This window comes from Rhinoderma darwinii, chromosome 11 (genome assembly GCF_050947455.1).
Source record: "Rhinoderma darwinii isolate aRhiDar2 chromosome 11, aRhiDar2.hap1, whole genome shotgun sequence".
NCBI classification, from domain to species: Eukaryota; Metazoa; Chordata; class Amphibia; order Anura; family Rhinodermatidae; genus Rhinoderma; species Rhinoderma darwinii.
The window spans coordinates 86204147-86276235 of NC_134697.1; the positions used below are offsets into that span (position 1 = coordinate 86204147).

At 44.5% G+C, this 72089-nt stretch overlaps 4 protein-coding genes and 1 long non-coding RNA gene across 6 annotated transcripts; 4 read left to right on the forward strand and 1 right to left on the reverse strand.

Moving 5' to 3' along the window:
- The first annotated feature begins 16281 nt into the window (after nucleotides 1–16281).
- LOC142663775 (histone H2A type 1-like) lies at nucleotides 16282–16674 on the forward strand. The gene has a single exon (XM_075842609.1). It carries the CDS (start codon nucleotides 16282–16284, stop codon nucleotides 16672–16674), a length of 393 nt encoding a protein of 130 aa, XP_075698724.1.
- Nucleotides 16675–23323: 6649 nt separating this feature from the next.
- LOC142663748 (histone H1.01-like) lies at nucleotides 23324–24203 on the forward strand. The gene has a single exon (XM_075842571.1). It carries the CDS (start codon nucleotides 23349–23351, stop codon nucleotides 24084–24086), a length of 738 nt encoding a protein of 245 aa, XP_075698686.1. The 5' UTR covers nucleotides 23324–23348; the 3' UTR covers nucleotides 24087–24203.
- Nucleotides 24204–24979: 776 nt separating this feature from the next.
- LOC142662979 (histone H3) lies at nucleotides 24980–25390 on the forward strand. Its single transcript, XM_075841271.1, has one exon. The coding sequence runs from the start codon at nucleotides 24980–24982 to the stop codon at nucleotides 25388–25390; it is 411 nt and encodes a 136-aa protein (XP_075697386.1).
- A 4568-nt stretch (nucleotides 25391–29958) lies between these two features.
- Nucleotides 29959–30351, reverse strand: LOC142663779 (histone H2A type 1-like). The gene has a single exon (XM_075842613.1). The coding sequence runs from the start codon at nucleotides 30349–30351 to the stop codon at nucleotides 29959–29961; it is 393 nt and encodes a 130-aa protein (XP_075698728.1).
- A 29942-nt stretch (nucleotides 30352–60293) lies between these two features.
- On the forward strand, nucleotides 60294–67913 carry LOC142663811 (uncharacterized). 2 transcript variants are annotated; one of them, XR_012851141.1, is made up of 4 exons: nucleotides 60294–60578; nucleotides 66767–66905; nucleotides 67024–67134; nucleotides 67744–67913. It is a non-coding gene; the product is annotated as an uncharacterized LOC142663811 (long non-coding RNA). The 2 variants fall into 2 exon arrangements; XR_012851140.1 differs by lacking the exon at nucleotides 66767–66905.
- The last annotated feature ends 4176 nt before the right edge of the window (nucleotides 67914–72089 follow it).

Consider the following 72089-nt stretch of genomic DNA (forward strand, 5'->3'; position numbering starts at 1 on the left):
GGAACAGGGACATAATGCCTGTAATATGATGGAACAAGGACATAAAGCCGGTAATATGAAGGAACAGGGACAAAATGCCTGTAATATGAAGGAACAGGGACATAATGCCTGTAATATGAAGGAACAGGGACATAATGCCTGTAATATGAAGGAACAGGGACATAATGCCGGTAATATGAAGGAAGAGGCACATAATGCTGGTAAGATGAGGGAACAGGGACATAATGCCTGTAATATGAAGGAACAGGGACATAATGCCTGTAATATGAAGGAACAGGGACATAATGCCGGTAATATGAAGGAAGAGGCACATAATGCTGGTAAGATGAGGGAACAGGGACATAATGCATGTAATATGAAGGAACAGGGACGTAATGCCGATAATATGAAGGAATAGGGATATAATGCCGGTAAGATGAAGGGACAGGCACATAATGCCGGTTCAGATGAAGGAACAGGGACATAATGCCTGGTAGGTGAGGGAACAGGGACATAAAGCCTGTAATATGAAGGAACAGGGACATAAAGCCTGTAATATGAAGGAACAGGGACATAATGCCTCGAAGATGAGGGAACAGAGACATAATGCCTGTAATATGAAGGAACAGGGACATAATGCCTGTAATATGAAGGAACAGGGACATAAAGCCTCGAAGATGAGGGAACAGGGACATAATGCCTGTAATATGAAGGAACAGGGACATAATGCCTGTAATATGATGGAACAAGGACATAAAGCCGGTAATATGAAGGAACAGGGACATAATGCCTGTAATATGAAGGAACAGGGACATAATGCCTGTAATATGAAGGAACAGGGACATAATGCCGGTAATATGAAGGAACAGGGACATAATGCCGGTAATATGGAGGAACAGGGACATAATGCCGGTAATATGATGGAACAGGGACATAATGCCTATAATATGAAGGAACAGGAACATAATGCCTGTAATATGGAGGAACAGGGACATAATGCCGGTCATATGATGGAACAGGGACATAATGCCTGTAATATGAAGGAACAGGGACATAATGCCTGTAATATGAAGGAACAGGGACATAATGCCTGTAATATGAAGGAACAGGGACATAATGCCTCGAAGATGAGGGAACAGGGACATAATGCCTGTAATATAAAGGAACAGGGACATAATGCCTGTAATATGAAGGAACAGGGACATAATGCCTGTAATATGAAGGAACAGGGACATAATGCCGGTAATATGAAGGAACAGGGACATAATGCCGGTAATATGATGGAACAGGGACATAATGCCTATAATATGAAGGAACAGGAACATAATGCCTGTAATATGGAGGAACAGGGACATAATGCCGGTCATATGATGGAACAGGGACATAATGCCTGTAATATGAAGGAACAGGGACATAATGCCTGTAATATGAAGGAACAGGGACATAATGCCGGTAATATGAAGGAAGAGGGACATAATGCCTGTAACATGATGGAACAAGGACATAAAGCCGGTAATATGAAGGAACAGGGACATAATGCCTGTAATATAAAGGAACAGGGACATAATGCCTGTAATATAAAGGAACAGGGACATAATGCCTGTAATACGAAGGAACAGGGACATAATGCCGGTAATATGAAGGAAGAGGCACATAATGCTGGTAAGATGAGGGAACAGGGACATAATGCATGTAATATGAAGGAACAGGGACATAATGCCGTCAATATGAAGGAACAGGGACATAATGATGGTAATATAAAGGCACAGGGACGTAATGCCCGTAATATGAGAGGACATGGACATAATGCCGGTAATATGAAGGAACAAGGAAATAATGCCTCGAAGATGAGGGAACAGGGACATAATGCCTGTAATATGAAGGAACAGGGACATAATGCCTGTAATATGATGGAACAAGGACATAAAGCCGGTAATATGAAGGAACAGGGACATAATGCCGGTAATATGAAGGAACAGGGACATAATGCCGGTAATATGATGGAACAGGACATAATGCCTATAATATGAAGGAACAGGAACATAATGCCTGTAATATGAAGGAACAGGGACATAATGCCGGTAATATGATGGAACAGGGACATAATGCCTGTAATATGAAGGAACAGGGACATAATGCCTGTAATATAAAGGAACAGGGACATAATTCCTGTAATATGAAGGAACAGGGACATAATGCCTCGAAGATGAGGGAACAGGGACATAATGCCTGTAATATGAAGGAACAGGGACATAATTCCTGTAATATGATGGAACAAGGACATAAAGCCGGTAATATGAAGGAACAGGGACATAATGCCTGTAATATGAAGGAACAGGGACATAATGCCTGTAATATGAAGGTAAAGGGACGTAATGCCGGTAATATGAAGGAAGAGGCACATAATGCTGGTAAGATGAGGGAACAGGGACATAATGCATGTAATATGAAGGAACAGGAACATAATGCCTGTAATATGAAGGAACAGGGACATAATGCCGGTAATATGAAGGAACAAGGAAATAATGCCTATAATATGAAGGAACAGGAACATAATGCCTGTAATATGAAGGAACAGGGACATAATGCCCGTAATATGATGGAACAGGGACATAATGCCTATAATATGAAGGAACAGGAACATAATGCCTGTAATATGAAGGAACAGGGACATAATGCCTGTAATATGTAGGAACAGGGACATAATGCCTGTAATATGAAGGAACAGGGACGTAATGCCTGTTATATGAAGGAACAGGGAAGTAATGCAGATAATATGAAGGAACAGGGACATAATGCCGGTAAGTTAAGGGAACAGGGACATAATGCCGGTAATATGAAAGTATAAGGAGATAATGTCGGTAATACGAAGGAACAGGGACATAATGCCAGTAAGATGAGGGAACAGGGACATATTGCCGGTAAGATGTGGGAACAGGGACAAAATGCCGGTAAGATGAGGGAACAGGGACAAATTGCCGGTAAGATGAGGGAACAGGGACGTAATGCCGGTAATATGAAGGAACAGGGACATAATGCCGGTAAGATGAAGGGACAAGCACATAATGCCGGTTCAGATGAAGGAACAGGGACATAATGCCTGGTAGATGAGGAAACATGGACATAAAGCATGTAATATGAAGGAACAGGGACATAATGCTTGTAATATGAGGGAACAAGGACATAAAGCCGGTAATATGAAGGAACAGGGACATAATGCCTCGAAGATGAGGGAACAGGGGCATAATGCCTGTAATATGAAAGAAAAGGGACATGAGGCCTGTAATACGAAGGATCAGGGATATAATGCTTGTAATATGAGGGAACAGGCGCATTATGCCGGTAATATGAAGGAACAGGGACATAATGCCTGTAATAGGAAGTAACAGGGACATAATGCCGGTTCAGATGAAGGAACAGGGACATAATGCCTGGTAGATGAGGGAACAGGGACATAAGGAACAGGGACATAAAACCTGTAATATCAAGGAACAGGGACATAATGCCTGTAATATGACGGAACAAGGACATAAAGCCGGTAATATGAAGGAACAGGGACATAATGCCTCGAAGATGAGGGAACAGGGGCATAATGCCTGTAATATGAAGAAACAGGGACATGAAGCCTGTAATATGAAGGATCAGGGACATAATGCCTGTAATATGAGGGAACAGGCGCATTATGCCGGTAATATGAAGGAACAGGGACATAATGCCAGTAATAGGAAGGAACAGGGACATAATGCCGGTAATATGATGGAACAGGGACATAATACCTGTAATATGAGGGAACAGGGACATAAAGCCGGTAATATGAAGGAACAGGGACATGTCCCTGTTTCCTCATCTTACAGGCATTATATCCCTGTTCCTTCATATTACCGGCTTTATGTCCCTGTTCCCTCATATTACAGACATTATATTACCGGCATTATGTCCCAGTACCCTACTAGAGGGGACATAATGCCAGTAATATGAGGGAACAGGGACATTATGCCGGTAATATGAGGGAACAGGGACATAGTGCCGGTAATAAGAAGGAACAGGCACATAATGCTGGTAAGATGAGGGAACAGGGACATAATGCCTTTAATATGAGGGAACAAGGACATAAAGACCGTAATATGAAGGAACAGGGACATAATGCCTCGAAGATGGGGGAACAGGGACATAATGGCTGTAATATGAAGGAACAGGGACATGAAGCCTGTAATATGAAGGATCAGGGAAATAATGCCTGTAATATGTAGGAACAGGGACATAATGCAGGTAATATGATGGAACAGGGACAGAATACCTGTAATATGAAGGAACAGGGACATAATGCCTGTAATATGAAGGAACAGGGACATAATGCCTGTAATATGAAGGAGCAGGGACATAATGTTGGTAATATGAAGGAACAGGGAAATAATGCCGGTAATACGAAGGAACAGGGACATAATGCCAGTAAGATGAGGGAACAGGGACATATTGCCGGTAAGATGAGGGAACAGGGACAAAATGCCAATAAGATGAGGAACAGGGACGTAATGCCGGTAATATGAAGGAACAGGGACGTAATGCCGATAATATGAAGGAACAGGGATATAATGCCGGTAAGATGAAGGGACAGGGACGTAATGCCGGTAATATGAAGGAACAGGGACGTAATGCCGATAATATGAAGGAACAGGGATATAATGCCGGTAAGATGAAGGGACAGGCACATAATGCCGGTTCAGATGAAGGAACAGGGACATAATGCCTGGTAGGTGAGGGAACAGGGACATAAAGCCTGTAATATGAAGGAACAGGGACATAATGCCTCGAAGATCAGGGAACAGAGACATAATGCCTGTAATATGAAGGAACAGGGACATAATGCCTGTAATATGATGGAACAAGGACATAAAGCCGGTAATATGAAGGAACAGGGACATAATGCCTGTAATATGAAGGAACAGGGACATAATGCCTGTAATATGAAGGAACAGGGACATAATGCCTGTAATACGAAGGAACAGGGACATAATGCCGGTAATATGAAGGAAGAGGCACATAATGCTGGTAAGATGAGGGAACAGGGACATAATGCATGTAATATGAAGGAACAGGGACATAATGCCGGCAATATGAAGGAACAGCGACATAATGATGGTAATATAAAGGCACAGGGACGTAATGCCGGTAATATGAGAGGATATGGACATAATGCCGGTAATATGAAGGAACAAGGAAATAATGCCTCGAAGATGAGGGAACAGGGACATAATGCCTGTAATATGAAGGAACAGGGACATAATGCCTGTAATATGATGGAACAAGGACATAAAGCCGGTAATATGAAGGAACAGGGACATAATGCCGGTAATATGAAGGAACAGGGACATAATGCCGGTAATATGATGGAACAGGGACATAATGCCTATAATATGAAGGAACAGGAACATAATGCCTGTAATATGAAGGAACAGGGACATAATGCCGGTAATATGATGGAACAGGGACATAATTCCTGTAATATGAAGGAACAGGGACATAATGCCTGTAATATGAAGGAACAGGGACATAATGCCTGTAATATGAAGGAACAGGGACATAAAGCCTCGAAGATGAGGGAACAGGGACATAATGCCTGTAATATGAAGGAACAGGGACATAATGCCTGTAATATGATGGAACAAGGACATAAAGCCGGTAATATGAAAGAACAGGGACATAATGCCTGTAATATGAAGGAACAGGGACATAATGCCTGTAATATGAAGGAACAGGGACATAATGCCGGTAATATGAAGGAACAGGGACATAATGCCGGTAATATGAAGGAAGAGGCACATAATGCTGGTAAGATGAGGGAACAGGGACATAATGCATGTAATATGAAGGAACAGGGACATAATGCCGGTAATATGAAGGAACAGGGACATAATGATGGTAATATAAAGGCACAGGGACGTAATACCGGTAATATGAGAGGACATGGACATAATGCCGGTAATATGAAGGAACAAGGAAATAATGCCTATAATAATGAAGGAACAGAGACATAATGCCGGTAATATGAAGGAACAGGGACATAATGCCGGTAATATGATGGAACAGGGACATAATGCCTATAATATGAAGGAACAGGAACATAATGCCTGTAATATGAAGGAACAGGGACATAATGCCGGTAATATGATGGAACAGGGACATAATGCCTGTAATATGAAGGAACAGGGACATAATGCCTGTAATATGAAGGAACAGGGACATAATGCCTGTAATATGAAGGAACAGGGACATAAAGCCTCGAAGATGAGGTAACAGGGACATAATGCCTGTAATATGAAGGAACAGGGACATAATGCCTGTAACATGATGGAACAAGGACATAAAGCCGGTAATATGAAGGAACAGGGACATAATGCCTGTAATATGAAGGGACATAATGCTTGTAATATGAAGGAACAGGGACATAATGCCTGTAATACGAAGGAACAGGGACATAATGCCGGTAATATGAAGGAAGAGGGACATAATGCCTGTAATATGAAGGAACAGGGACATAATGCCTGTAATATGAAGGAACAGGGACATAAAGCCTCGAAGATGAGGCAACAGGGACATAATGCCTGTAATATGAAGGAACAGGGACATAATGCCTGTAACATGATGGAACAAGGACATAAAGCCGGTAATATGAAGGAACAGGGACATATTGCCTGTAATACGAAGGAACAGGGACATAATGCCGGTAATATGAAGGAAGAGGCACATAATGCTGGTAAGATGAGGGAACAGGGACATAATGCATGTAATATGAAGGAACAGGGACATAATGCCGGCAATATGAAAGAACAGGGACATAATGATGGTAATATAAAGGCACAGGGACGTAATGCCGGTAATATGAGAGGACATGGACATAATGCCGGTAATATGAAGGAACAAGGAAATAATGCCTGTAATATGATGGAACAGGGACATAATGCCGGTAATATGATGGAACAGGGACATAATGCCTGTAATATGAAGGAACAGGGACATAATGCCGGTAATATGATGGAACAGGGACATAATGCCTGTAATATGAAGGAACAGGGACATAATGCCTGTAATATAAAGGAACAGGGACATAATGCCTGTAATATGAAGGAACAGGGACATAATGCCTCGAAGATGAGGGAACAGGGAAATAATGCCTGTAATATGAAGGAACAGGGACATAATGCCTGTAATATGATGGAACAGGGACATAATGCCTATAATATGAAGGAACAGGAACATAATGCCTGTAATATGAAGGAACAGGGACATAATGCCGGTAATATGATGGAACAGGGACATAATCCCTGTAATATGAAGGAACAGGGACATAATGCCTGTAATATAAAGGAACAGGGACATAATGCCTGTAATATGAAGGAACAGGGACATAATGCCTCGAAGATGAGGGAACAGGGACATAATGCCTGTAATATGAAGGAACAGGGACATAATGCCTGTAATATGATGGAACAAGGACATAAAGCCGGTAATATGAAGGAACAGGGACATAATGCCTGTAATATGAAGGAACAGGGACATAATGCCTGTAATATGAAGGTAAAGGGACGTAATGCCGGTAATATGAAGGAAGAGGCACATAATGCTGGTAAGATGAGGGAACAGGGACATAATGCATGTAATATGAAGGAACAGGAACATAATGCCTGTAATATGAAGGAACAGGGACATAATGCCGGTAATATGAAGGAACAAGGAAATAATGCCTATAATATGAAGGAACAGGAACATAATGCCTGTAATATGAAGGAACAGGGACATAATGCCCGTAATATGATGGAACAGGGACATAATGCCTATAATATGAAGGAACAGGAACATAATGCCTGTAATATGAAGGAACAGGGACATGATGCCTGTAATATGTAGGAACAGGGACATAATGCCTGTAATATGTAGGAACAGGGACATAATGCCTGTAATATGAAGGAACAGGGACGTAATGCCTGTTATATGAAGGAACAGGGAAGTAATGCAGATAATATGAAGGAACTGGGACATAATGCCGGTAAGTTAAGGGAACAGGGACATAATGCCGGTAATATGAAAGTATAAGGAGATAATGTCGGTAATACGAAGGAACAGGGACATAATGGCAGTAAGATGAGGGAACAGGGACATATTGCCGGTAAGGTGTGGGAACAGGGACAAATTGCCGGTAAGATGAGGGAACAGGGACGTAATGCCGGTAATATGAAGGAACAGGGACATAATGCCGGTAAGATGAAGGGACAAGCACATAATGCCGGTTCAGATGAAGGAACAGGGACATAAAGCCTGTAATATGAAGGAACAGGGACATAATGCTTGTAATATGAGGGAACAAGGACATAAAGCCGGTAATATGAAGGAACAGGGACATAATGCCTCGAAGATGAGGGAACAGGGGCATAATGCCTGTAATATGAAGAAACAGGGACATGAAGCCTGTAATATGAAGGATCAGGGACATAATGCCTGTAATATGAGGGAACAGGCGCATTATGCCGGTAATATGAAGGAACAGGGACATAATGCCGGTAATATGATGGAACAGGGACATAATACCTGTAATATGAGGGAACAGGGACATAAAGCCGGTAATATGAAGGAACAGGGACATGTCCCTGTTTCCTCATCTTACAGGCATTATATCCCTGTTCCTTCATATTACCGGCTTTATGTCCTTGTTCCCTCATATTACAGACATTATATTACCGGCATTATGTCCCAGTACCCTACTAGAGGGGACATAATGCCAGTAATATGAGGGAACAGCGACATTATGCCGGTAATATGAGGGAACAGGGACATAGTGCCGGTAATAAGAAGGAACAGGCACATAATGCTGGTAAGATGAGGGAACAGGGACATAATGCCTTTAATATGAGGGAACAAGGACATAAAGACCGTAATATGAAGGAACAGGGACATAATGCCTCGAAGATGAGGGAACAGGGACATAATGGCTGTAATATGAAGGAACAGGGACATGAAGCCTGTAATATGAAGGATCAGGGAAATAATGCCTGTAATATGTAGGAACAGGGACATAATGCAGGTAAAATGATGGAACAGGGACAGAATACCTGTAATATGAAGGAACAGGGACATAATGCCTGTAATATGAAGGAACAGGGACATAATGCCTGTAATATGAAGGAGCAGGGACATAATGTTGGTAATATGAAGGAACAGGGAAATAATGCCGGTAATACGAAGGAACAGGGACATAATGCCAGTAAGATGAGGGAACAGGGACATATTGCCGGTAAGATGAGGGAACAGGGACAAAATGCCAATAAGATGAGGAACAGGGACGTAATGCCGGTAATATGAAGGAACAGGGACGTAATGCCGATAATATGAAGGAACAGGGATATAATGCCAGTAAGATGAAGGGACAGGCACATAATGCCGGTTCAGATGAAGGAACAGGGACATAATGCCTGGTAGGTGAGGGAACAGGGACATAAAGCCTGTAATATGAAGGAACAGGGACATAAAGTTTGTAATATGAAGGAACAGGGACATAATGCCTCGAAGATCAGGGAACAGAGACATAATGCCTGTAATATGAAGGAACAGGGACATAATGCCTGTAATATGATGGAACAAGGACATAAAGCCGGTAATATGAAGGAACAGGGACATAATGCCTGTAATATGAAGGAACAGGGACATAATGCCTGTAATATGAAGGAACAGGGACATAATGCCTGTAATACGAAGGAACAGGGACATAATGACGGTAATATGAAGGAAGAGGCACATAATGCTGGTAAGATGAGGGAACAGGGACATAATGCATGTAATATGAAGGAACAGGGACATAATGCCGGCAATATGAAGGAACAGGGACATAATGATGGTAATATAAAGGCACAAGGACGTAATGCCGGTAATATGAGAGGACATGGACATAATGCCGGAAATATGAAGGAACAAGGAAATAATGCCTCGAAGATGAGGGAACAGGGACATAATGCCTGTAATATGAAGGAACAGGGACATAATGCCTGTAATATGATGGAACAAGGACATAAAGCCGGTAATATGAAGGAACAGGGACATAATGCCGGTAATATGAAGGAACAGGGACATAATGCCGGTAATATGATGGAACAGGAACATAATGCCTATAATTTGAAGGAACAGGAACATAATGCCTGTAATATGAAGGAACAGGGACATGAAGCCTGTAATATGAAGGATCAGGGACATAATGCCTGTAATATGAGGGAACAGGCGCATTATGCCGGTAATATGAAGGAACAGGGACATAATGCCTGTAATAGGAAGGAACAGGGACATAATGCCGGTAATATGATGGAACAGGGACATAATACCTGTAATATGAGGGAACAGGGACACAAAGCCGGTAATATGAAGGAACAGGGACATGTCCCTGTTTCCTCATCTTACAGGCATTATATCCCTGTTCCTTCTTATTACCGGCACTATGTCCCTGTTCCCTCATATTACCAGCATTATGTGCCTGTTCCTTCTTATTACCGGCACTATGTCCCTGTTCCCTCATATTACAGACATTATATTACCGGCATTATGTCCCAGTACCCTACTAGAGGGGACATAATGCCAGTAATATGAGGGAACAGGGACATTATGCCGGTAATATGAGGGAACAGGGACATTGTGCCGGTAATAAGAAGGAACAGGCACATAATGCTGGTAATATGAGGGAACAGGGACATAGTGCCGGTAATTTGAAGGAACGGACATAATGTCGGTAATATGAAGGAACGGACATAATGTCGGTAATATGAAGGAACAGGCACATAATGCTGGTAAGATGAGGGAACAGGGACATATTGCATGTAATATGAAGGAACAGGGACATAATGCCTGTAATATGAAGGAACAGGGACATAATGCCGGTAATATGAAGGAAGAGGCACATAATGCTGGTAAGATGAGGGAACAGGGACATAATGCATGTAATATGAAGGAACAGGGACATAATGCCGGTAATATGAAGGAACAGGGACATAATGATGGTAATATAAAGGCACAGGGACATTATGCCTGTAATATGAAGGAACAGGGACATAATGCCTGTAATTTGAAGGAACGGACATAATGTCGGTAATATGAAGGAACGGACATAATGTCGGTAATATGAAGGAACAGGCACATAATGCTGGTAAGATGAGGGAACAGGGACATATTGCATGTAATATGAAGGAACAGGGACATAATGCCTGTAATATGAAGGAACAGGGACATAATGCCGGTAATATGAAGGAAGAGGCACATAATGCTGGTAAGATGAGGGAACAGGGACATAATGCATGTAATATGAAGGAACAGGAACATAATGCCTGTAATATGAAGGAACAGGGACATAATGCCGGTCATATGATGGAACAGGGACATAATGCCTGTAATATGAAGGAACAGGGACATAATGCCTGTAATATGAAGGAACAGGGACATAATGCCTGTAATATGAAGGAACAGGGACATAATGCCTGTAATATGAAGGAACAGGGACATAATGCCTGTAATATGAAGGAACAGGGACATAATGCCTGTAATATGAAGGGACAGGGACATAATGCCTGTAATATGAAGGAACAGGGACATAAAGCCTCGAAGATGAGGAAACAGGGACATAATGCCTGTAATATGAAGGAACAGGGACATAATGCCTGTAATATGAAGGAACAGGGACATAATGCCTGTAATATGAAGGAACAGGGACATAATGCCTGTAATATGAAGGAACAGGGACATAAAGCCTCGAAGATGAGGGAACAGGGACATAATGCCTGTAATATGAAGGAACAGGGACATAATGCCTGTAACATGATGGAACAAGGACATAAAGCCGGTAATATGAAGGAACAGGGACATAATGCCTGTAATATGAAGGAACAGGGACATAATGCCTGTAATATGAAGGAACAGGGACATAATGCCTGTAATACGAAGGGACAGGGACATAATGCCGGTAATATGAAGGAAGAGGCACATAATGTTGGTAAGATGAGGGAACAGGGACATAATGCATGTAATATGAAGGAACAGGGACATAATGCCGGCAATATGAAGGAACAGGGACATAATGAAGGTAATATAAAGGCACAGGGACGTAATGCCGGTAATATGAGAGGACATGGACATAATGCCGGTAATATGAGGGAACAAGGAAATAATGCCTATAATAATGAAGGAACAGGAACATAATGCCTGTAATATGAAGGAACAGGGACATAATGCCGGTAATATGATGGAACAGGGACATAATGCCTATAATATGAAGGAACAGGAACATAATGCCTGTAATATGAAGGAACAGGTACATAATGCCGGTAATATGATGGAACAGGGACATAATACCTGTAATATGAAGGAACAGGGACATAATGCCTGTAATATGAAGGAACAGGGACATAATGCCTGTAATATGAAGGAACAGGGACATAATGCCTGTAATATGAAGGAACAGGGACATAAAGCCTCGAAGATGAGGGAACAGGGACATAATGCCTGTAATATGAAGGAACAGGGACATAATGCCTGTAACATGATGGAACAAGGACATAAAGCCGGTAATATGAAGGAACAGGGACATAATGCCTGTAATATGAAGGAACAGGGACATAATGCCTGTAATATGAAGGAACAGGGACATAATGCCTGTAATACGAAGGAACAGGGACATAATGCTGGTAATATGAAGGAAGAGGCACATAATGCTGGTAAGATGAAGGAACAGGGACATAATGCCGGCAATATGAAGGAACAGGGACATAATGATGGTAATATAAAGGCACAGGGACATAATGCCTGTAATATGATGGAACAAGGACATAAAGCCGGTAATATGAAGGAACAGGGACATAATGCCTGTAATATGAAGGAACAGGGACATAATGCCTGTAATATGAAGGTACAGGGACGTAATGCCGGTAATATGAAGGAAGAGGCACATAATGCTGGTAAGATGAGGGAACAGGGACATAATGCATGTAATATGAAGGATCAGGGACATAATGCCGGTAATATGAAGGAACAAGGAAATAATGCCTATAATATGAAGGAACAGGAACATAATGCCTGTAATATGAAGGAACAGGGACATAATGCCCGTAATATGATGGAACAGGGACATAATGCCTATAATATGAAGGAACAGGAACATAATGCCTGTAATATGAAGGAACAGGGACATAATGCCGGTAATACGATGGAACAGGGACATAATGCCTGTAATATGAAGGAACAGGGACATAATGCCTGTAATATGTAGGAACAGGGACATAATGCCTGTAATATGAAGGAACAGGGACGTAATGCCTGTTATATGAAGGAACAGGGAAGTAATGCCGATAATATGAAGGAACAGGGACATAATGCCGGTAAGTTAAGGGAACAGGGACATAATGCCGGTAATATGAAAGTACAAGGAGATAATGTCGGTAATACGAAGGAACAGGGACATAATGCCGGTAATATGAGGGAACAGGGACATAATGCCGGTAATATGAAGGAACAGGAACGTAATGCCGGTAATATGAAGAAACAGGGTCGTAATGCCGGTAATATGAAGGAACAGGGACGTAATGCCGATAATATGAAGGAATAGAGATATAATGCCCGTAAGATGAAGGAACAGAGACATATTGCCGGTAATATGAATGAACTGTGACATAATGTTGGTAATATGAAGGAACAGGGAAATAATAACGGTAATACGAAGGAACAGGGACATAAACCAGTAAGATGAAGGAACAGGGACATATTGCCGGTTAGATGTGGGAACAGGAACATAATGCCGGTAAGATGAAGGGACAGGCACATAATGCCGGTAATATGAAAGAACAAGGACATAATGTTGGTAATATGAAGGAACAGGGAAATAATGCCGGTAATACGAAGGAACAGGGACATAAACCAGTAAGATGAGGGAACAGGGACATATTGCTGGTAAGATGTGGGAACAGGGACAAAATGCCGGTAAGATGAGGGAACAGGGACGTAATGCCGCTAATATGAAGGAACAGGGACATAATGGTGGTAATATGAAGGAACAAGGACATAATGCCGGTAATAAGAAGGAACAGGCACATAATGCTGGTAAGATGAGGGAACAGGGACATAGTGCCGGTAAAAAGAAGGAACAGGCACAGGCACATAATGCTGGTAAGATGAGGAAACAGGGACATAATGCCTGTAATACGAAGGAACAGGAACATAATGCCGGTAATATGAAGGAACAGGGACAAAATGATGGTAAGATGAGGGAACAGGGAAATAATGCATGTAATTTGAAGGAACGGACATAATGCCTGTAATATGAAGGAACAGGGACATAATGCCAGTAATATGAAGGAATAGGGACATAATGCCTGTAATATGAAGGAACAAGGACATAAAGCCTGTAATATGAAGGAACAGGGACATAATGCCTGTAATATGAAGGAACAGAGACATAATTCCTGTAATATGAAGGAACAGGGACGTAATGCCTGTTATATGAAGGTACAGGGAGGTAATGCCGGTAATATGAAGGAACAGGGAAATAATGTCGGTAATATGAGGGAACAGGGACATAATGCCGGTAATATAAGGGAACAGGGACATAATGCCGGTAATATGAAGGAACAGGGACATAATGCCGGTAATATGAGGGAACAGGGACATAATGCCGGTAATATGAGGGAACAAGGACATAATGCCGGTAATATGAAGGAACAGGGACATAATGCCGGTAATATGAAGGAACAGGAACGTAATGCCGGTAATATGAAGAAACAGGGTCGTAATGCCGGTAATATGAAGGAACAGGGACATAATGTTGGTAATATGAAGGAACAGGGAAATAATGCCGGTAATACGAAGGAACAGGGACATAAACCAGTAAGATGAGGGAACAGGGACATATTGCCGGTAAGATGTGGGAACAGGGACAAAATGCCGGTAAGATGAGGGAACAGGGACGTAATGCCGCTAATATGAAGGAACAGGGACATAATGCCTGTAAGATGAAGGAACAGGGACATAATGCCGATAATATGAAGGAACAGCGACATAATACCTGTAATATGAAGGAACAGGGACATAATGCCGATAATATGAAGGAGCCGGGACGTAATGGCGGTAATATGAAGGAACAGGGACATAATGCCTGTAATATGAACAAGGACATAATGCCGGTAATATGAAGGAACAGGGACATAATGCCGGTAATATGAAGGAACAGGGACATAATGCCGGTAATATGAAGGAACAGGGATGCCATGCCGGTAATATGAAGGAACAGGGATATAATGCCGGTAAAAGGAGGGAACAGGGACATAATCCCGGTAATATGAAGCAACAGGGACATAATGCCTGGAAGATGAGGGAACAGGGACATAATGCAAGTAATATGAGGAAACAGGGTCATAATGCCGGTCACATGAGAGGACAGGGACATAATGCCGGTAATATGAGGGAACAGGAACATAATGCCGGTCACATGAGAGGACAGGGACATAATGCCGATAATATGAGGGAACAGGAACATAAAGCCGGTCACATGAGAGGACAGGGACATAATGCCGGTAATATGAGGGAACAGGAACATAATGCCGGTCACATGAGAGGACAGGGACATAATGCCGGTAATTCGGGAACAATACGGATGTAATAAAGACGTGTTACATGTTTGTACGTCACCACCTTTATACTGGAGATTGGCAGCGGACGTTGGAATTGTGCGTTTCACGGTATCGTTGGATGGAGAAGAATCAGCCCGTGCAGCCCGCAGATAACAAGCCCCTAATGCAGCAACAGCTCTGCGCTATCACACCCGGGAATGTCCCCCCATATCCTGCAGCATGAAGGAGCGGCTGCACGGACTGAACGACTCTTCCAGACATGGGAGACCAGCGGGAATAAAGACATGTGCACGAATAAGCACAAGATGGAGGCGGCAGCTCTGTTGTATACTTGGTGGGGGCTCTTAGAAGAGCCTTTGGGTTCTTACTGCAGGGACGGGGCACATTACTTGGAGCCTAATGAGAAGAATCCGCCGCTGCTGCTTTATTTCTGCTCCATTCGAGTTCAGGCGGGAGATGTTCCTATTGGTAGAGACGGAGGAGGGGGCGTGGTGTTATCTGCGAGTCTATAGAAATATTCTACTTCCTCATTGGCTACAGTGTCTGGCGCTGAATACAAGTTTTAGATGCGGCCAATCAGAGAAGAAGCCCTCTGCTCCATCTGGGTATAAGAAGTGACGGTCGGAGCGCAGTCGTTAGATTTGATCAGATAATAGAGATGTCTGGAAGAGGAAAGCAAGGAGGCAAAGTGCGGGCTAAAGCCAAGACCCGCTCATCCCGGGCAGGACTTCAGTTCCCTGTCGGTCGTGTGCACAGACTTCTCCGCAAGGGCAACTACGCTCAGAGGGTCGGCGCCGGCGCTCCGGTATACATGGCAGCTGTGCTTGAATATCTGACCGCTGAGATCCTGGAACTGGCCGGAAATGCCGCCCGGGACAACAAGAAGACTCGAATCATCCCCCGTCACCTGCAGCTGGCCGTGCGCAATGACGAGGAGCTCAACAAACTGCTGGGTGGTGTGACCATCGCTCAGGGAGGCGTCCTGCCCAACATCCAGGCCGTTCTTCTGCCCAAGAAGACCGAGAGCAGCAAAAGCGCCAAGAGCAAGTGAGCGCCGCTTATCCCACATTTAGCCACAAAGGCTCTTTTAAGAGCCGCCCACATGGTCCTTAGAACAGAGCTCTCACCGCTGATCTCCGATATGTAAACTTTCTGCGCCAGATAAGTGGCTCTGATTGTACAGAGCACTAGCCAGCAGGAGGGGGCGACAACCTCCATTATGAGTTCATATACCGCTGGGATAAACATTGAAGAGGAAGCCGTAGGGAGGTTGGGGGGTGCAGAACTGCTGCGTTACTCATGACCTTTACATTCACTATTGCCTCGTGTAGATGGTGGCGCCGTCCTCATTGGTCCAGGTGAAGACGACTCTGGTGTCTTGAGTGTATGTCGTGTAATTGTAATACAGGTGATGCAGACTGAAGTGTGTTCTCTATCAAGTTATTGTAGTACAGGCGGAGCAGACTGGTGTCTTCTCTGTGCTGGTTTATTGTAGAAGAGTAGCAGCAGACTCTAGTGTCTCGTCTAGTAATTGTAATACAAGTGGAACAGCCTCCAGTTCAGGGGTCTCAAACTCGGCCGGGTAAGTGGGCCACATATATGAATAAATAGAAGTTGACGGGCTGCATTTCAGCAATCAAGTGTCGCTAAGCGTTTGGCAGACACACAAATGTCATGATTGGGCAGCCCCTTTTAAGATGGTGCCACAGAGTCCTCTAAAGATGCTGCCACAGTGCCCTCTGTAGATAATGCCACACACCCCTAGATGCTGCCACGGTGCCCTCGGTAGATGCTGCCACGGTGCCATCGGTAGATGCTGCCACGGTGCCCTCGGTAGATGCTGCCACAGTGCCTTATATGGACAGTGATGTCAGGGGCTTGCCCAGAGCAGGAGTCCCAGAGCAGAGTCGATTCTAGCAATCTGCCTGGGACTCCAGCTGTGCTCCTGACATCACTGTCCTTATGTGGACAGCGATGTCAGGGGATTCCACAGAGTCCCAGAGCAGAGCCTATACTAGCGCTCTGCCAGGGACTCCGCTCTGGGAAAGACCATGACAACACTGTCCATATATGGACAGCGATGTCAGGGATTTCCACAGAATCCCGGAGTAGAGCTTATACTAGCGCTCTGCCAGGGACTCCGCTCTGGGAAAGACTATGACAACACTGTCCAGATATGGACAGCGATGTCAGGGAATTCCACAGAGTCCCGGAGCAGAGCCTGTATTAGCGGCTCTGTGTCCCGCGGGCCGAGTGCTTGAGACCCCTGCTCTAGTTCTAGTCTTTTCCGGCTCATTGTAGTAAAATAGGAGCATTCTGGTGTCTTGTCTGTGCTGGGTAATTTGAATACAGGTGGAGCAGACTATGGTGTCTTGTCTGTGCTGGGTAATTTGAATACAGGTGGAGCAGACTATGGTGTCTTGTCTGTGCCTGGTCATACTATTACGAAAGGAGCAGTCGCTGGTGTCTTTCCTGTGCTGGGTTATTGTAATACAGGTGGAGCAGATTCTAGCGTACTGTATGTGCTGGGACTTGGGTTCTTGTAATACAGGTGGAGCGTACTCTAATGTCCTGTCTGTTACAGTACACTAGAATCTGTTCACCTGTATTCATAAAACCCAGCACATACGTATTGATGTAATACAGATGGAAGTAGACTCTGGTGTCTATTCTGTGCGGGGTTATTGTATTACATCTGAAGCAAACTATAGTTGCTCGTCTGTTCTGGTTTATTGTAATACAGGTGGAGCAAACGTTGTTGTTTCTTTTTTTTGGTGCAAGGTTATTGTAGCCGCAAACTCTAGTGTGTTTAGTCGTTATTGTAATTGCCTGGTTATTGGAGGAGCAGTCTCTGGTCACGCTAGAACAGGGACATAATACGGTAATAACGCGGCGTCCTGAAAGTTTTCCTGGAGAACGTCATCCGTGACGCCGTCACCTACACCGAGCACGCTAAGAGGAAGACCGTCACCGCTATGGACGTGGTGTACGCGCTCAAACGCCAGGGCCGCACACTCTACGGCTTCGGAGGTTAATTCCGCTCCTGCTCAGCTCCATCTTACACAACACAAAGGCTCTTCTCAGAGCCGCCACATCATCTATAGATCAGCTATGATGTCTGCTGGTGACCGCTCGTTTATAATCTGAGCAGCGACCTTCTACTTCTATATACACGGGGGTAGGGGCTTCAGTATCACGTCGGTCTTCCAGTGAGGAGCCGGATATGTGGACCGCAGTGTGTCCCCTAATAGCGTCCTAGAAGCAGCTGACTGAATTCCGTCTTAGACCAGGGAATGTTAATCTGAAGGGAAAGAGTGCCTTAGTGCTATACTTGCTGCTGAGTGATCCTCCGGCAGGAAAACACATCCTCGTAGCGGCGCTGCCGGACGCCGTTTGTGCCGATGCCTGCATGTACAGGAGTGGCAGAAACTCACTGCTGAATATCCGCACGAGCAGTGGATCAAACAGCTGACTTGCGGTGTTGCTTCTTCGGCGTCCAGCTTGCTGCTGGGCAACGTGCTTTCCGCAATCCTTGGAGAGAGGGCCAGTGTTTTCTTAGCTGCTGTCACTGCTACTAATGTTACGAGATTCTTACAACAAACCATAAATCTGTTACTGGGACCAACTTTGACACACGTATCGGCTCGTATTGCTTCGTATCTCATTCTGCCGGACGGCTGGGATTAATAAGGCTGCTGGCAATAAATCTGTTAACCTCTAGTAGTAATAATGAATCAGTCTGCTGTCCCTATATAGGACTCACTTTATTACAGTAACGCGTGCAGTTTCTTGCAGAGCAACATTTAATGAGACGCTTTCAATGAATGAAAAATGACAAGCTGATACGGCATTTTTCAAGCGCAAAAACCAATGTTGGAGGGGCCGTGTTTTCCAAGCTGCTCTCATTGCTACAAATGTTACGAGATTTTCAAAACAAACTACCAATTTGTAGCACTAAGTTCCACATAAGTATCGACTTGCATTGTCTTGTATCTCACTTTGCCAGACTGCTGGTATAATCGAGCTGCTGGCAATATAATGACAGGAAACAGAAAGCACCTATTTCTACTTCGTACTAACACTAAAACTGTTCGTTGTCTATACTTAGGACTCACTTCATCACACGAACGCATGAAGTTGGGTGAAGGAACAGGGACATAATGGCGGTAATATGAAGGAACAAGGATATAATGCCGGTAATAAGAAGGAACAGGCACATAATACCTGTAATATGAAGGAACAGGGACATAATGCCTGTAATATGAAGGAACAGGGAGGTAATGCCTGTAAAATGAAGGAACAGGCAAATAATGCCTGTAATATGTAGGAACAGGGACGTAATGCCGGTAATATGATGGAACAGGGACATAATGCCGATAATATAAAGGAGCCGGGGCGTAATGCCGGTAATATGCAGAAACAGGGTCGTAATGCCGGTAATATGAAGGAACAGGGACGTAATGCCAATAATATGAAGGAATAGAGATATAATGCCGGTAAGATGAAGGAACAGGCACATAATGCCGGTAATATGAAGGAACAGGGACAAAATGGCTGTAATATGAATGAACTGGGACATAATGTTGGTAATATGAAGGAACAGGGAAATAATAACGGTAATACGAAGGAACAGGGACATAAACCAGTAAGATGAGGGAACAGGGACATATTGCCGGTAAGATGTGGGAACAGGGACAAAATGCCGGTAAGATGAGGGAACAGGGACGTAATGCCGGTAATATGAAGGAACAGGGACATAATGCCGCTAAAATGAAGGGACAGGCACATAATGCCGCTAAAATGAAAGAACAAGGACATAATGTTGGTAATATGAAGGAACAGGGAAATAATAACGGTAATACGAAGGAACAGGGACATAAACCAGTAAGATGAGGGAACAGGGACATATTGCCGGTAAGATATGGGAACAGGGACAAAATGCCGGTAAGATGAGGGAACAGGGACGTAATGCCGGTAATATGAAGGAACAGGGACATAATGCCGCTAAAATGAAGGGACAGGCACATAATGCCGGTAATATGAAAGAACAAGGACATTATGTCGGTAAGATGAAGGGACAGGTACATAATGCCGGTAAGATGAGGGAACAGGGACGTAATGCCGATAATATGAAGGAGCCGGGACGTTTTGCCGATAATATGAAGGAATAGAGATATTAGATGAAGGAACAGGCACATAATGCCGGTTCAGATGAGGGAACAGGGACATAATGCCGGTAAGATGAAGGAACAGGGACATAATGCCTGTAATATCAAGGAACAAGGACATAATGCCGGTAATATGAAGGAACAGGGACAAAATGCCTGTAATATGAATGAACTGGGACATAATGTTAGTAAGATGTGGGAACAGGGACAAAATGCCGGTAAGATGAGGGAACAGGGACGTAATGCCGGTAATATGAAGGAACAGGGACATAATGCCTGGTAGATGAGGGAACAGGGACATAAAGCCTGTAATATGAGGGAACAGGGACATAAAGCCTGTAATATGAAGGAACAGGGACATAAAGCCTGTAATATGAAGGAACAGGGACAAAATGCCTGTAATATGAAGGAACAGGGACATAATGACTCGAAGATAAGGGAACAGGGACATAATGCCTGTAATATGAAGGAACAGGGACATGAAGCCTGTAATATGAGGGATCAGGGACATAATGCCTGTAATATGAGGGAACAGGCGCATTATGCCGGTAATATGAAGGAACAGGGACATAATGCCTGTAATAGGAAGTAACAGGGACATAATGCCGGTAATATGATGGAACAAGGACATAATGCCTGTAATATGAGGGAACAGGGACATAAAGCCGGTAATATGAAGGAACAGGGACATGTCCCTGTTTCCTCATCATACAGGCATTATATCCCTGTTCCTTCATATTACCGGCTTTATGTCCCTGTTCTCTCATATTACAGACATTATATTACCGGCATTATGTCCCAGTACCCTCCTTGAATACAGGTGGAGCAGACTATAGTGTCTTGTATGTGCCTGGTCATTCTATTACTTAAGGAGCAGTCTCTGGTTTCTTTCCTGTGCTGGGTTATTGTAATACAGGTGGAGCAGATTCTAGCGTACTGCATGTGCTGGGACTTGGTTTCTTGTAATACAGGTGGAGCGTACTCTAATGTCTTGTCTGTTACAGTACACTAGAATCTGTTCCATCTGTATTACATCAATACGTATGTGCTGGGTTTTATGAATACAGGTGAAGTAGACTCTGGTGTCTATTCTGTGCCGGGTTATTGTATTACAGGTGAAGCAAACTATAGTTGCTTGTCTTTTCCGGATTATTATAATACAGGTGGAGCAGACTATAGCTTCTTGTCTGTGCCGGGTTATTGTATTACAGGTGAAGTATACTATAGTTGCTTGTCTGTTCCTGGTTATTGTAATACAGGTGGAGCAGACTATAGTTTATGGTCTGTGCCGGGTTATTGTACTACTGGAGAAGTAACCTCTGGTGTCCTGTCTGTGCTGGGTTATTGTAATACAGGAGGAGCACTCTGGTGTCCTGTCTGTGCTGGGTTATTGTAATACAGGAGGAGCACTCTGGTGTCCTGTCTGTGCTGGGTTATTGTAATACAGGAGGAGCACTCTGTGGTGTCCTGTCTGTGCTGGGTTATTGTAATACAGGTAAATAAGACTCTGGTGTCTGGTCTGTCCTGGTTAAGCAGGTGAAGCAGGCACAGATGTTTTTTTTTTTTTTTTCTTTGCTGGGTTACAGGATTATTGTAATAAAGATGGAGCAGACTACGGTGTCTTGTCTTTTGCCGGCTTAATGTAGCACGAGAGGAACACACAGTGTCTGTTCCCTCCTCTGTGCCATGTTATTGTTATACAGGTGGAGAAGCCTCTAGTGTCCTGTCTGTGTCCGGGTAATGTACTGCTGGAGGAGCAGGTTCTGGAGTCTGGCCTGTGTCAGGTTATTTTAGTAAAGGAGGAGCAGACTTGTGTCTTTTCTGTGCTGGGAAATTGTAATACAGGTGGAGCAGACGCTGGTGTCCTGCCTGTGACGAGTTATTGTAACATAAGTAGAGCAAACTCTGGTGTTTCCTCTGTGCTGGGTTATTGTAACACAGGTGGAGCAGTTTCTGGTGTCTCCTCTGGGCCAACTTACAGTAAGACCAGGCGGAAGACACTCCGACATCTTGTCTGTGCCGGGTTACCCTTCTGGGCTCTCTGCAGCTCCAGGTCGCCCCTGCATCGGACAATCAGCTTCCCACACGTTAGACATTGTGGTAAAGAACCCTGTGATAATGACAAGTGCCGGGAATACAGGGAACGAGCTCCCGCAAACACATTTATCTTGTCCGATCACAGCGATGTGCAGATCGGCAGGACTATGGCAGAGATCCCGGGGCCTCCTCCCGGCTCCTTCCCAGCATCTCTGCCAATGAAGGCTAGAAATGAGTAGGGGGAATGTCAGGGAGGGGGAAGTCACGTAGAGTGCCCGCTCCCCTGGCCGCTTCTAGTCGGTAAAGGGCTCTTATCCCGGGCAGGGAAGCACAAGGGGAAAGCGGAGCTTCACTCCTGTCAGATGAGGAAAGGGAGGACATGTGATCAGTGTCAGCCAATAGACGCTCAGGACAATCGCAGCCAATCACCGAGCAGCCGCTGTACATATAAGAGGCCCCAGCTCCGTCCTCAGTGTTTCCCTCGCAGGATTATTGTTTTAGTGTAGTCCTGTGTTATACGATGGCAGAGACCGCACCAGCCGCCGCTGTCCCTCTCACCGAGCCTGCCGCCAAATCCAAAAAGCAGCCGAAAAAAACTGCAGCAGGGGGCGCCAAGAAAATAAAAAAACCCTCCGGTCCCAGCGTGTCCGAGCTCATTGTGAAAGCCGTGTCCGCTTCCAAAGAGCGCAGTGGGGTGTCTCTGGCCGCCCTGAAGAAGGCTCTGGCTGCTGGAGGATACGATGTAGACAAGAAAAACAGCCGCCTGAAGATGGCGCTCAAAACTCTGGTGACCAAGGAAACCCTGCTCCAGGTGAAAGGCAGCGGCGCCTCCGGCTCCTTCAAGCTCAACAAGAAGCAGCTGGAGACTAAGGACAAAGCGGTCAAGAAGCTGGCGGCTGCTGCCAAATCCCCGAAGAAGACTCCGGCCAAGAGCCTGACAAAGGCCAAGAGGCCTGCCGCTGCCAAGAAGGTGGCGAAGAGCCCCAAGAAGCCAAAACCTGCCCCTAAGAAAATAACAAAGAGCCCAGCAAAGAAGGCGGCCAAGCCCAAAGCTGCCAAGAGTCCGGCTAAGAAAGCGCCCAAAGCTACCAAGAGTCCGGCTAAGAAAGCTGCCAAGAGTCCGGCAAAGAAAGCGCCCAAAGCTGCCAAGAGTCCGGCAAAGAAAGCTGCCAAGAGTCCGGCAAAGAAAGCGCCCAAAGCTGCCAAAAGTCCGGCTAAGAAAGCGTCTAAATCCAGGAAGACCGTAGCGAAGAAATAAGCGAGAGACGCCAGTTTCTTGTACCACAAAGGCTCTTTTCAGAGCCACCACCTTCTCCCCGGCAGATCTGTATGATCACTGGCCGCTATTTCCTCCGGTACAGACAGCAGCGCGATCCTGAGATAAAGGAGGCACCATCATCGCGTGTGCACGGAGGAGCTTCATGTCCCTGTTACTCTTATGACAAGTGTCATTTCTGGTCATTGCGCTGGACGCCATAGCTGCTGTATCCGGACCTCCACAGTGTCCGTCCCGTCACTATGGTGTAACATCCAGGCAGAGTTTATCAGGTCACAGCCCACCACGTGTAATGTGTGAATAAGGACCGGGGCAGCAATAGACTTGTAGCTTACAGCTCAGGATCCACGTGAAGGAGGCCGATGGTTTACACTCTCCGGTGTAAATAGAGCACAATGTCCCCTGCTCATCATTGCACGTGGTGGATGGTGACCCTTATACGCTGCCTCTGGATGCGGGGCACAGTGTCCTGTGTAAGGATGGGGTGGGGGATTGTCCCTTTGTGTGATCTATAAAACCACTGCAGCGGCGGATGATGAGGAAGTAGTCTCTTATATAACGCTGTGTACGTGATCTGCGGACATGGAAATACAGTGAGCTGTTACTGATGACAACTATTTTGCAGAGAGCAGGAGAAATGACCCCTGCTGTAAAAGCTGCGTGTGGACGACATGTAAACCGGTATCCGCCTCTTCGGAGCGGTGATTGGTCGCGAATATCACATTTGCTTTGTCGGGCGCTTAATTTTTATGAACAAGCCAATAGAATGTAGGGGTGTGCCTTTCATGGACCAATGAGGACACGCTCAAGTGTATAAATTCTCTGCTCTGTCCTCTTTCGTATCAGTCTACAAGTGTGCACGTTTTTGTAGAGCTATGGCCAGAACAAAGCAAACTGCGCGTAAATCCACCGGCGGGAAAGCGCCCCGCAAGCAGCTGGCTACTAAAGCTGCACGGAAGAGCGCTCCCGCTACCGGCGGAGTAAAGAAGCCTCATCGTTACCGCCCGGGCACAGTCGCTCTCCGTGAAATCCGCCGCTACCAGAAGTCCACCGAGCTTCTTATTCGTAAGCTGCCCTTCCAGCGCCTGGTGCGAGAGATCGCTCAGGACTTCAAGACCGATCTGCGCTTCCAGAGCTCCGCAGTCATGGCTCTGCAGGAGGCCAGCGAGGCTTATCTGGTCGGACTGTTTGAGGATACCAACCTGTGCGCCATCCATGCCAAGAGGGTCACCATCATGCCCAAAGACATTCAACTGGCCCGCAGGATCCGTGGGGAGAGGGCTTAGGTCTGAACCCGGCACCGACTACAACACAAAGGCTCTTTTCAGAGCCACCAAATCCTCCCTCAAACGAGCTGAATCCTTTTCCTCCGTTATTATACCGGGACGCTGGTTTCTCGGTGCTCTGCTATTAATATGTGGAGATGCTATGTTAACCCTTTCAGAGTTTAGTTAGCGCCATTTACACTATAACCAGTCCCCGTCTCTAGCACTCACGTTATCCCTTTCATAGGTCCTGTCATGTGTTATGCCAGATGTCTGCGCTGTATTCATCACCTCACTCTCCGGCTGTATCGTAGCGATAACCCGCCCCACTCCTCACTGATGACCGGACATCGCTTTTCCTATAATAATCGCCGCTGCTGCTGCTAGGAATGACGCCGTTATGATCCACCACTGACCAGTGTGTGCGGTGTCCTTGTTCCCTACTCCTTGTAAAGGCAAACCAGGCGCAGCGTGTAGGGTGGGGGAGCAGGTATCCTCCGCCCGGTGTGAACACAAGCGCAGGGGAATTATACTCTTCTGTGAGGTCATGATCATCGGGTGTAGTCCTGGTCACCGTTGTAAATCAGAGATCTAAACCTATTACCACTGCCCGAGTCCTCTCCTCCCTATTCATTTTATAAAACCGTTGTGGTGCTGGTGGCCTGAGGGGTGAACTGCGTGCACACAAATCCTGAACCTGACGGCAGATGAAGAGCGGCCGCCATACTAATCCAAGACGTCACGCTTGTTTCCCTTAACATTACTCTTTAGATTTGGGGCAGATAGAGATTACACAGCAGTCGCGCTAGAAGCGGGAAAAGAGCGGCCGGTATTGTAAAATGAGCGTGAAATTCAAAATCTGAGTTAAGCCAATCAGCAGGAGGGATTGGTAATGTGAATTTGCTGAGAGACACGCCCCCCCGGAAGTGACATGTCTTACAGTTCTCCCTCTGGTCCACACAAGGTCTATATAAAGACGCACCCCGCGGTTGTCGGTACAATAGTTCTCTTTAGCGCCAGCTTACAGGATGTCTGGTCGTGGTAAAGGAGGAAAAGGACTCGGAAAGGGCGGTGCCAAGCGTCACAGGAAGGTGCTCCGTGATAACATCCAGGGCATCACCAAGCCTGCAATCCGCCGTCTAGCTCGCAGGGGAGGCGTCAAACGCATCTCCGGTCTCATATATGAAGAGACTCGCGGCGTCCTGAAAGTTTTCCTGGAGAACGTCATCCGTGACGCCGTCACCTACACCGAGCACGCTAAGAGGAAGACCGTCACCGCTATGGACGTGGTGTACGCGCTCAAACGCCAGGGCCGCACTCTCTACGGCTTCGGAGGTTAATTCCGCTCCTGCTCTGCTCCATCTTACACAACACAAAGGCTCTTCTCAGAGCCGCCACATCCTCTATAGATCAGCTATGATGTCTGCTGGTGACCGCTCGTGTATAATCTGAGCAGCGACCGTCTACTTCTATATATACGGGGGTAGGGGCTTCAGTATCACGTCCGTCTTCCAGTGAGGTGCCGGATATGTGGACTGCAGTGTGTCCCCTAATAGCGTCCTAGAAGCAGCTGACTGAATTCCGTCTTAGACCAGGGAATGTTAATCTGAAGGGAAAGAGTGCCTTAGTGCTATACTTGCTGCCGAGTGATCCTCCGGCAGGAAAACACATCCTCGTAGCGGCGCTGCCGGACGCCGTTTGTGCCGATGCCTGCATGTACACGAGTGGCAGAAACTCACCGCTGAATATCCGCACGAGCAGTGGATCAAACAGCTGACTTGCGGTGTTGCTGCTTCGGCGTCCAGCTTGCTGCTGGGCAACGTGCTTTCCGCAATCCTTGGAGAGAGGGCCAGTGTTTTCTTAGCTGCTGTCACTGCTACTAATGTTACGAGATTCTTACAACAAACAATAAATCTGTTACTGGGACCAACTTTGACACACGTATCGGCTCGTATTGCTTCGTATCTCATTCTGCCGGACGGCTGGGATTAATAAGGCTGCTGGTAATAAATCTGTTAACCTCTAGTAGTAATAATGAATCTGTCTGCTGTCCCTATATAGGACTCACTTTATTACAGTAACGCGTGCAGTTTCTTGCAGAGCAATATTTAGTGAGACGCTTTCAATGAATGAAAAAGGACAAACTGATGCAGCTGATACGGCATTTTTCAAGAGCAAAACCCTTCACACAGGGTCTCTTGCCGAGTTTTTTGACGCGGAAACCGCGTCGCAAAACTCGGCAGAAACGGCCCGAGAACGCCTCCCATTGATTTCAATGGGAGGCGTCGGCGTCTTTTTCCCGCGAGCAGTAAAACTGCCTCGCTGGAAAAAGAAGCGACATGCCCTATCTTCGGGCGCTTCCGCCTCCGACCTCCCATTGACTTCAATGGGAGGCAGGAGAAAGCGTGTTTTATGCCCGCGGCGCTCAATGGCCGCGGGCGAAAAACGGCGTGATAATTGCTGTTCACACGGAGTATTTTGGGGGAGGAATATCTGCCTCAAAATTCAGTTTGGAACTTTGAGGCAGATATTCCTCCCCCAAAATACTCCGTGTGAAATTAAACAGAATGCACCTATTTCTACTTCGTACTAACACTGTGCGTTGTCTATACTTAGGACTCACCTCATCCCACTAACGCATGAAGTTGCTGCAGAGTAACATTTAGTGAGACGCATTCAGAGAATGAAAAGGACAAATTGATGCAGCTCTATTCAGGAGTAAAATCTAATATCAGAGCTCCAATAGTGCAGTACTTGAGGGAGACAAACATTACAGCCCAGTGTGTCCCCTTTCTGCCCCCACTTTTGATATTTGATTTATGTACCTTTCCCTTTTATTCCCCTTCATCTACGATAAGTCACAATGCTGAATGGGATTTGTTCATTAAATGGGGTGTTCTCTACATAGGGACCGTTCACCCCTTCCCTGTTAGGTAGAATATACCTCTCTAAGCTCGTTGTTTTATTGATCTATAATTTTTCTTAATACAAGAGATCCTTTGATCCGTGCGCTTCTTGCCCTTCTCTTCCCCTCCCTTTTTCATTTGTTCACATTTAGTTGGTGGTGTACACCAGGGCAGAATTAGAAGCAATAAGAGTCCTTGAGAGGAATGCTTTGTTACCCTTATAGCGTCTCCTGTGTATATAAAGCATTGCCGCAGACCCCTCGTAGGACTTCTCCTTTGTAGTTTAGGAACTGCTCTTATCGGTACATGACGCGGGGATGGAATCTTCGTCTAAACACCTGGGATGATGGTGGTTATACTCCAGGGGGACCGAATTGTGACAAAGCTCTTGAGACTGGAAGATATAATTTAAGACACTATGTAGTCGGGGGCGGGTTGTAGATCATGAACATGAATCACTGGAGTAGTTGTACTATTAATGTGTCCTGTACAGTATAGTTAGTGCACCAATGAGGACAGCGCCACCATCTGCACGAGGCAGTAGTGAATGTGTAGGTCATAAGTAATGCAGCAGTTCTACACCCACCAACCCTACGGCTTCCTCTTCAATGTGAAAACTAGCGGTATATGAACTCATAATGGAGGTTGTCGCCCCCTCCTGCTGGCTAGTTCTCTGTACAATCAGAGCCACTTATCTGGCGCAGAACGTTTACATATCGGTGATCAACGGTGAGAGCTCTGTTCTAAGGACCATGTGGGCGGCTCTTAGGAACAGTGTCACCAAAATTTTTTTTTTTCATGTCAGTTTTATGTTAGTGTTTTATTAAAAACGTTTTTATTTATTTGTGTGTTTGTGTGTTACTTTTTTCTATTTTTTCACTTTTTCTTCCCTATGGGGGCTGCCATTTTTTTTTCCATTTCTGTATGTGTCGATTAACGACACATACAGACATGGAATACGGCAGCCACAGTCCCATAGGGACTGCGAACGGGGCCCGTCCCATCCACTTCTGTGTACGCCGTCTGTGTGGGAACGGCGCATGCGCCGCTCCCACACAGTCCAATTTGAAATGCGCGCCGTCCGGCGCCATTTTCCTGTGGACCGGAAGTCGCGGCCGGACAGTAAGATTACTACTTTCGGTCGCGGCTTCCGGACTTGTGCACTTGGACCAGCGGCAGCGGACGGGCCGGAGGGAGCCGCCGCGGCAGGAGCAGGTAAGAGATTTCTATGTATGTTCGTGTTTGTGTGTGTTTACTACTGTATGTAAACCTACTACACTGTGTGTTAGCTAAAAAAATGGTGACACACAGTGTAGGAGGTTAGACCGTTCAATCCCCTCGTTTATCCCGGCACTAGCCAGGATAAAGGAGGGGGGGATTCTCAGAGCTCACTAGAGCGAGTGCTTTTTTCCCCAATTTTGCAGCAAAAAGCAATGTGGTTGCTTTACCACATGCAATCCTGCAATTTTGGGAATAGCTCCATCTAGTGACCAGTGCTGGGAAATATTATAAATTCGAATCTAATTTATAATATTTCCTGACTCGTGAAAAAAATAAAAAAAAATTTGAACAATGTTTAATCACCTACACACTAAATGTTTAACTAAAAAAAAAAATACATGTTTTGCTGGCAACACATTCCCTTTAAAAGAGCCTTTGTGGTTAAATGTGGATAAGCGGCGCTCACTTGCTCTTGGCACTTTTGCTGCTCTCGGTCTTCTTGGGCAGAAGAACGGCCTGGATGTTGGGCAGGACGCCTCCCTGAGCGATGGTCACACCACCCAGCAGTTTGTTGAGCTCCTCGTCATTGCGCACGGCCAGCTGCAGGTGACGGGGGATGATTCGAGTCTTCTTGTTGTCCCGGGCGGCATTTCCGGCCAGTTCCAGGACTTCAGCGGTCAGATATTCAAGCACAGCTGCCATGTATACCGGAGCGCCGGCGCCGACCCAATGAGCGTAGTTGCCCTTGCGGAGAAGTCTGTGCACACGACCGACAGGGAACTGAAGTCCGGCCCGGGATGAGCGGGTCTTGGCTTTAGCCCGCACTTTGCCTCCTTGCTTTCCTCTTCCAGACATCTCTATTATCTGATCAGATCTAACGGTTGTGCTCCGACCGTCACTTCTTATACCCGGATGGAGTAGAGGGCTTCTTCTCTGATTGGCCGCATCTAAAACTTGTATTAAACGCCAGACACTGTAGCCAATGAGGAAGTAGAATATTTCTATAGACTCGCAGATAACACCACGCCCCTCCTCTGTCTCTACCAATAGGAACATCTCCCGCCTGAACTCGAATGGAGCAGGAATAAAGCAGCAGCGGCGGATTCTTCTCATTAGGCTCCAAGTAATGTGCCCCGTCCCTGCAGTAAGAACCCAAAGGCTCTTCTAAGAGCCCCCACCAAGTATACAACAGAGCTGCCGCCTCCATCTTGTGCTTATTCGTGCGCATGTCTTTATTCCCGCTGGTCTCCCATGTCTGGAAGAGTCGTTCAGTCCGTGCAGCCGCTCCTTCATGCTGCAGGATATGGGGGGACATTCCCGGGTGTGATAGCGCAGAGCTGCTGCTGCATTAGGGGCTTGTTATCTGCGGCCTGCACGGGCTGATTCTTCTCCATCCAACGATACAGTGAAACACACAATTCCAACGTCTGCTACCAATCTCCAGTATAAAGGTGGGGACGTACAAACATGTAACACGTCTTTATTACATCCGTATCGTTCCCGAATTACCGGCATTATGTCCCTGTCCTCTCATGTGACCGGCATAATGTTCCTGTTCCCTCATATTACCGGCATTATGTCCTTGTCCTCTCATGTGACCGGCATTATGTTCCTGTTCCCTCATATTACCGGCATTATGTCCCTGTCCTCTCATGTGACCGGCATTATGTTCCTGTTCCCTCATATTACCGGCATTATGTCCCTGTCCTCTCATGTGACCGGCATTATGACCCTGTTTCCTCATATTACTGGCATTATATCCCTGTTCCCTCATCTTCCAGGCATTATGTCCCTGTTGCTTCATATTACCGGGATTATGTCCCTGTTCCTTCATATTACCTGCATTATGTCCTTGTTCCTTCATATTACCGGCATTACGTCCCTATTCCTTCATATTACAGGCATTATGTCCCTGTTCCTTCATATTACCGGCATTATGTCCCTGTTCTTTCATATTACCGGCATTATGTCCCTGTTCCTTCATATTACTGGCATTATATCCCTGTTCCCTCATCTTCCAGGCATTATGTCCCTGTTGCTTCATATTACCGGGATTATGTCCCTGTTCCTTCATATTACCTGCATTATGTCCTTGTTCCTTCATATTACCGGCATTACGTCCCTATTCCTTCATATTACAGGCATTATGTCCCTGTTCCTTCATATTACCGGCATTATGTCCCTGTTCTTTCATATTACCGGCATTATGTCCCTGTTCCTTCATATTACTGGCATTATATCCCTGTTCCCTAATCTTCCAGGCATTATGTCCCTGTTGCTTCATATTACCGGGATTATGTCCCTGTTCCTTCATATTACCTGCATTATGTCCTTGTTCCTTCATATTACCGGCATTACGTACCTATTCCTTCATATTACAGGCATTATGTCCCTGTTCCTTCATATTACCGGCATTATGTCCCTGTTCTTTCATATTACCGGCATTATGTCCCTGTTCCTTCATATTACCGGCATTATGTCCTTGTTCCTTCATATTACCGGTATTACGTCCCTATTCCTTCATATTACAGGCATTATGTCTCTGTTCCTTCATATTACAGGCATTATGTCCCTGTTCTTTCATATTACCGGAATTATGTCCCAGTTCCTGCATATTACCGGCATTATGTCCTTGTTCCTTCATATTACAGGCATTATGTCCATGTTCCTTCATCTTACCGACATTATGTCCTTGTTCTTTCATATTACCGGCATTATGTCCCTGTTCCCTCAACTTACCGGCATTATGTCCATCTTCCTTCATATTACCGGCATTACGTCCCTGTTCCTTCATATTACAGGCATTATGTCCATGTTCCTTCATATTACAGGCATTATGTCCCTGTTCCTTCATCTTACCGGCATTATGTCCCTGTTCCTTCATATTACAGGCATTATGTCCCTGTTCCTTCATATTACAGGCATTATGTCCCTGTTCCCTCATCTGAACCGGCATTATGTGCCTGTTCCTTAATCTTACCGGCATTATATCTCTATTCCTTCATATTACCGGCATTACGTCCCTGTTTCTTCATATTACCGGCATTACGTCCCGGCTCCTTCATATTATCGGCATTACGTCCCTGTTCCCTCATCTTACCGGCATTTTGTCCCTGTTCCCTCATCTTACCGGCATTATGTCCCTGTTCCTTCATCTTACCGACATTATCTCCTTGTACTTTCATATTACCGGCATTATGTCCCTGTTCCCTCAACTTACCGGCATTATGTCCCTGTTCCTTCATATTACCGGCATTACGTCCCTGTTCCTTCATATTACAGGCATCATGTCCCTGTTCATTCATATAACAGGCATTACGTCCCTGTTCCTTCATATGACAGGCATTATGTCCCTGTACCTTCATATTACTGGCATTATGTCCCTGTTCCTTCATATTACAGGCATTATGTCCCTGTTCCATCATATTACCGGCATTATGTCCCTGTTCCTTCATATTACAGGCATTATGTTCCTGTTCCCTCATATTATAGGCATTATGTCCCTGTTCCCTTATATTACCGGCATTACGTCCCTGTTCCTTCATATTACAGGCATTATGTTCCTGTGCCTTTATATTACCATCATTATGTCCCTGTTCCTTCATATTACCGGCATTATGTCCCTGTTCCTTAATATTACATGCATTATGTCCCTGTTCCCTCATCTTACCAGCATTACGTGCCTCTTCCTTCATATTACCGGCATTATGTCCCTGTTCCTTCATATTACAGGCATTATGTCCCTGTTCCTTTATATTACAGGCTTTATGTCCCTGTTCCTTCATATTACAGGCATTATGTCCCTGTTCCTTCATATTACAGGCATTATGTCCCTGTTCCCTCATCTTCGAGGCATTATGTCCCTGTTCCTTCATATTACCGGCTTTATGTCCCTGTTCCTTCATATTACAGGCTTTATGTCCCTGTTCCCTCATCTACCAGGCATTATGTCCCTGTTCCATCATCTGAACCGGCATTATGTGCCTGTCCCTTCATCTTACCAGCATTATGTCCCTGTTCCTTCATATTATCGGCATTACGTCCCTGTTAATTCATATTACCGGAATTACGTCCCTGTTCCCTCATCTTATTGGCATTTTGTCCCTGTTCCCTCATCTTACCGGCAATATGTCCCTGTTCCCTCATCTTACTGGCATTATGTCCCTGTTCCTTCATATTACCAACATTATGTCCCTGTTCCTTCATATTACAGGCATTTTGTCCCTGTTCCTTCATATTACCGGCATCATGTCCTTGTTCTTTCATATTACCGGCATTATGTCCCTGTTCCCTCATCTGAACCGGTATTATGTCCTTGTTCCTTCATATTATCGGCATCACGTCCCTGTTCCTTCATCTTACCGACATTATGTCCTTGTTCTTTCATATTACCGGCATTATGTCCCTGTTCCCTCAACTTACCGGCATTATGTCCCTGTTCCTTCATATTATCGGCATTACCTCCCTTTTCATTCATATAACAGGCATTACGTCCCTGTTCCTTCATATGACAGGCATTATGTCCCTGTACCTTCATATTACAGGCATTATGTCCATGTTCCTTCATATTACAGGAATTATGTCCCTGTTCCTTCATCTTACCGGCATTATGTCCCTGTTCCCTCATCTGAACCGGCATTATGTGCCTGTTCCTTAATCTTACCGGCATTATATCTCTATTCCTCCATATTACCGGCATTACGTCCCTGTTTCTTCATATTACCGGCATTACGTCCCGGCTCCTTCATATTATCGGCATTACGTTCCTGTTCCCTCATCTTACCGGCATTTTGTCCCTGTTCCCTCATCTTACCGGCATTATGTCCCTGTTCCTTCATCTTACCGACATTATCTCCTTGTACTTTCATATTACCGGCATTATGTCCCTGTTCCCTCAACTTACCGGCATTATGTCCCTGTTCCTTCATATTATCGGCATTACTTCCCTGTTCCTTCATATTACCGGCATTACGTCCCTGTTCCTTCATATTACAGGCATTATGTCCCTGTACCTTCATATTACAGGCATTATGTCCCTGTTCCTTCATATTACAGGCATTATGTCCCTGTTCCATCATATTACCGGCATTATGTCCCTGTTCCTTCATATTACAGGCATTATGTTCCTGTTCCCTCATATTATAGGCATTATGTCCCTGTTCCATCATATTACCGGCATTATGTCCCTGTTCCTTCATATTACAGGCATTATGTTCCTGTTCCTTCATATTATAGGCATTATGTCCCTGTTCCCTCATATTACCGGCATTACGTCCCTGTTCCTTCATATTACCGGCATTATGTCCCTGTTCCTTCATATTACATGCATTATGTCCCTGTTCCCTCATCTTACCAGCATTATGTGCCTCTTCCTTCATATTACCGGCATTATGTCCCTGTTCCTTCATAATACAGGCATTATGTCCCTGTTCCTTCATATTACAGGCATTATGTCCCTGTCCCTTCATATTACAGGCTTTATGTCCCTGTTCCTTCATATTACAGGCATTATGTCCCTGTTCCTTCATATTACAGGATTATGTCCCTGTTCCCTCATCTTCGAGGCATTATGTCCCTGTTCCTTCATATTACAGGCATTATGTCCCTGTTCCTTCATATTACAGGCATTATGTCCCTGTTCCCTCATCTTCGAGGCATTATGTCCATGTTCCTTCATATTACAGGCATTATGTCCCTGTTCCATCATATTACCGGCATTATGTCCCTGTTCCTTCATATTACAGGCATTATGTCCCTCTTCCTTCATATTACTGGCATTATGTCCCGTGTAGGAGGGCACAGGGACATAATGCCGGTAATATGTCCCTGTTCCCTCATCTTCGAGGCATTATATCCCTGTTCCTTCATATTACCGGCATTATATCCCTGTTCCTTCATATCACAGGCATTTTGTCCCTGTTCCTTCATATTAACGACATTATGTCCTTGTTCTTTCATATTTCCATTATTATGTCCCTGTTCCTTCATCTTACCGGCATTATGTCCCTGTTCCCTCATCTGAACCGGCATTATGTGCCTGTTCCTTCATCTTACCGGCATTAAATCTCTATTCCTTCATATTACCGGCATTACGTCCCTGTTTCTTAATATTACAGGCATTAAGTCCCGGCTCCTTAATATTATCACATTAATAATATTACATTACGTCCCTGTTCCCTCATCTTACCGGCATTATCTCCTTGTACTTTCATATTACAGGCATTATGTCCCTGTTCCCTCAACTTACCGGCATTATGTCCCTGTTCCTTCATATTATCGGCATTACTTCTCTGTTCCTTCATATAACAGGCATTACGTCCCTGTTCCTTCATATTACAGGCATTATGTCCCTGTTCCTTCATATTACAGGCATTATGTCCCTGTTCCTTCATATTACAGGCATTATGTTCCTGTTCCTTCATATTACAGGCATTATGTCCCTGTTCCTTCATATTACAGGCATTATGTTCCTGTTCCTTCATATTACAGGCATTATGTCCCTGTACCTTCATATTACAGGCATTATGTCCCTGTTCCTTCATATTACAGGCATTATGTCCCTGTTCCATCATATTACCGGCATTATGTCCCTGTTCCTTCATATTACAGGCATTATGTTCCTGTTCCCTCATATTATAGGCATTATGTCCCTGTTCCATCATATTACCGGCATTATGTCCCTGTTCCTTCATATTACAGGCATTATGTTCCTGTTCCTTCATATTATAGGCATTATGTCCCTGTTCCCTCATATTACCGGCATTACGTCCCTGTTCCTTCATATTACCGGCATTATGTCCCTGTTCCTTCATATTACATGCATTATGTCCCTGTTCCCTCATCTTACCAGCATTATGTGCCTCTTCCTTCATATTACCGGCATTATGTCCCTGTTCCTTCATAATACAGGCATTATGTCCCTGTTCCTTCATATTACAGGCATTATGTCCCTGTCCCTTCATATTACAGGCTTTATGTCCCTGTTCCTTCATATTACAGGCATTATGTCCCTGTTCCTTCATATTACAGGATTATGTCCCTGTTCCCTCATCTTCGAGGCATTATGTCCCTGTTCCTTCATATTACAGGCATTATGTCCCTGTTCCTTCATATTACAGGCATTATGTCCCTGTTCCCTCATCTTCGAGGCATTATGTCCATGTTCCTTCATATTACAGGCATTATGTCCCTGTTCCATCATATTACCGGCATTATGTCCCTGTTCCTTCATATTACAGGCATTATGTCCCTCTTCCTTCATATTACTGGCATTATGTCCCGTGTAGGAGGGCACAGGGACATAATGCCGGTAATATGTCCCTGTTCCCTCATCTTCGAGGCATTATATCCCTGTTCCTTCATATTACCGGCATTATATCCCTGTTCCTTCATATCACAGGCATTTTGTCCCTGTTCCTTCATATTAACGACATTATGTCCTTGTTCTTTCATATTTCCATTATTATGTCCCTGTTCCTTCATCTTACCGGCATTATGTCCCTGTTCCCTCATCTGAACCGGCATTATGTGCCTGTTCCTTCATCTTACCGGCATTAAATCTCTATTCCTTCATATTACCGGCATTACGTCCCTGTTTCTTAATATTACAGGCATTAAGTCCCGGCTCCTTAATATTATCACATTAATAATATTACATTACGTCCCTGTTCCCTCATCTTACCGGCATTATCTCCTTGTACTTTCATATTACAGGCATTATGTCCCTGTTCCCTCAACTTACCGGCATTATGTCCCTGTTCCTTCATATTATCGGCATTACTTCTCTGTTCCTTCATATAACAGGCATTACGTCCCTGTTCCTTCATATTACAGGCATTATGTCCCTGTTCCTTCATATTACAGGCATTATGTCCCTGTTCCTTCATATTACAGGCATTATGTCCCTGTTCCATCATATTACCGGGATTATGTCCCTGTTCCTTCATATTACAGGCATTATGTTCCTGTTCCTTCATGTTATAGGCATTATGTCCCTGTTCCATCATATTACCGGCATTATGTCCCTGTTCCTTCATATTACAGGCATTATGTCCCTGTTCCTTCATATTACAGGCATTATATCCCTGTTCCCTCATCTTCGAGGCATTACGTCCCTGTTCCTTCATATTACCGGCATTATTTCCCTGTTCCATCATATTACCGGCATTATGTCCCTGTTCCTTCATATTACAGGCATTATGTCCCTGTTCCTTCATATTACTGGCATTATCTCCCGTGTAGGAGGGCACAGGGACATAATGCCGGTAATATGTCCCTGTTCCCTCATCTTCGAGGCATAATGTCCCTGTTCCATCATATTACCGGGATTATGTCCCTGTTCCTTCATATTACAGGCATTATGTTCCTGTTCCTTCATGTTATAGGCATTATGTCCCTGTTCCATCATATTACCGGCATTATATCCCTGTTCCTTCATATCACAGGAATTTTGTCCCTGTTCCTTCATATTAACGACATTATGTCCTTGTTCTTTCATATTACAGGCATTATGTCCCTGTTCCTTCATCTTACCGGCATTATGTCCCTGTTCCCTCACCTGAACCGGCATTATGTGCCTGTTCCTTAATCTTACCGGCATTATATCTCTATTCCTTCATATTACCGGCATTACGTCCCTGTTTCTTCATATTACCGGCATTACGTCCCGGCTCCTTCGTATTATTGGCATTATGTCCCTGTTCCCTCATCTTACCGGAATTTTGTCCCTGTTCCCTCATCTTACCGGCATTATGTCCCTGTTCCTTCATCTTACCGACATTATCTCCTTGTACTTTCATATTATCGGCATTATGTCCCTGTTCCCTCAACTTACCGGCATTATGTCCCTGTTCCTTCATATTATCGGCATTACTTCCCTGTTCCTTCTTATTACATTCATTATGTTCCTTGATCAGGGGACTGTAGAGTGCGTACACTCCTACCGGGGGGGGGGGGGAGTGGCTTCACCTACTCACCTTCCCCATTAATGGCCATACCTTTTCCCAAACCCCCTGTCCCTCTAATAAGACTCAGACACTTGGGTTGGATAAATTTGGCCACAGCAGCCATTTTATTTACAAACAAACATCAAGAACAACAATTTACAAATAATAATAACAATGGAAGGGGAGTCCTTGGAGCTACAAAAGTCTGTCACGAAACAGCCCACCTGCATAGTATTTTACTCCCAGCCATCACCCTACTGGCTCAGGGGCACCGTTATACCTGCAGTTGGCTGACCTCAACCGCAACCACTCCCCGGGACACCACCCAGCGGGAGCCCAAATTGACCACTCCCCGGGACACCACCCAGCGGGAGCCCTAATTGACCACTCCTCGGGACACCACCCAGCAGGAGCCCAAATTGAGCAGACTACCAACCATAATAAATTGGGGAGGGACCATACCCCCTATGAATCCCCCCCCCCCCCACAGTAATTTACCACCAACTCCAAGGACCCCCAATCCGCCATACAACTGCTGCGACATTGCAAAACTGTTCCACAGCATCCTCTGGTACCTGCGGAAAAACAAAAACAACGAGCAACAAAGCGAAATACCAAAATAGTCACACAGATGAACACATCATTTTGGGAGGGAGGGTGGGACAAGCTTCCCTGTGCTGTTACTAAAGATGGCGACGCCTTTCTCTCTCCTACCCTTAAGTAAACTGACCTCGCCCCCCTCACATCCGCCCCCTCCTAACCACACCCCTAACTCCTTAACTCCTTCCCTTCCTAACATCCCTGATCATGGTGGCCTCCCCCTATGGCATTCTGCCGGGTCCAGCCTGTACTGTTCCTTCATATTACCGGCATTACGTCCCTGTTCCTTCATATTACAGGCATTATATCCCTGTGCCTTTATATTACCATCATTATGTCCCTGTTCCTTCATATTACCGGCATTATGTCCCTGTTCCTTCATATTACATGCATTATGTCCCTGTTCCCTCATCTTACCAGCATTATGTGCCCCTTCCTTCATATTACAGGCATTATGTCCCTGTTCCTTCATAATACAGGCATTATGTCCCTGTTTCTTCATATTACAGGCATTATGTCCCTGTTCCATCATATTACCGGCATTATGTCCCTGTTCCTTCATATTACAGGCATTATGTCCCTGTTCCTTCATATTACTGGCATTATCTCCCGTGTAGGAGATCACAGGGACATAATGCCGGTAATATGTCCCTGTTCCCTCATCTTCGAGGCATTATGTCCCTGTTCCTTCATATTACAGGCATTATATCCCTGTTCCTTCATATCACAGGCATTTTGTCCCTGTTCCTTCATATTAACGACATTATGTCCTTGTTCTTTCATATTTCCGGCATTATGTCCCTGTTCCTTCATCTTACCGGCATTAAATCTCTATTCCTTCATATTACAGGCATTATGTCCCTGTTCCTTCATATTATCGGCATTACGTCCCTGTTCCTTCATATTACAGGCATTATGTCCCTGTACCTTCATATTACAGGCATTATGTCCCTGTTCCATCATATTACCGGCATTATGTCCCTGTTCCTTCATATTACAGGCATTACGTCCCTGTTCCTTCATATTACAGGCATTATGTCCCTGTACCTTCATATTACAGGCATTATGTCCCTGTTCCTTCATATTACAGGCATTATGTCCCTGTTCCATCATATTACCGGCATTATGTCCCTGTACCTTCATATTACAGGCATTATGTCCCTGTTCCTTCATATTACAGGCATTATGTCCCTGTTCCATCATATTACCGGCATTTTGTCCCTGTTCCTTCATATTAACGACATTATGTCCTTGTTCTTTCATATTTCCGGCATTATGTCCCTGTTCCTTCATCTTACCGGCATTAAATCTCTATTCCTTCATATTACAGGCATTATGTCCCTGTTCCTTCATATTATCGGCATTACGTCCCTGTTCCTTCATATTACAGGCATTATGTCCCTGTACCTTCATATTACAGGCATTATGTCCCTGTTCCTTCATATTACAGGCATTATGTCCCTGTTCCATCATATTACCGGCATTATGTCCCTGTTCCTTCATATTACAGGCATTATGTTCCTGTTCCCTCATATTATAGGCATTATGTCCCTGTTCCATCATATTACCGGCATTATGTCCCTGTTCCTTCATATTACAGGCATTATGTCCCTGTTCCTTCATATTACTGGCATTATGTCCCGTGTAGGAGGGCACAGGGACATAATGCCGGTAATATGTCCCTGTTCCCTCATATTCGAGGTATTATATCCCTGTTCCTTCATATTACCGGCATTATATCCCTGTTCCTTCATATCACAGGCATTTTGTCCCTGTACCCTCATCTTACCGGCATTATCTCCTTGTACTTTCATATTACAGGCATTATGTCCCTGTTCCCTCAACTTACCGGCATTATGTCCCTGTTCCTTCATATTATCGGCATTACGTCCCTGTAACTTCATATAACAGGCATTACGTCCCTGTTCCTTCATATTACAGGCATTATGTCCCTGTTCCTTCATATTACAGATATTATGTCCCTGTTCCTTCATATTACAGGCATTATGTCCCTGTTCCATCATATTACCGGCATTATGTCCCTGTTCCTTCATATTACAGCCATTATGTTCCTGTTCCTTCATGTTATAGGCATTATGTCCCTGTTCCATCATATTACCGGCATTATGTCCCTGTTCCTTCATATTACAGGCATTATGTCCCTGTTCCTTCATATTACCAACATTATGTCCCTGTTCCTTCATATTACAGGCATTTTGTCCCTGTTCCTTCATATTACCGGCATTATGTCCCTGTTCCTACATATTACCAACATTATGTCCCTGTTCCTTCATATTACAGGCATTTTGTCCCTGTTCCTTCATATTACTGGCATTATGTCCCTGTTCCTATATATTACAAGCATTATTTCCCTGTTCCTTCATATTACCGGCATTATGTCCCTGTTCCTTCATATTACTGGCATTATGTCCCTGTTCCTACATATTACAAGCATTATTTCCCTGTTCCTTCATATTACCGGCATTATGTCCCTGTTCCTTCATATTACCAACATTATGTCCCTGTTACTTCATATTACAGGCATTTTGTCCCTGTTCCTTCATATTACCGGCATTATGTCCTTGTTCCTTCATCTTACCGGCATTATGTCCCTGTTCCCTCATCTGAACCGGCATTATGTGCCTGTTCCTTCATCTTACCGGCATTATATCTCTATTCCTTCATATTATCGGCATTACGTCCCGGCTCCTTCATATTATCGGCATTACGTCCCTCTTTCCTCATCTTACCGGCATTATGTCCCTGTTCCCTCATTTTACCAGCATTATGTCCCTGTTACTTCATATTAACGGCATTATGTCCCTGTTCCTTCGTCTTACAGGCATTATTTCCCTGTTCCTTCATATTACCGGCATTATGTGCCTGTTCCTTCTTATTACCGGCACTATGTCCCTGTTCCTTCATATTACAGGCATTATGTCCTTGTTCCATCATATTACCGGCATTATGTCCCTGTTCCCTCATTTTACCAGCATTATGTGCCTGTTCCTTCTTATTACCGGCATTATGTCCCTGTTCCTTCATATTATCGGCATTATTTCCCTGTTCCTTCATCTTACCAGCATTATGTCCCTGTTCCTTCATATTATCGGCATTATTTCCCTGTTCCTTCATATTACCGGCATTATGTCCATGTTCCTTTATATTAACGGAATTACGTCCCTGTTCCTTCATATTACAGGCATTATGTCCCTGTTCCTTCATATTACAGGCATTATGTCCCTGTTCCTTTATATTACAGGCATTATGTCCCTGTTACATCATATTACCGGCATTATGTCCCTGTTCCTTCATATTACAGGCATTATGTTCCTGTTCCTTCATATTATAGGCATTTTGTCCCTGTTCCATCATATTACCGGCATTATGTCCCTGTTCCTTCATATTACAGGCATTATGTACCTGTTTCTTCATAATATAGGCATTATGTCCCTGTTCCCTCATATTACCGGCATTACGTCCCTGTTCCTTCATATTACAGGCATTATTTCCCTGTGCCTTTATATTACCATCATTATGTCCCTGTTCCTTCATATTACATGCATTATGTCCCTGTTCCCTCATCTTACCAGCATTATGTGCCTCTTCCTTCATATTACCGGCATTATGTCCCTGTTCCTTCATATTACAGGCATTATGTCCCTGTTCCTTCATATTACAGGCATTATGTCCCTGTTCCTTCATATTACAGGCATTATGTCCCTGTTCCTTCATATTACCGGCTTTATGTCCTTGTTCCCTCATATTACAGGCATTATGTCCCTGTTCCTTCATATTACAGTCATTATGTCCCTGTTCCCTCATCTTTGAGGCATTATGTCCCTGTTCCTTCATATTACCGGCTTTATGTCCTTGTTCCCTCATATTACAGGCATTATGTCCCTGTTCCTTCATATTACAGGCTTTATGTCCCTGTTCCTTCATATTACAGGCTTTATATCCCTGTTCCCTCATCTACCAGGCATTATGTCCCTGTTCCTTCATCTGAACCGGCATTATGTGCCTGTCCCTTCATCTTACCGGCATTATGTCCCTGTTCCCTCATATTATCGGCATTACGTCACTGTTCCTTCATATTACCGCCATTACGTCCCTGTTCCCTCATCTTATTGGCATTTTGTCCCTGTTCCCTCATCTTACCGGCAATATGTCCCTGTTCCCTCATTTTACTGGCATTATGTCCCTGTTCCTTCGTATTACCGGCATTATTTCCCTGTTCCTTCATATTATCAACATTATGTCCCTGTTCCTTCATATTAGAGGCATTTTGTCCCTGTTCCTTCATATTATCGGAATTACGTCCCTGTTCCTTCATATTACAGGCACTATTTCCCTGATCCTTCATATTACAGGCTTCATGTCCCTGTTCCTTCATATTACAGGCATTATGTCCCTGTTCCCTCATCTTCGAGGCATTATGTCCCTGTTCCTACATATTACAGGCTTTATGTCCCTGTTCCTTCATATTACCGGCATTAAGTCCCCGTTCCTTCATATTACCGGCATTATGTCCCTGTTCCTTCATATTACCGACATTATGTCCGTTCCTTTAAATTACAGGCATTATGTCCCTGTTCCTTCATATTACAGGCATTATGTCCTTGTTCCTTCATCTTACCGGCATTATGTCCCTGTTCCCTCATCTGAACCGGCATTATGTGCCTGTTCCTTCATCTTACCGGCATTATATCTCTATTCCTTCATATTATCGGCATTACGTCCCGGCTCCTTCATATTATCGGCATTACGTCCCTCTTTCCTCATCTTACCGGCATTATGTCCCTGTTCCCTCATTTTACCGGCATTATGTCCCTGTTCCTTCATATTAACGGCATTATGTCCCTGTTCCTTCGTCTTACAGGCATTATTTCCCTGTTCCTTCATATTACCGGCATTATGTGCCTGTTCCTTCTTATTACCGGCACTATGTCCCTGTTCCTTCATATTACAGGCATTATGTCCTTGTTCCATCATATTACCGGCATTATGTCCCTGTTCCCTCATCTTACCAGCATTATGTGCCTGTTCCTTCTTATTACCGGCATTATGTCCCTGTTCCTTCATATTACAGGCATTATGTTCCTGTTCCTTCATATTATAGGCATTTTGTCCCTGTGCCTTTATATTACCATCATTATGTCCCTGTTCCTTCATATTACATGCATTATGTCCCTGTTCCCTCATCTTACCAGCATTACGTCCCTGTTCCTTCATATTACAGGCATTATGTCCCTGTTCCTTCATATTACAGGCATTATGTCCCTGTTCCTTTATATTACAGGCATTATGTCCCTGTTCCATCATATTACCGGCATTATGTCCCTGTTCCTTCATATTACAGGCATTATGTTCCTGTTCCTTCATATTATAGGCATTTTGTCCCTGTTCCATCATATTACCGGCTTCATGTCCCTGTTCCTTCATATTACAGGCATTATGTCCCTGTTCCCTCATCTTCGAGGCATTATGTCCCTGTTCCTTCATATTACAGGCTTTATGTCCTTGTTCCCTCATATTACAGGCATTATGTCCATGTTCCTACATATTACAGGCTTTATGTCCCTGTTCCTTCATATTACCGGCATTAAGTCCCCGTTCCTTCATATTACCGGCATTATGTCCCTGTTCCTTCATATTACCGACATTATGTCCGTTCCTTTAAATTACAGGCATTATGTCCCTGTTCCTTCATATTACAGGCATTATGTCCTTGTTCCTTCATATTATCGGCATTATGTCCCTGTTCCTTCATATTATCGGCATTACGTCCCTGTTCCTTCATATTACCGGCATTACGTCCCTGTTCCCTCATCTTATTGCCATTTTGTCCCTGTTCCCTCATCTTACTGGCATTATGTCCCTGTTCCTTCGTATTACCGGCATTATTTCCCTGTTCCTTCATATTACCGGCATTATGTCCCTGTTCCTTCATATTACCGGCATTATGTCCCTGTTCCTTCATATTATCGGCATTACGTCCCTGTTCCTTCATATTACCGGCAATATGTCCTTGTTCCTTCACATTACCGCCATTATGTCCCTGTTCCTTCATATTATCGGCATTACGTCCCTGTTCCTTCATATTACCGGCATTATGTCCTTGTTCATTCATATTACCGGCATTATGTCCCTGTTCCTTCATATTATCGGCATTACGTCCCTGTTCCTTCATATTACCGGTATTATGTCCTTGTTCATTCATATTACCGGAATTATGTCCCTTGTTCCTTCATATTACAGGCATTATGTCCCTGTTCCTTCATCTTACCGGCATTATGCCTCTGTTCCCTCATCTGAACCGGCAATATGTCCTTGTTCCTTCACATTACCGCCATTATGTCCCTGTTCCTTCATATTATCGGCATTACGTCCCTGTTCCTTCATATTACCGGCATTATGTCCTTGTTCATTCATATTACCGGAATTATGTCCCTGTTCCTTCATATTATCGGCATTACGTCCCTGTTCCTTCATATTACCGGTATTATGTCCTTGTTCCTTCATATTACAGGCATTATGTCCCTGATTCTTCATATTACCGGCATTACGTCCCGGCTCCTTCATATTATCGGCATTACGTCCCTGTTCGCTCATCTTACCGGTTTATGTCCCTGTTCCCTCATATTACCGACATTATGTCCCTGTTCCCTCATCTTCCCGGCATTATATCCCTGTTCCTTCATATTATTGGCATTACGTCCCTGTTCCTTCATATTACAGGCATTATGTCCCTGTTCCTTCATATTACAGGCATTATGTCCCTGTTCCTTCATATTACAGGTATTATGTCCTTATTCCATCATATTACCGGCATTATGTCCCTGTTCCTACATATTACAAGCATTATTTCCCTGTTCCTTCATATTACCGGCATTATGTCCCTGTTCCTTCATATTACCGGCATAATGCGCCTGTTCCCTCATATTACAGGCATTATGTCCCTGATCCTTCATATTACAGGCTTCATGTCTCTGTTCCTTCATATTACAGGCATTATGTCCCTGTTCCCTCATCTTCGAGGCATTATGTCCCTGTTCCTTCATATTACAGGCATTATGTCCCTGTTCCCTCATCTTCGAGGCATTATGTCCCTGTTACCTCATCTTACCAGCATTATATGCCTGTTCCCTCATATTACAGGCATTATGTCCATGTTCCTACATATTACAGGCTTTATGTCCCTGTTCCTTCATATTACAGGCTTTATGTCCTTGTTCCCTCATATTACCAGCATTATGTCCCTGTTCCTTCGTATTACAGGCATTATGTCCCTGTTCCCTCATCTTACCAGCATTATGTGCCTGTTCCTTCCTATTACCGGCACTATGTCCCTGTTCCCTCATCTTACCAGCATTATGTCCCTGTTCCCTCATCTTACCAGCATTTTATGCCTGTTCCTTCATATTACCGGCATTATGTCCCTGTTCCTTCATATTACCGGCATTATGTCCCTGTTCCTTCGTATTACAGGCATTATGTCCCTGTTCCCTCATCTTACCAGCATTATGTGCCTGTTCCTTCATATTACCGGCATTATGTCCCTGTTCCTTCATATTACCGGCATTATGTACCTGTTCCTTCGTCTTACAGGCATTATGTCCCTGTTCCCTCATCTGAACCGGCATTATGTGCCTGTTCCTTCATCATACCGGCATTATATCTCTATTCCTTCATATTATCGGCATTACGTCCCTGTTTCTTCATATTACCGGCATTACGTCCCGGCTCCTTCATATTATCGGCATTACGTCCATGTTCCCTCATCTTACCGGCATTATGTCCCAGTTAACGCATCTTACCGGCATTATGTCCTTGTTCCTTCATCTTACCTACATTATGTCCTTGTTCTTTCATATTACCGGCATTATGTCCCTGTTCCCTCATCTTACCGGCATTATGTCCCTGTTCCTTCATATTACAGGCATTATGTCCCTGTTCCATCATATTACTGGCAATATGTCCCTGTTCCTTCATATTACAGGCATTATGTCCCTGTTCCTTCATATTACTGGCATTATGTCCCGTGTAGGAGGGCACAGGGACTTAATGCCGGTTATATGTCCCTGTTCCCTCATCTTCGAGGCATTATGTCCCTGATCCTTCATATTACTGGCATTATATCCCTGTTCCTTCATATCACAGGCATTTTGTCCCTGTTCCTTCATATTAACGACATTATATCCTTGTTCTTTCATATTACCGGTATTATGTCCCTCTTCCTTCATATTACCGGCATTATGTCCCTGTTCCTTCATATTATCGGCATTACGTCCCTGTTCCTTCATATTACCGGCATTACGTCCCGGCTCCTTCATATTATCGGCATTCCGTCCCTGTTCCCTCATCTTACCGGAATTTTGTCCCTGTTCCCTCATCTTACCGGCATTATGTCCCTGTTCCTTCGTCTTACCGACATTATCTCCTTGTACTTTCATATTACCGGCATTATGTCCCTGTTCCTTTATATTACTGGCATTACGTCCCTGTTTCTTCATATGATCGCCATTACGTCCCTGTTCCTACATATTACAGGCATTATGTCCCTGTTCCTACATATTATCGGCATTACCTCCCTTTTCACTCATATAACAGGCATTACGTCCCTGTTCCTTCATATTACAGGCATTACGTCCCTGTTCCTTCATATTACAGGCATTATGTCCATGTTCCTTCATATTACAGGCATTATGTCCCTGTTCCATCATATTACCGGCATTATGTCCCTGTTCCTTCATATTACAGGCATTATGTCCCTGTTCCCTCATCTTACCGGCAATATGTCCCTGTTCCTTTGTCTTACCGACATTATCTCCTTGTACTTTCATATTACCGGCATTATGTGCCTGTTCCTTAATCTTACCGCCATTATATCGCTATTCCTTCATATTATCGGCATTACGTCCCTGTTCCCTCATCTTACCGGCATTTTGTCCCTGTTCCCTCATCTTACCGGCATTATGTCCCTGTTCCCTCATCTGAACCGGCATTATGTGCCTGTTCCTTCATATTATCGGCATTACGTCCCTGTTCCTTGATATTACTGGCATTACATCCCTGTTTCTTCATATTACCGGCATTACGTCCCGGCTCCTTCATATTATCGGCATTACGTCCCTGTTCCCTCATCTTACCGGGATTTTGTCCCTGTTCCCTCATCTTACCGGCATTATTTCCTTGTACTTTCATATTACCGGCATTATGTCCCTGTTCCTTCATCTTACCGGCATTACTTCCCTGTTCCCTCATCTTACCGGCATTATGTCCCTGTTCCCTCATCTGAACCGGCATTATGTGCCTGTTCCTTCATCTTACCGGCATTATATCTCTATTCCTTCATATTATCGGCATTATGTCCCTGTTCCTTCATCTTACCGACATTATGTCCTTGTTCTTTCATATTACCGGCATTATGTCCCTGTTCCCTCAACTTACCGGCATTATGTCCCTGTTCCTTCATATTACAGGAACTATGTCCTTGTTCCTTCATATTACAGGCATTATGTCCCAGTTCCTTCATATTACAGGCATTATGTCCCTGTTCCCTCATCTTCGAGGCATTATGTCCCTGTTCCTTCATATTACCGACTTTATGTCCTTGTTCCCTCATATTACAGGCATTATGTCCCTGTTCCTTCATATTACAGTCGTTATGTCCCTGTTGCCTCATCTCCGAGCCATTATGTCCCTGTTTCTTCATATTACCGGCTTTATGTCCTTGTTCCCTCATATTACAGGCTTTATGTCCCTGTTCCTTCATATTACTGGCTTTATGTCCCTGTTCCCTAATCTACCAGGCATTATGTCCCTGTTCCTTCATCTGAACCGGCATTATGTGCCTGTCCCTTCATCTTACCGGCATTATGTCCCTGTTCCTTCATATTATCGGCATTACGTCCCTGTTCCTTCATATTACCGCCATTACGTCCCTGTTCCCTCATCTTATTGGCATTTTGTCCCTGTTCCCTCATCTTACTGGCATTATGTCCCTGTTCCTTCGTATTACCGGCATTATTTCCATGTTCCTTCATATTACCAACATTATGTCCCTGTGCCTTCATATTACAGGCATTTTGTCCCTGTTCCTTTATATTACCGGCATTATGTCCTTGTTTCTTCATATTACAGGCATTATGTCCCTGTTTCTTCATCTTACCGGCATTATGACCCTGTTCCCTCATCTGAACCGGCATTATGTGCCTGTTCCTTCATCTTACCGGCATTATATCTCTATTCCTTCATATTATCGGCATTACGTCCCGGCTCCTTCATATTATCGGCATTACGTCCCTGTTCCCTCATCTTACCGGTTTATGTCCCTGTTCCCTCATATTACCGGCATTTTGTCCCTGTTCCTTCATCTTACCGTCATAATGCCGGTAATATAAAAGTACAAGGACAAAATGCCAGTAATATGAAAGTACAAGGACATAATGTCCCTGTTCCCTCATCTTATCGGCATTATATCCCTGTTCCTTCATATTATCGGCATTATGTCCCTGTTCCTTCATATTACAGGCATTATGTCCCTGTTCCTTCATATTATCGGCATTACGTCCCTGTTCCTTCATATTACAGCCATTATGTTCCTGTTCCTTCATATTACAGGCATTATGTCCCTGTTCCTTCATATTACAGGCATTATGTCCCTATTCCTTCATATTACAGGTATTATGTCCCTGTTCCCTCATATTACCGGAATTATGTTCCTGTTCCTTCATATTACCGGCATTATGTCCCTGTTCCTTCGTATTACAGGCATTATGTCCCTGTTTCCTCATCTTACCAGCATTATGTGCCTGTTCCTTCATATTACCGGCATTATGTCCCTGTTCCTTCATATTACCGGCATTATGTCCCTGTTCCTTCGTCTTACAGGCATCATGTCCCTGTTCCCTCATCTAACCAGCATTATGTGCCTGTTCCTTCATCTTACCGGCATTACGTCCCGGCTCCTTCATATTATCAGCATTACGTCCCTGTTCTCTCATCTTACCGGCATTATGTACCTGTTCCTTCATCTTACCGACATTATGTCCTTGTTTCCTCAACTTACCGGCATTATGTCCCTGTTCCCTCATCTTACCGGCATTATGTCCCTGTTCCTTCATATTACAGGCATTATGTCCCTGTTCCTTCATATTACTGGCATTATGTCCCTGTTCCTTCATATTACTGGCATTATGTCCTTGTTCCTTCATATTACCGGCATTATGTCCTTGTTCTTTCATATTACAGGCATTATGTCCCTGTTCCTTCATCTTATCTGCATTATGTCCCTGTTCCCTCATCTTACCGGCATTATGTCCCTGTTCCTTCATATTACAGGCATTATGTCCCTGTTCCTTCATATTACTGGCATTATGTCCCTGTTCCTTCATATTACTGGCATTATGTCCTTGTTCCTTCATATTACCGGCATTATGTCCTTGTTCTTTCATATTACTGGCATTATGTCCCTCTTCCTTCATCTTACCGGCATTATATCTCTATTCCTTCATATTATCGGCATTACGTCCCTGTTCCTTCATATTACTGGCATTATGTCCCGTGTAGGAGGGCACAGGGACATAATGCCGGTAATATGTCCCTGTTCCCTCATCTTCGAGGCATTATGTCCCTGATCCTTCATATTACAGGCATTATATCCCTGTTCCTTCATATCACAGGCATTTTGTCCCTGTTCCTTCATATTAACGACATTATGACCTTGTTCTTTCATATTACAGGCATTATGTCCCGGCTCCTTCATATTATCGGCATTATGTCCCTGTTCCTTCATATTACCGGCATTATGTCCCTGTTCCTTCATATTACATGAATTATGTCCCTGTTCCCTCATCTTACCAGCATTATGTGCCTCTTCCTTCATATTACCGGCATTATGTCCCTGTTCCTTCATATTACAGGCATTATGTCCCTGTTCCTTCATATTACAGGCATTATTTCCCTGTTCCTTCATATTACCGGCATTATGTCCCCGTTCCTTCATATTACAGGCATTATTTCCCTGTTCCTTCATATTACCGGCATTATGTCCCTGTTCCTTCATATTACAGGCATTATGTCCCTGTTCCTTCACATTACTGGCATTATTTCCCTGTTCCTTCATTTTACCGGCATTATGTCCCTGTTCCTTCATATTACCGGCATTATGTCCCTGTTCCCTCTTATTACCGGCATTATGTCCTTGTACCTTCATATTACCAGCATTATGTCCCTGTTCCTTCCTATTACCGCATTATGTCCCTATTCTATTACATCGTGTAGAAGAAACCAGAGACTGCTCCTCCAATAACCAGGCAATCACAATAACGACTAAACACACTAGAGTTTGCGGCTCCAATAACCGTGCACCAAAAAAAAGAAACAACAAAGTTTGCTCCACCTGTATTACAATAACCCTGAACAGACTAGCAACTATAGTCTGCTCCACCTGTAATACAATAACCTGGAACAGACTAGCAACTATAGTCTACTTCACCTGTAATACAATAACCCGGCACAGACAAGAAGCTATAGTCTGCTCCACCTGTATTACAATAACCCGGAACAAACGAGCAACTATAGTTTGCTTCACATGTAATACAATAACCCCGCACAGAATAGACACCAGAGTCTACTTCACCTGTATTCATAAAACCCAGCACATACGTATTGATGTAATACAGATGGAACAGATTCTAGTGTACTGTAACAGACAAGACATTAGAGTACGCTCCACCTGTATTACAAAAAAACAAAGTCCCAGCACATGCAGTACGCTAGAATCTGCTCCACCTGTATTACAATAACCCAGCACAGGAAAGACACCAGCGACTGCTCCTTTCGTAATAGAATGACCAGGCACATACAAGACACTATAGTCTGCTCCACCTGTATTACAAGAAACCAAGTCCCAGCACATGCAGTACGCTAGAATCTGCTCCACCTGTATTACAATAACCCAGCACAGGAAAGACACCAGCGACTGCTCCTTTCGTAATAGAATGACCAGGCACAGACAAGACACCATAGTCTGCTCCACCTGTATTCAAATTACCCAGCACAGACAAGACACCAGAATGCTCCTATTTTACTACAATGAGCCGGAAAAGACTAGAACTAGAGCAGGGGTGTCAAGCACTCGGCCCGCGGGACACAGAGCCACTAATACAGGCTCTGCTCCGGGACTCTGTGGAATTCCCTGACATCGTTGTCCATATATGGACAGTGTTGTCACGGTCTTCCCTAGAGCGGAGTATCGTGCAGAGCGCTAGAATCGGCTCTGCTCCGGGACTCTGTGGAATTCCATGACATCGCTGTCCATATATGGACAGAGTCCCGGAGCAGAGCCGATACTAGCGCTCTGCTCGGGACTCCGCTCTGGGGAAGACCGTGACAACACTGTTCATACATGGACAGCGATGTCAGGGATTCTACAGTGTTGTAAGTGTCTTCCCAGAGCGGAGTCCCAGTTAGAGTGCTAGTATAGGCTCTGCGCCAGGACTCTGTGGAATCCCCTGACATCGCTGTCCATATATAGACACGCAATGTCTAGGGTTTCCTAGAGCCGGAGTCCCAGGCAAAGCGCCAGTATAGGCTCTGCTCCGGGATTCTGTGACATCACTATCCATATATGACACTGTGGCAGCATATACAGAGGGCACTGTGGCAGCAGCTACAGAGGGCACTGTGGCAGTATCTATAGGTGGGTGTGTGGCAGCATCTTTAGAGGGCACTGTGGCAATATCTACAGAGGACACTGTGGCATTATCTATGGGTGGTGTGTGGCAGTATCTACAGAGGACACTGTGGCATTATCTAGGGGTGTGTGGCATTATCTACAGCTGGCACTGTGGCAGAATTTACAGAGGGCACTGTGGCAGCATCTACAGTGTGCACTGAGGCAGCATCTACCGAGGGCACTGTGGCACCATCTACAGAGGGCTCTGTGGCAGCATCTACAGAGGGCTCTGTGGCAGCATCTACAGAGGGCACTGTGGCAGCATCTACAGAGGGCTCTGTGGCAGCATCTACAGAGGGCTCTGTGGCAGCATCTACAGAGGGCTCTGTGGCACTATCTTAAAAGGGGCTGCCCCATCATGGCATTTGTGTGTCTGCCAAACGCTTAGCGACACTTGATTGCTGAAATGCAGCCCGTCAACTTCTATTTATTCATATATGTGGCCCACTTACCCGGCCGAGTTTGAGACCCCTGAACTGGAGGCTGTTCCACTTGTATTACAATTACTAGACGAGACACTAGAGTCTGCTGCTACTCTTCTACAATAAACCAGCACAGATGAGACACCACAGTATGCTAATCATGTGTAACAATAACAAGACATACAAAACACCATAGTCTGCTCCGCCTGTACTACAATAACTTGACAGAGAACACACTGCAGTCTGCTTCACCTGTATTACAATTACACGACATACACTCAATACGCCAGGGCCGCACACTCTACGGCTTCGGAGGTTAATTCCGCTCCTGCTCAGCTCCATCTTACACAACACAAAGGCTCTTCTCAGAGCCGCCACATCCTCTATAGATCAGCTATGATGTCTGCTGGTGACCGCTCGTGTATAATCTGAGCAGCGACCTTCTACTTCTATATACACGGGGGTAGGGGCTTCAGTATCACGTCGGTCTTCCAGTGAGGTGCCGGATATGTGGACCGCAGTGTGTTCCCTAATGTAATCCAGGTGAAGAAGACTATGTCGTGTAATTGTAATACAGGTGAAGGAGACTGCAGTGTCTTGTCTGTCAAGTTATTGTAGTACAGGTGGAGCAGACTATGGTGTTTTGTATGTCTTGTTAGGGTATGTTCACACGACCTATTTTCAGACGTAATGGAGTCGTTTTACGCCTCGAATTACGCCTGAAAAGACGGCTCCATTACGTCGGCAAACATCTGCCCGTTGCTTGCAATGGGTTTTACGATGTTCTGTGCAGACGAGCTGTAATTTTACCCGTCGCTGTCAAAAGACGGCATGTAAAAATACGCCCACGTCAAACAAGTGCAGGACACTTCTTGGGACGTTTTTGGAGTCGTTATTCATTGACTCCAATGAAGAACAGCTCCAATTACATCCGTAAAAGTCGGCGCGAAAAACGTGAGTACTTGCAATTACGTCTGAAATTCAGGAGCTGTTTTCGCCTGAAAACAGCTCCGTAATTTCAGACGTATTTTGCGTTTGCGTGTGAACATATCCTTATTGTTACACATGTTTAGCAGACTGTGGTGTCTCGTCTGTGCTGGTTTGTTGTAGAAGAGTAGCAGCAGACTCATTGGCGTAACTACCGCGGTAGCAGCCGTAGCAGCCGCTACGGGGCCCGTGGCTTGTGGGGGCCAGTGCCGCCAGCTGACACGCTCCCCCCATATGCTCGGTGGCGCCACTAGCAGCCGTTATGGCTAGTACAGCGGTAGTGCTGCTATTATGGGGCGCACGCCTCCGAGTCTCTAAGAAGTATGGGCAGGACGACACAGGCCCTCTCATGCCCGTAGACGTCGCTACCACTGGAGGGGATCCCGGTGCTAGCGACAGTCAAATACATGCATTAGCGCTGAATGGCCGGGCATGTTACGTGCCTGACCATTCAGTGCCTTACAATGACGCTGATTGGCTAGCGGCGCGATCTCATCCGTGCTTGAAAGGTGCTGATTGACGGGGCAAGTCATTCTGCCCCGCCAATCAGCGTCATTGAACGACGTGTCGTTCAGCTCCTGCAGACCCGCTCAGAAGAGAGCATGTCTGCATTGTCAGCGGACAGGGTGGGAACGGGGTCATGTGAGTATGTAAAGTTTTTTTCTCATAAATCTGTGAGTAGCAGTATCTATAGTGGGGGCTCTATCTACAGGGGGGTCGTCTATATGTGGGCCACTATATACAGGGGGGTTTATTTGTGGGGATGTGGGGCACTATATACAGGGGAGGGTCTATATGTGGGGATGTGGGGCACAATCTACATGGGGGTCTATATGTGGGGAAGTGGGCAACTATATATAGGGGGGTCTATATGTGGGGATGTGGGCCACTATATACAGGGCGGTCTATATTTGGGCCACTGTATACTGGGGTGGTCTATATGAGGGCCACTACATACAGGGGGTCTATATTTGGGCCATTGTCTACAGGGGGGTCTATATGTGGAGATGTGGGCCACTATATACAGGGGGGTCTATATTTGGGCCACTGTCTACAGGGGGGTCTATATGTGGGGATTTGGGGCACTATTTACAGGGGGTCTATATGCGGGGAACTATATACAGGGGGAGCTATATGTGAGACGATACAGGGCTGGGCTATATGTAGAGCACTATCTATAGAGGAGCTATTTTTTTTAGGGCACTTTCTATAGGGTGGACTATATGTGGGACATATATGGGCTATATGTGGGGCACTATATACAGGGGGTGGGTTATCTGTGGGGCACTAGCTACAGGGTGGCTATATGTAGGGCACTGTCTACAGGGGTGGGCTATATTTGGGACACTATATACAGGGGGAGCTATATGTGAGACTATCTACAGATGTGGGCTATACATTGGGCACTGTCTATAGGGGAAGCTATATGTATGGTGGCTTAGTGGTTACCACTATTGCCTTGCAGCTCTGGAGTCCATATGTGGGCACTATCTACAGAGGGCTGTATGTGGGACACTATCTACAGGGGCTTCTATGTAGGTCACTTTCTACAGAGGCTCTATGGGGGTCACTATTTATAGGGGGCTATGGGGGCACTATCTACAGGGGGCACGGTGTGTGTGACAGTGTATGGTACGATTATAATCAGGGACACAGTGTATGGCGTGTGAAGGATGGTTTATTTGCTTATATTCTCTGTATGAAATTACATTGTGAATTATCAAGCAGGAGGCCGAATTACTAAGATATGTAATATGTGAAAGTGATGATAATGTGTAAATGATTTAGTTTCGTGCAGCAGCGTCTTGTCCGGAGTTCCCATCTTGTCTGGAGTTCCCATCTTGTCTGGAGTTCCCGTCTTGTCTGGAGTTCCCGTCTTGTCTGGAGTTCCCATCTTGTCTGGAGTTCCCATCTTGTCTGGAGTTCCCATCATGTCTGGAGTTCCCATCTTGGTTTTATTGTAGTGAATAGAAAAGTCATTGTTCCTTTAATACAAGTAATGTTGATTTCGTATGTTTTATCTTTGACCTTGGTTCCCATGCGAAGTTTGTAGAGAATGGACAGGGAGTGAGATGGGAGGATGGCAAGTATGCGTGAGGGAAGGTCTCCCCCATCTCCACGAGAACATTCTGTCCAAAAGAGATAAGGCCACCTGCAAACCTAATGTGTGAAGAATTGTAATGATGTATCTGGGATGTATTTTATTGTATGCTTTTTACTGAATAACAAATATTGTTACATTGTCTCTGATTGGTTAACCTCAAGCCTACACCCCTTCTGAATTTCAGTTTAACAGTTTGAGTCTGGTAATAAATCCTTCAGAGGAGTATTTTTGAGCATATCAGCGTGTCTGTGTGTTTTCTTCTCCTCTCTCGATATATATCGGTGAAATATCCTAATTAGGATACTGACTAATGGAGTCTGGCCTTGAGAGTCTGTTTGGACTTGTCTAAATTTCAGTCTAACATATTTTGAGCCTTCCACGACAGGCGCTATTATAGTTAGAGGTGCAGTGTATGGCGCTTTATTATATTTAGAGGTGTTGAGAATTTTAACTTCGTTTATAGGTGCAGAAATGGTTTAGAAGTGAGAAGCTGAAGATATCTGAGCGGAAAACTGCAGAAATGGGTCATGGCCGGTAGAAATCCATCATAGAGGTCTGGACCGGAGGGAGAAGAAAAGAACTCGAATCTGAGATGTCACCGGTGAGTCACTTAATGTGAATGTTTATTCTACCTCTAATCAGCACTGTAGTCACTGTATGATCTGCAGCGAGATGATGGGTGGTATGATATTTTTTGTGTGAAACAGCATCTCCCAGAATGTCCTCAACATTGTTCAGGCCATGCTGGGAGCTGTAGTTTTACACCGTATAAACCTATACGGCAGGGGTTGCACTAAATTGAGCTGTATTTGATCTGGTGTTGTATATATGTACTACTCTTGGTTCTAATGCTGTATGTAAGTATTGAGCTTGGTTCTGGTGCTGTATATACGTATGAGATTTGTTTTGGTGCTGTATATATGTAATGAGTTTGGTTCTGGTGCTGTATATATGTAATGAGTTTGGTTCTGGTGCTGTATATATGTAATGAGTTTTGTTCTGGTGCTGTATATATGTAATGAGTTTGGTTCTGGTGCTGGATGTATTCATGTACTGAGGTTGGTTCTGGTGCTGTATTTATGTACTGAGGTTTGTTCTGGGGATGTATTTATGTACTGAGCTTTGTTCTAGTGCTGTATTTATGTACTGAGCTTGGTTCTAGTGCTGTATTTATGTACTGAGCTTTGTTGTGGTACTGTATTTATGTACTGAGCTTGGTTCTAGTGCTGTATTTATGTGCTGAGCTTGGTTATAGTGCTGTATATATGTACTGAGCTTGGGTGTGGTACTGTATATATGTCAGAGCTTGGTTCTAGTGCTCATTTTATGTACTGAGCTTGGTTCTAGTGCTGTATATATGTACTGAGCTTGGTTGTGGTACTGTATATATGTCAGAGCTTGGTTCTAGTGCTCATTTTATGTTCTGAGCTTGGTTCTAGTGCTGTACATATGTACTGAGCTTGGGTGTGGTACTGTATATATGTCAGAGCTTGGTTCTAGTGCTCATTTTATGTACTGAGCTTGGTTCTAGTGCTGTATTTATGTGCTGAGCTTGGTTGTAGTGCTGTATATATGTACTGAGCTTGGGTGTGGTACTGTATATATGTCAGAGCTTGGTTCTATTGCTGTATATATGTACTGAGCTTGGGTGTGGTACTGTATATATGTCAGAGCTTGGTTCTAGTGCTCATTTTATGTACTGAGCTTGGTTCTAGTGCTGTATATATGTACTGAGCTTGGTTGTGGTACTGTATATATGTCAGAGCTTGGTTCTAGTGCTAATTTTATGTACTGAGCTTGGTTCTAGTGCTCATTTTATGTACTGAGCTTGGTTCTAGTGCTGTACATATGTACTGAGCTTGGTTCTGGTGCTGTATATATGTCAGAGCTTTGTTCTAGTGCTCTTTTTATGTACTGAGCTTGGTTCTATTGCTGTATATATGTACTGAGCTTGGTTCTATTGCTGTATATATGTACTGAGCTTGGTTCTGGTGCTGTATATATGTCAGAGCTTTGTTCTAGTGCTCTTTTTATGTACTGAGCTTGGCTCTATTGCTGTATTTATGTACTGAGCTTGGGAGTGGTACTGTATATATGTCAGAGCTTGGTTCTAGTGCTGTATTTATGTACTGAACTTGGTTGTGGTGCTGTATATATGTCAGAGCTTGGTTCTAGTGCTCTTTTTATGTACTGAGCTTTGTTCTAGTGCTGTATATATTAACTGAGCTTGGTTGTGGTACTGTATATATGTACTGAGCTTGGGTGTGGTACTGTATATATGTCAGAGCTTTGTTCTAGTGCTCTTTTTATGTACTGAGCTTGGTTCTATTGCTGTATATATGTACTGAGCTTGGTTCTATTGCTGTATATATGTACTGAGCTTGGGTGTGGTACTGTATATATGTCGGAGCTTGGTTGTGGTACTGTATATATGTCGGAGTTTGGTTCTAGTGCTCTTTTTATGTACTGAGCTTGGTACTGGTGCTGTATATATGTCAGAGCTTGGTTCTAGTGCTGTATATATGTCAGAGCTTGGTTCTGGAGCTGTAATTATATAGGATATATTTATAACAAAATTGCAGGGCAGATGGCATTTTTCTCAATTCATTGTATATTTCATGGGAACCTGTCTGGTAGTTTTAACCCCTTGGACCGTCACCATGCGGTAATACATGATCTGACAGTATTCCCCTGTATGTTTTTTTCAGATGCAGCAAAATCTTTAAAATCCACTTTTAAAACGACGCACACTATATGCAAATTACTCATTAGAGGGTCATGGAGCGGTGCCGATATCCTCACGAGTCACATAGTCCTGCCTCCAAACCCACCTTTCCATGTATGAGTGACATCTCACTGGCTGATACAATTTTCTCGGATGCGCCATTGCCTTGTGGCACTATACACAAGGGGGAGAGATGTGTGGCACTATACACAAAGGGGGGCTGTGTGGCACTATACACAAGGGGGAGCTGTGTGGCACTATACACATAGGGGGGCTGTGTGACACTATACACAAGGGGGAGCTGTGTGGCACTATACACATAGGGGGGCTGTGTGGCACTATACACAAGGGGGAGCTGTGTGGCACTATACACAAGGATGAGCTGTGTGGCACTATACACATGGGGGAACTGTATGGCACTATTTACAAGGGGGAGGGATGTGGCTCTATCTACAGGTGGCTGAGTGTGGCACAATCTACAAGTGTCTGTGTGTGCCACTATCTACTAAGGGGGGGGGGGGGGCTGTGCTGCACTTTCTACTAAGTGGGGCTGTGTGGCACTATATACAAGGGAGGGGGCTGTGTGGCACTATATACAGTGGGCACTTTATGGCATTCTACAAGGGAGAGGTGGGGGTGCTATCTACAAATGGGGTGACACTGTCTATAGGAGGGGCTATATAGCACTGTCTACAGGGGGGCTGTATGGCACATTCTACAAGGGGCACTATTTATAAGGGGGGGTCCCGGGCCAAGAGTTTGCTATGGGGCCCAGTCTTTCCTAGTTACGCCCCTGAGCAGACTCTAGTGTCTCGTCTAGTTATATAATGCAATTGGAACAGCCTCAATAGATGATGCGCTGCAGGAAAAAACGTACAATGTATAATGTAGAGCGCCACGGTATGGTCACCGAGGGGAACTGTTTACTTTCATGGATGAAGTAATAGCGCAATTATGTGGTCATCGCTGGTACTACTGACTATATTTTACGACCTTATTACTTATGGAAGGCTGCATTGGCTATACGGCGCAATAGCGCCATCGTGTGGTCAATCCTGGGAAATGCTCACTAAATTCATTGTATTGCAGGCAGCCTTAGTGATACGCTAAGCAGCAGCGCCATCATGTGGTCAATGCTGAGAAATCTCACTAAATTGAATGTAATGCAGGTAGCCTAGTGATACGCTGAGCAGCAGCGCCATCTTGTGATCAATGCTGGGAAATGCTCACTATATTCAATGTAATTCAGGCAGCCTAGTGATACAAGGAGCAGCAGCGCGCCATAGTGTGGTCACCGCAGGGAACTTTTTACTTTCAAATTATTCCGATATGGTATATATTAATCAATAATCTAGCAATACTGCAGGGAATTTATAGACCTAGTTTTATATGATGCAGACAGTACAAAAGATGTGCAATAGCAACAGCGGCCTCGTGTGGTCACTGTGGCAACTGTCTTGGTAGGCCATCTGAGTGCCCGGAAGAAAAATGACTGGAACACACAAACAGGAAGTGACGTTTATGACTTCTGGGTTGAAGCGAGGCAATCATTCAGGTATTTACAGTCATAATCTTTCCTGTCCGTTTATTACGTGTCAGTGTGTGACGCATGATGCGCGTAGTATAAACATATTCAGCTTCTTTGTATGTGAGATTTTTACTAAAATGCTTATCAGGCGGATGATGAACGCAGTCTGTACTATGGCCACTAGGTGGTGCTATGACATAACATTATTATATTATTACCATTTACATGTTCCAGAATCAAACCTCACACTTTTTGGAGATATAAAACAGAGATTTGATCTTTTTTCAGAGCCCCTGTGACACCCCCCTCTCCTATGTAACCGTGTTAACACCAGTGTAGCCATAAGGGTATGTTCACACAACCTATTTTCAGACGTAATTCAGGCATTTTAGGCTATGTTCACACAGAGTTTTTTGATGCGGAAACCGCGCCAAGAAAACTTGACAAAAACGGCTCGAAAATGCCTCCCATTGATTTCAATGGGAGGAGGAGGCGTCTTTTTCCCGCCAGCGTTAAAACCGCATAGCGGGAAAAAGAAGCGACTTGCCCTATCTTCGGGCGTTTACGCCTCTGACCTCCCATTGACTTCAATGGGAGGCAGAGAAAGCGTATTTCGCTGCGTTTTATGCCTGCGGCACTCAATGGCCGCGGGCGAAAAACGCAGTGAAAATCGGCGTGCAGGGAGAGGAAAATTTGCCTTAAACTTCCAAACGGAATTTTGAGGCAGAAATTCCGCCTGCAAAAAACTCTGTGTGAACCCAGCCTTACGCCTCGATTTATGCCTGAAAAACCGTCTCCATTACGCCTACAAACATCTGCCCGTTGCTTGCAATGGGTTTTACGATGTTCTGTTCAGACAAGGTGTAATTTTACGCGTCACTGTTAAAATACGGCGCGTAAAATGATGGCTCGTCAAAAGAAGTGCAGGACACTTCTTGGGACGTTTTTGGAGCCGTTTTTCATTGACTCTATTGAAAACAGCTCCTGATTTTCAGACGTTTTTTAAGTCACTCGCGATTTTTGCAGCGTTTATCGTTGCGTCTTTTACGGCCGTTTTTTGGAGCCTTTTTCGCTAGAGTCAATGAAAAACGGCTCCAAAAAATTCTCAAGAAGTGACCTGCACTTCTTTTTCGCGGCCGATTTTTTTATTCGTAAAAAAAACGCAGCGAAAAACGCTCTGTCGGAACAGAACGCCGTTTTCCAATTGAAATCAATGTTTCTGCCTTCGATCTTTCGGACGCTTTTCGGCCGTTTACGGATGGAAAAACGGCAGAAAATAGGCCGTATGAACATACCCTAAGGGTATGTTCACACGACAGCGCAAAATGCATCTGAAATTACGGAGCTGTTTTCAAAAGAAAACAGCTCCTGAATTTCAGACGTTTTTGCATGCACTCGCGTTTTTCGCGGCCGTAATTGGAGCTGTTCTTCATTGGAGTCAATGAAAACCGGCTCCATAAACGTCCCAAGAAGTGTCCTGCACTTCTTTGACGCGGGCGTAATTTTACGTGCCATCTTTTGACAGTGACGCATAAAATTACACCTCATGGGAACAGAACATCGTAAAACCCATTGCAAGCAACGGGCAGATGTTTGCAGACGTATTGGAGCCGTCTTTTCAGGCGTAATTCGAGGCGTAAAACAACTCCATTACGTCTGAAAATAGGTCGTGTGCACATACCCTTACAGTGACGGTCACAGTGCCCACATGACAGCAACAGTCAAGGGCCCCCATACCAGGGACAACCACCTTTCTGCCAGAACAGTGACAGCCAAAGTGCTCCCATAACATTGACTGTTGCTGTTATGTGGGCACTGTGAGTGTTACTGTTATGGGAGCACTATGGCTGTCACTGTTCTGGGGGAGAGTTGGTTGTCCTTGTTATGGAGGACTTTGAAAGTTACAGTGCCCACATAACAGCAACAGTCAAAGTCCTCCGTAACAGGGACAACCAACTCTCCCCCAGGAAAGTGACAGCCATAGTGCTCCCATAACAGTGACAGTCACAGTGCCCACGTAACAGCAACAGTCAAAGTCCCCCATAACAGTTGATTAACAGCTGATGGCCACTGTTACATTGTTTGAAGTTCCATCTAAGGGTGCGTTCACATATATCAATTGAATCATCATCAGTTTTTTTGTCTCAAGTGATTACAACTGATGCAAAAACCGATTCAAAAATGTATCAGTTGCATCAGACTTTTTCACAATTTTTACTACAAAACCTTCAGTTGTCGTTAGTTGTCATCCGTTTTTAACATCAGTTTTTACCACAATGGTCCACCAAAAAGGTCGTCTAGGGTCTGAAAATGTCACCCCCCCCCCCCCTGTAGATAATGCCACAGTGCCCTCTGTATATAATGCCATAGTACTCCCTGTATATAATGCCACACCCCCTGTAGATAATGCCACAGTGCCCTCTGTGTATAATGCCATAGTACTCCCTGTATATAATGCCACACCCCCTGTAGATAATGCCACAGTGCCCTCTGTATATAATGCCATAGTACTCCCTGGAGATAATGCCACAGTGCCCTCTGTATATAATGCCACACCCCCTGCAGATAACGCCACACAGCGCCCACTGTAGATTGTACCACACAGCGCCCCCCTGTAGACAGCGTCACCTCCACTGTTTGTAGCGCTACCCCCTTCTCCTGTAGATAGCGCCACTCAAGCTCCCTCTAGCATACATGGACAGTGGCGTCAGGGGTTACTCCCTAAACGGAATCCCCGGCCACAGCATTACCAATGCTGTGGACGAGGATTGCCTCATTAAGGACCCCCTAACGCCACGGTCCATATATGGACAGTGACGTCAGTGTCTACTCCTTGAGTGGAATCCCCTTGCCGACTCTGGCCAGGGATTCTGCTCCAGGAGGAGATCCCTGACGTCAATGTCCAAATATGGACATTAACCTCAGGGGTTTCCTCTAGGAGCCAAGATCATCGGCAACGGGGATTCCGCCCAATCCGTAGCCACTGACGTCACTGTCCATATATGGACAGTGACGTCGAGGGCTTCCCCGTAGGTAGCGCTGTGGCCAGAGAGTTCTCAGCAAGTGGAGCAGGTCCCTCTGCTTCTCCACTCTGAACTAATTCTGAAGCAGGGAGCTGATGGTTCCCTGCTTCAGAATTGGGTTCAACTCTATCTGCGTCCTTAGGATGCAGATACAGTTGACAGCGGGACATACCCCCGGCCGCCTTTCCGCCAGGTGCTGCTGTAAGGTGGATGTGGCAGCTCCTGGCGTTCATCCGGCCACAGTTAAAATAGATAGGATACGGCGCCGGACATCCTGGGAGCCAGACAAAAAAACGCTGCAGGTAAAGTTTTTGGATCCTGGTTCCTGCACTGGTCTATCACTGTACGGAGCCACAACTGATGTTCCCTGTGCCAGGACAGATCCCATAGAAAGCTATGGGATCCGTTCTAGCATCAGTTTCACTATGGCTGTTCTGCAACACGATGGAGGGAAACTGACAGGAGCAACGGTCATATGTGAACGGCCCCTAATCTGGCATTGATAACAAATATTTGGTGAAAGTTTTTGGTGGATTGTCAGGATTTTCTCGGCACAGCGTCAGTTCTGAGCATGTTGAAGGTATCAGTGTCTGGAGAGGAGCTGGGTCAGGTGAGATGTGGACACTTCAGTTCAGGCATTATAATGACCGACAACATTATAACCTCTGACAAGGACATTACATGACTGGACCATAAAGTTGACTTGTTTACAGAACGTTGAGTTGGCTCCATTTTTGGTCAGAGATCTCCAAGTGTAATACTGGAAGGTTCCCACGGCTAAAGAGAGTTCAGTGCTCCAGAATTAAAGGGGTTGTCCGGGCAGGGGGCGGTTTTTCATACTGATGACCTTTCCACAGGATAGATCATCGGTATATCATTGATGGGGGTCCATTCCGGAAGCAGATGGCTCACAGTATAGCGGCCGTGAATGGGACTAGAGCTGCAGTTCTGCAGCACGGCCGCTATACAGTGTATGAAGCACTGCATACCCAGCATAACATCCGGTGCCCGGAGGCAGCCCGAACAGCTGATCGGTGTGGGGTCCGGGTGTCATATTTCACCACTTATTACATTACCGGATACATATCACAATGTAATGACCATTACTCACCGTCTGCTGGAAGTTGACATGGCCATAACCAAGAGACCATCTTTTGATCATGTTCCTGCAGACACGTATAGACAGCTCAGGCCCATCTGGACTAAACTTCTGATAGATAGAGGAAGGCCATAGGATATTGGCTGTTACTGTGCGGATCTCCACTGAAGAAGTAACGGAATATTCTCATCACACAAAGTGATGGCATATCGTTGGGTTATGCCATAATTTTGCGATCGGTAGAAGTTTTACTGCCATATGAACCCTCGTTCTCGATCATTGCCCTTGTAAAGGATTTACCAGACACAGCTTCTGTGTCGACGCCCGTGATTAATCAGTCTGCACCTGCTCCTAGGTCTGATAGAGTGACTCGATCTGCTACAACTCAGGCTGGTAGGCTGAGGAGTGGGAGAACCTATCACAGCCTTGCCAGACGGCGCTAGCTGCCGCCCTCGGTCTATTTATACCTTCATTTCCTGCTTTTCTTTTGCCTGTGATTCTGTCTGGCTTCCTAGCTCTGCTGTTCCTGCTAGTACTATTGACCTCTGCTTCAATTTGACCCTGGCTTTACTGACCACTCTCCTGCTCTGCGTTTGGTACCTCGTACACTCCTGCTTTGACTCGGCTCGTTCACTACTCCTGTTGCTCACGGTGTTGCCGTGGGCAACTGCCCCATTTCCCTTAGCTTCTGTGTACCCTCGTCTGTTTGTCTGTCGTGCACTTATTGAACGTACGGACCGTCGCCCGGTTGTACGCCGTCGCCTAGGACGGGCCGTGCAAGTAGGCAGGGACTGAGTGGCGGGTAGATTAGGGCTCACCTGTCTGTCTCCCTACCCCGGCATTACAGCCCTTTTGCGGCTTTAACAGTCTCTACTCTTCTGGGAAGGCTTGCCACAAGATTTTGGAGTGTGACCTCACAAATGCTTTTTTTGGCTGATTGGGCACAAATTCCCACAGACAAGCACTGATATTGGATGAGTAGGTTTTGCTCGCAACCCGTGTTATAATTCATCCCAAAGGTGTTGGATGGTCCTTTGTGCAGGCCACTCGAGTCACTACACAACAAACTCATCAAACCATGTCTTTATGGACCTTGCTTACAGGGGCGCAGTCATGCTGGGACAGGAAAGGTCCTTCCCCAAACTGTTCCCACTATTGTCCAAAATGTCTTCCTATGTGGAAGCATTAACATTACTCTTCAATGGAAATAAGAGATGTAGCCCAAACCCTAAAAACCATCCCCAGACATTTATCTTTCCTCCCCTAAATTTTACAGTAGACACTATGTATTCCTGTAGGTAACGTTCAGAGGCCCAGATTGACCCATCAGACTACCAGATAACAAGACGTTATTCATCACTCTAGAGAACGACTTGCTATACACCTCTCCAGCTGACGCCTGGCATTGTGCATGGGGATCTAAGGAAATCCATTTCATGAAGCTCCTGACACACAGTTCTTGTTCTGCGCCACGTTTAAAGCCACTGAGCTCTTCAGTACGACCCATACTACTAGCAAAGTTTCTCTGGAGATTGCATGGCTGTGGGCTTGATTTTATGCACCGGTTTGCAATGCGTGAAGCTGAAACACCTAAGCTCAATAATTAGGTGGGGTGTTCACGTACTTTTATCCATATAGTATTGTCTCGCACCTCCCACATGCTGTATTTTCTCCTTACTGCCAAAAGACACGGAACTAGAAATTAAAGAAGAGCTCCAGTGGAAGCACAACTTTCCATGTCTGCACCCCCACCTGGCTGTATATATCACTCTACACTTCTTTTATGTATACTGTACTTACTTTTTGTCCGTGCTTTAAAAAAGCCTCCATCTTTATTCTTAGATTTCCCCATCTTTCTCTTCCTCTCTGCTTTGCTATCAATCACATGACCAGCTAAAGACCATATAATTTCTTTATGCTGGGGGACACTGTGATTATTATGCTCTCTATATTCTTCTAAATAAGCTGAGAAACCATAAGTATACAGACAGGGAGGCTGCACTATATTCTTCTACACCTGTGTGACAGGAACCTGTCTAAGTATCAGTGGCAGTTGATGATAGAAGTTTCTGTTTCCCCCTGTGTATAACTAGTGCGGTACAGAAACTGCTGAAGCCTGTGACGGGTGACACATAGATCTCCATAGACCCAAGTAGAGAAAGCAGTCACCGAGCCGGATTCACACTGCTGCTAAGCAACCGTCCCGGTCTGATATATAGAGATAAATAACAGGTGAGAGACTGACACATGGAATACCAGAATGCAGCACATGGGAGAGGTTAGTTTTGGCCGGAGTGTCCCTTTAACATTTCATAATTCTATCATCTAGTTATCATCTCTTTATTTGTAGATCTCATTCGAAACCATCTACACGTCATTGTTCTTTGTGATGGATAAGGGACACATAACGGAGAAGATACTGAACGTCACCCTGGAGATAATCTACCTTCTTACCGGAGAGGTAAAATAATCCGGGACTCATGTATATGTCCTTTCTCTTATCTTTTTATCCTACGGACAATATTATAGAAAAAGCAAAAGATCACGTCATCATAATTGATTTGTAAATATAAATGCTGTAACAAATCTTCTCTGGTGCATAGTGTGAAGGTAGCGCCCACTAGCATTTAGGCTGACCCCCTAATGCTGCTTCCACCTTCCTGAACAGTCCGCGGTGGACACGCATTACAAAAGTTATGATTTTTGGAATGGTGGGAGGTAAAAACGAAAATTGAAAAAACCAAAAATAGGCTGTTCATTAAGGGGTTAATAACCTATCATTCACCTGTTATATACCTGGACTGAGTTACCTGGTGGTGGTTGCATTCAGTTATCCTTTGGATGCATTACTATGGACTGGTCTGTGGGCTACAACATAAGGTGTCTTAGCCTGGGGACTGTGTTGCTCGCTCTGCAGGAGGGGTGTTGCGGTGGCACTGGTTGCCATGTGGTGCGGCACCCACTTAAAATAAGTCGCCATGAGGAGGCAGGTGGGCTTATACAATCAAAATGTTTACTAAGAACTTCCTGTTCATTTTGATTCTCTTGTATGTTCCATCTCGATATCCAGGATTGTTCAGTAGAGAAGAAAACTTCTGGTGACTCTCTATCCCCCAACAGCTGTCCCCACATGTCTGGAAGATGGACCAGTACCATCACGGAGCCTTCACTGATACCTAAGAGAAACAATGAGCAGAAGATCCTGGACCTCACCAACAAGATCATTCATCTGCTGACTGGAGAGGTGAGGACTACCGGGAATGCTGGGACATTATATAGTAACGCTATGAAGGTGTCGGGGTGATGACTGTATCATTGTGTGTCAGGTTCCTATAAGGTGTCAGGATGTCACCGTCTATTTCTCCATGGAGGAGTGGGAGTATATAGAAGGACACAAGGATCTGTACAGGGACGCCATGATGGAGGACCACCGGCCCCTCACATCACCGGGTAAGAGGAGAGCATTTTTGACAGTCCACAACATACACCCATCACCTGATAACTACATATAAACAATGTCTTCCACTGTATGTGTCTCCTACAGGTATATCCAGTAAGAGAAATCCATCAGAGAGATGTCCCAGTTCTGTGTTTTCCCGGGATTGTCCACAGGAATATCACAACGTCCCAGAGGGTCATCACGTAGGTGGAACCAAAGTCTCGTCAAATCCCATAAAGGTGAATGTGCACTTCATGCTTTGCCAATATTACCTAATAATTTGTTACATTTCAGCTCATTAACTGAGGAAATAATTTGTAATATTTTATGTGAGTGTTTAGGGAAATATTCATATTAAAGTTGAGAATGTAGACGGATGATACAAGGCGTATGTGTGGGAGGATCAAAAGTGCAATAAGGAAGAAACTTCTAACAATATCTACCCAGGTGAGCGACAACCACAAACTGTTCAGTGACTAAAACAATCTCTTTTTATGAACTCTCCTTGGCTACATGCAGACGACCGTTCTTCTCGTCAGTGTGCTATCCGTATTGTAACGGACGGCAGACTGACCCCTTCATTTCTATGGCTCCGTGCACACTACCATGTTCTTCACAGATCCTTGAGTGGGACCGGGCCACAAAACTCAGAGCAGGTCCTGTTCCTGTCAGTATTTGTGGCTCGGTCTCGCCCATTCAAGTCAAACCTATGGAACAAATGGGACGGATGCGGAGGACATGCTGTCGTACCGCAAAAAAACGGACAATGGATCCATTGTTTGCAGTACGCAAATACAAACAATCATGAGCAGGTAGCCTTGGTATGTGAGAAGTGTCCAGTAGGGGCTACGAGGAGCCAACATCATCTTTTGGACTCCTGCCATCCTTGGAAATGCTGTGACATCTATCATCATTGTCATAACTTTCTACTCTGACACTTTGATAAGAGATCTTTACATTTAACATCTTTACATTTGCTCTCACAGATGGAGAGGACAGCAAAAATATTTTGGAAGGATGTCTCTTTTTATCTCCAGACTGTATACTGGACAACAGCAACATCACTCAAGGTTCTCCAGGAGAAAACGTCACTTCTCCAAGGGTTGTTAGTGTAGGTTTATCATCCGATTCTTCTGACCACCAGGAATGTTCTTCTATTAGATTGAGCGTCAATTCACCTAGTACAGATCGTAAGGACAATAATATGTTTTCATGTTCTGAGTGTGGGAAATGTTTTCCTCTAAAATCCTATCTGAATAAACATAAGAAAACTCACACCGAGGATAAGCCGTTCCAATGTGGACAATGCGGAAAATGCTTTCGAAGTGGATCAAAACTTAGAAGACACCAGAGGGTTCACACAGGGGAGAAACCATATCCATGTGCTGATTGTGGGAAGCTCTTTGCTCATAAACTAAGTCTCGTCAACCATGGGAAAACCCACACAGGTGAGAAGCCATTCTCCTGCACCGAATGTGGGAAATGTTTTTCTTCTTTTTTTTTTTTTTATCACATTTATTTTTATTGAATTTTTTCAAGTGAATTTATAAAATAACATGGCAATGAAGTGCATACATTGAGTTACAATCACTCAAAAATATGTCAATAACATTTGATTTTGAAGGTAATAAAAGAAAAGAAAATAAGAAAAACAAAATGTAACATTTTAACATTTCCGCAATTATTTGTACAATTAGGCAGTATAGATAGAATGTAGGTGCAGCGAAGTCTTAGAATGAAGAGTCAATGTAACGCTTTACAATGGCGGCTGGTAATCCACACATCCCAACTATCATCGAACACCTTTTTCCTATTTAGTGAGGAAGCAATCATGGATTCAAACCAACAGTTGTTATTAATTCCCTGTATGATTTCCGACATAGTAGGAATTTTGTTGGATTTCCAATTTTGTGCAATTTTGGACCTTGCTACAATTAATGTGTGTAAAATAACTGTTCTATGTGTCCAGTCAAAGTTATCTGCGTCTATGGTTAAAAGAGTCAAGGGTGCATTCAGAATTATCGGGTACCTGCAAATTGAAGATAAAAATTTGGTAATTCTTTTCCAGAAAGCCAAAATGGGGGGGCAGTCCCACCAAATATGTTTCATGGTCCCTACGGCGTTACATCTCCAGCAGCTATTTGAAACATTGTAGTATCTAGAAAGTTTCGACGGGGTGAGATACCATCTATATAAAAGCTTTCTAGCAGTTTCTATATGATTAGTACATCTTGAAATGGAAGCAATGGCAGTAAACGCTAGGGCCCATTGATTCTCTGAGAATGTAATATTCAAGTCCTGTTCCCATTTCTGAGTATAATTTTGAAGGGCGTCAGGGTATGAACTGAGTATCAGTCTGTAACAGTGTGAGATGTTGCCTTTGGATGCGGAGTTGGAGGTCATCCATTTGTGTAAGGGAGAGCATATGGAGGGAAGAGGAAAGGGTAGAGAAGAAGTCGCATGTCTGATCTGTAAGTATTTATAGAAGTCGTGTTTATGTACAGAATAGGATTGGGTAAGATCTTCAAAGGTTATGAACAGGTCCCTTTTCCATAAGTTAGACAATATATGTAAGCCATTGGCCATCCAGTTTGATATGTCAAGATCTGGTATATGGGCCATTAAGATAATAACATTTGATTTATTATAATTTGTTGAGTACAAGTCAGTTCTGCGTACAAAATTATTCCACAAATCCATAATTGCTTTGATAGTGGGATGCGTGGATTGTACATGAGTACCAAATAGAGAAGAAGCAGTGAGAATATCCGAGATGTGTATTTTCCCTAATAGAGAGGATTCGGTAGATACCCACAACTCCGATATGTCATTGGACCATAAGGATTTTAATTGGTCCATTATAGAGGCACGGTAATATTGTAATACTGATGGGCAACCCATTCCCCCCTTCTGCAATGGTTTCTAAAGAATTTCTGCCTTTACTCTCGGTTTATTTTTGCCCCATATGAATTTCATCAGAACAGATTGTAGCTTTGTAAGATAAGTTATAGGCACACTTATAGGAACATTCCTAAAGAAATAAAGTATTTTGGGAAGAGATAGCATTTTGATCGCTGCAATCCTACCTAACCAAGACACTCCGTGATGTTTGTAGCTGCGTAAATCCTCTTCTATACACTTTTGCAAAGGTATGTAGTTTTGGTTAAACATGCACGAGATAGGAAATGTTAGGTTAATACCCAAGTAGGGCAGGGCCCCCTCTACCCATTTGAAAGGGAATTTATTTTTGAGATATTTAACAGTTTTCTTAGGAAGACCCATGTTTAATATTTGGGATTTTGTTGTGTTAATTTTATAATAAGACGTTTTGCTGAATTTGCAGAGGATTTTTTCCTATTTCTGGAAGAGATGTCAACGGGGAGGCGCACATTATGATGACGTCATCTGCAAAAAGGCCTATGCGATGTTCATATGTACCAATAGTTATACCTTTAATCAGATCGGATGTTCTGATCTTTTCAGCTAGAGGTTCCATGAGCAAGGCAAAGATCAGTGGGGAGAGTGGACATCCCTGTCTAGTGCCATTTGTGATTGTAAAGCTAGAGGACAGGAAGCCAGCTGTATATACTGCTGCGGAGGGTCCCGAATAAAGAGCCAAGATGGCACGTCCAACTGGACGTGTAATACCTATTTTGTCTAACACCGATTTCAAGTATCCCCAATGCACCCTGTCGAATGCCTTTTCTGCGTCTAGCGACAGGAGCAAAGAGGGCACGTTGTGTGTTTCAGCATAATGGAGAAGATTTATAATCCTTCTGGTGCCATCCACTGTCTGTCTATTCTTAATAAAGCCGACTTGATCATTTTTGATTAGTGCTGGTAAAATATCAACAAATCTGTTAGCTATGGCCTTAGAGTAAATCGCTATTGAGTAGAGATATCGGTCTAAAGTTTTCAGGTTTATCTGGGGTCTTGCCAGGTTTGGGTAAGGTTATTATAAGGGCCCGAAGCATTTC

Bases quoted from the DNA above. Each gene is read 5' to 3' on its own strand.
- LOC142663775 (XM_075842609.1), top strand. From the start codon at position 16,282: ATGTCTGGAAGAGGAAAGCAAGGAGGCAAAGTGCGGGCTAAAGCCAAG.
- LOC142663748 (XM_075842571.1), top strand. From the start codon at position 23,349: ATGGCAGAGACCGCACCAGCCGCCGCTGTCCCTCTCACCGAGCCTGCC.
- LOC142662979 (XM_075841271.1), top strand. From the start codon at position 24,980: ATGGCCAGAACAAAGCAAACTGCGCGTAAATCCACCGGCGGGAAAGCG.
- LOC142663779 (XM_075842613.1), bottom strand. From the start codon at position 30,351: ATGTCTGGAAGAGGAAAGCAAGGAGGCAAAGTGCGGGCTAAAGCCAAG.